Source organism: Coenobita brevimanus, unplaced genomic scaffold (assembly GCF_032717465.1).
Source record: "Coenobita brevimanus isolate Jiangsu-jjx unplaced genomic scaffold, ASM3271746v2 jjx.HiC_scaffold_2794, whole genome shotgun sequence".
Classification (NCBI taxonomy): domain Eukaryota; kingdom Metazoa; phylum Arthropoda; class Malacostraca; order Decapoda; family Coenobitidae; genus Coenobita; species Coenobita brevimanus.
In genome coordinates this window covers 1-64,645 of record NW_027643757.1, presented here as the reverse complement: position 1 = coordinate 64,645, position 64,645 = coordinate 1, and the positions used below count along the sequence as shown (strand labels likewise).

General features: G+C 44.0%; 1 protein-coding gene across 1 annotated transcript; it reads left to right on the top strand.

The window, feature by feature from the left end:
• The first annotated feature begins 16,777 nt into the window (after positions 1-16,777).
• On the top strand, positions 16,778-44,789 carry LOC145390070 (high affinity cGMP-specific 3',5'-cyclic phosphodiesterase 9A-like). The gene is made up of 8 exons (XM_080265142.1): positions 16,778-17,295; positions 23,656-23,791; positions 24,434-24,556; positions 24,832-24,944; positions 25,308-25,458; positions 27,958-28,047; positions 29,032-29,193; positions 44,260-44,789. The coding sequence occupies exons 1-8, from the start codon at positions 16,778-16,780 to the stop codon at positions 44,278-44,280; spliced, it is 1,314 nt and encodes a 437-aa protein (XP_080121268.1). The 3' UTR covers positions 44,281-44,789.
• The last annotated feature ends 19,856 nt before the right edge of the window (positions 44,790-64,645 follow it).

The following is a 64,645-nucleotide window of genomic DNA, read 5'->3' as shown; positions in this document are numbered from 1 at the left end:
TATTATTTAGTATTGCCTTAGAGAGGAAGGTTGGTGTACTCGTATCTCTGGAACTCGGTAGTGTCTGAAGGGTGCTATGTCACTGGTGGTGGCTTTTATGAAGGATGCTGTTTGGCAGAAGGTGCATTGGCTGGCTGAGGTGTCTGTGTGTTTATGTATGTGTTTGGTATAGAAAGTTTTGGCTGGCTGGGGTATGTCTTTATGTATGTGTTTTGGTATAGAAGAGTTTTGCCTGGTTGGGGCATCCTATGTGTTTATGTATGTGTTTGGTACTAGAAAGTTTTGTTAGCTGGGGTGTCTGTGTGGGTATATATGTGTTTGGTATAGAAAGTTTTGGCTGGCTGGGGTGTCTGTGTGTTTATGTATGTGTTTGTAGAAAGTTTTGGCTAGCTGGGGTGTTTGTGAGTTTGTGAATGTGTCTGGGAAGTGTAAGAGTCAGGGAGGAGGGAGGATATGTTGCAAAAGATACTCTGTATGATGTTGGGCAGTTGTTCGATTTTGTTTGTGGAGAGGATGAGTGCAACATAAGGTTGCCCACAAAGGTGGGACGGATCTTGAGCTGAAGTGATGAACTATTATTGCCTCTCATATTCGCTTGGTCTCTGACTGAAATTAGTTATGTTTCTTGGTGTGGGCTGTCAGTACTGACGGTCTTAAGTGTCTTCTGCTATCAAGGTATTGTTTTCTGTTCTTTAAAGCTTCTTCCGTGTTTTGTGTTGGGTAAGATTAGGGCTCAACTTGTGCGGCAGTAATTCCCAGTTGCTTTAATGGTGTATAAGTGGAGGGATGGAGTTGGGATAACCTTATATGAGAGAGGGTGTGTGAATTAGGTGGAGATGATGCAGGAATGACAGGGGACAGAGGGTTATAGAGGAGACTTGTTTGTGGCCACCTCTTACGGGATTAAGTCGATCTGGCTATTAGATAGATGGATAGACAGATGACTTATGGATTTCCATACAATTTGCTTGAGTAGCAGCGTGAATTTATGCTAGAGCTGCATTCTGCTGAGTCACGAATGAGTGTAATGAGAAGGATGTAGGGCTGTAGTATTGGCTGTTTTTGCTACTGATCTGTATTGACATTCTCGTATGCTTTTAAAATGAGCTACTGTGTGTGCCAAGTTAAAATTGAAAGGCGTGTATGTCTGTGTAGGAGAAACAAGAGACAGGGGAGGTATTCTGTGGCCTATTTTGCTTTCTGCTTGGCTATAGAACACAATAATAGTTATGACAGACATTGATGGCAAGTTTGTGAGTCCTTTTTACACTTACGGCCTCTCATTACTACTGATGGTCACTAATATTACGCCACCCATAGTTCTTATTAATGTTACAGGCACGGCTCATTGAGCATGCAAGTGTCTACCACATCATTATCTACGCCCATAACCCTGCTCAGGCTTAGCTTTATAATATAGGCTTTAGTTTAGCTCCATTGATTACATGGTGGAGAATTTATAACTTATTTTTTATGCTTAGCTGTATGTCATTGTATTGTATAATCTTTTATGTCCACTGATCACAAGGCTGAGCAGTAATTTGAATGAAAACGATCAGAATGTCTTGGCTCATCACTAAAGCCAAATCCCCACATACACAAGACTGCAGAGCGCAATATACTTATCACCTATATTAAGTCAAAGCCACAGTTAAAAAGGTAATGAAACAAGACAGAAAATTTAAGTTTTCATTATTAATATACTAATTACAAAATACATTAACAGAGACAGCAATATAAAATATGCGACAAGTAGCATTTGTCCACAGAACATCCTGGAGGGCAACCCGACTTGCAAGAAACGAATCACCTCATCACCACCGAGGCTTCTCTCGGCAGGTCAGGGCAGATCGCCAGCAGCAGCAGCAAGTCCATCTCACAGCTGGGGAAGACACGACACCCTGCCTGCCTGCCTGCTGCCGCCGCCACCACCACCACCACCACCACTACCACCAGGCATCTCAGAGTAGGGGAGAGACACCTACCACCATCAGGCTTCTGCAACAGGGGAATAGTCCAAGCTGGCAAGGATCATGAGGCCAGTGTCAGCCAAGCAAAGGAAGACAGCAACAAGGCAGCAGACTCCAGCACGACCTGTGGACCAGATGTGTATTAGTTCAAATCAGTGTTAGCTTTAGTTATTTAATCTTCTATCTATCTCTATCACAAGCCACCAGACTTACTCAATCCCGTTTGGGGTGGCCACAAACAAATCGCACCAAGTCGCTTTGTCCCCCTCCAAATTCACTGCCCTGCTCCCACTTCTGCACTTTATAACTATGCCTCTCCACCCCATCCACCTCCATCTCATCCTCTGACACTCCCCTCCCTCTTCCCCCCTCCACCTCACTCACATACATTCTCTTCGTCAGTCTTTCACCCTCCATCCTCTCCACATGGCCCAAACTACTATAATTGGCCATTTTGCTCCTAACACTTCCTATCCACATCCACATCCACACCACAACGCAACTCATATATTCTCTGTTCGTCAGCCTGTCTCTCCATGTGACTCCACAGGCTCCTCTTAAATAACTAAATTCCACTGCTATCTCTCTTGACATGTACTTCCAACAACGTCCAAGCTTCACTTACATACGTTAGAGTTGGTATCACAATACTATCATGTAGTACCTTTGCTTCCATGCTCACTTCCCTGTTTCTTATCACTGCTTTCCAAAGAACCAGCAACCTTTCTTCCTAACATGTACCCTTTCCATAGGCACTTCACCCTCCAAACCTCCATCCTTACTCATCACACTGCCCAAGTACTTAAACGTACTCATATTTTCCAATTCCTCACCATCCCAACCTCCTTGTACATTCTCTGACTTCACCTCTCTCAAAAGATCATCACTTTACTCTTCTGACATACACCTTTAGATTCGTTTTCTTTACACTCTCCCCAAGCTCATCCACACCAAGCCTTGCTACAACTCTGCTTCGTGCTTCACTTAACAACACGGTATCGTTACAAACAACAGTACAGGGAGTTTTCAAACACTACCCTCTCTCACCAGAATTACACTACAACATCCACTACCACTACCTTGTACCTCTTTTTATTACCCCATCCATATACAAGATTGAACAACCATGGTACATGGCACATCCCTGTTCTTAACCGCTTCAAAGCGTGGACTCATTAGACTGCTCAGATTCTGTTGGGAATGGCACACAGTTAGAGAATTCTCTCCTGTCTTTGTCCAAATTTCCTTACAGGGTATTTACATGAAATGTATTTATTAAAACTTCAGAAAGTTAATTGTGGGGCAATTTTGAGTTAAGAATTGCTGCAACAACCTCATATAGTTAATTTCTCAAATCTATTATGCTCAGGTTCTGTTGGGAATGGCAACCGTTGAGAGACTGGTATCGCAAAATTTTATCCCCCTATACACCACCACCAGGCCGTTTTATTTTTAAATCTGCCTTGTAAAACTGTAGAAATATATCGGCAAGGACAGTAAAAATAGTGATCCTACTCTAATTTGCTCTATAACGGAACTTCAGAGAGAGAGATGATGATGCCACTAATTCATAGGGTTATCTTCAATTTAACAAGAAACACTAACTTACCTCTCTATTCAGTTTGCACCGAAAATTAATGTTTAAAGGGCTGATAATATATTCCACCAGGAAATTTTCTTCTTAAAATTTAATAAGTAAATGTTTAATTTGAAGTGTGACGTCACTGAATTGCGATATAGAAGCAACGTTGAGGAGATGCTGGAAGATGAGTGAACCTTTTTTCTTTACGGTGTTAGTCTACTTCTTATTATGGTAATTCTTATACCCATGTGTTTACATCAATTGTTTGCTGTCATTATCGAGAGGTGTAGCAGTCGGCTGATGTAAGTTGTAGTTGGCTATAAAGATGATATACGGCGATTATGTGTATCTCCAGGTGACCAAGATATTCACTTTAAACTCGAGTGGCGGTGCTACTTAAATCCCCGATATTCACACCATCTGTTTGGGTTTTAAGGTCGAATGTGGTCCTGTACATGGAAGACATAGTAGGTTAATTGGCTGGAAAAAATGAGGGGGGATGTGTGTAAAAACTATTGGATGCGGATTTGTTTACATAGGGGATATAAACTCATGAGTCCCTTTAACTCTTATAATCCCGTGATGCACTGAGTTTATTCATAATTACTTGGCTTAATTTTATTCAGCATATGCAAAGTCTCACTGCTATTGCAGGAGTTCAGTGAGGCTGTGCCTAGCCCTACACTTCCAGAAGTCTATACAAAGCTAAATATAATCATGGAGATGGCATGAAGAAAAAAAAAATCCCTGCTCTAACAGTTAAACTGATGAAGACTGAAGGTATTAACATGTGTAGGAGAGACACTGGATAAAACCTGATTGGAGATATAGTATATTAGACTGGAAGGACTGCATACCACCCATCCTTCATTAGCCATTGCTGCTACACTTTAAATAAGAATTGCTCATACTGAAGGTAATTACTAGCAACCTTCGATAACATATTACTGTACTGTTATTAGGAGAGAGGTTTCATAAGTTGATTGGAAGTCAGGAGGGCAACGAAGATATAAATACTGTTGAGGGGGATGAATTTGTGTGTAGGCTATGATATAGGAAGCATATCTCAGAATATGGATGTACAAGGTTAATCATATCTTGTATAGTTACTTACACTTTGAGATTTCTGATAGCTTTTCCTTTTGTAATCTTTACTGAATGATGCAATCAGTTCATGATTACACATTATATAATCTCAGACTTTTCATCTGTGTCTAGGCTTGCTAGTTGGCTCACCTTGACAAATTTTAGTCCTTCTGCTGCTTAGTTCACTGTATCTAAGTGGCAGAATAAGACAGTATTATGGTTTTGCATCCTCCCCATAGATCTTCATTGTGATTTGCATGATAATCTAGTCTTCCTATCTCTAGAAACAGCTCAGCATTCAAGGTGGAGAGAATGCCAGGTTTTTGTCAGTTTAGGGTGGACATGTAGTCTATATGGTTTGTCCTTTATTGTTTTTATGTATTCATTATTATTATTATTTTTTACTGTGGATCAAATTTAGCTTGATTCATCTCTTCCGTTTATAAATCGGTACAACAGATAGGCTTTTCATTCTCAGTTCTCACAGAAGGTATAACCAATGAGTACTGTACTGTCTTCCTGTGCAGTGTAAACCATATTTTGTCATTTGTACTCTCATTATATAAGTTTCATTAAAATTTTTATCATATGTTTAGTTTCTGTGTCACTCAGTGTGTTAAGTTTATGTAATATATGGTTAATCGTTTAAGTCCTACCGTTGGTTAGCAGTTAAGTTCCAGTTTTTACTTTTTCTCCCTTTATATAAGTAGCCCGAAAACTGCCTCTATATTCCTTTCCACTAGCACTTGTTTCATGATTAGCATTAAACTGCAGGCTTAGGTATTCCAAGTAGCTCAGGAAATTTCGAGATATCTCCTCCTAAGAAACGACAACATTAATAGGTACATGACAATTTAGTTTAGTCTGTTGCATGTTGTTCAATTTCCCATTTTTTGTAACATGTAAAGAAATAAAATACAGTAGAAGTTTAGCCTATATACTAGTGGGGCCGCAGTGGCATGGTCAGCATGGTGCTGGCCTGCTGATCAAGAGGACCAGGTTCAAGTCCTGGTGTGATAGAGGTTTCTTTAAAATGTGGCTGAGGGAAGTTTGCGTAGCAGGCTTTCCTTAAAACCACAAGGCCCCTTACACTTCAGCTCACACACACCAAGACACTTACACACACTACTACACACATCAAGACACACACAAGACACGTACATAGCCACCATCACACAGTAGACACACACACACAAGACACGTACATAGCCACCTTCACACAGTAGACACACCACACACACACAGAGGGTGGGACAGACACACCACAGGCAGACAGGGAAGGGTATAGGGAAAGGTATATACAAAACACAGGGAGTGAGAAAACACAGGGAGTGAGAGAGTAGGGGGTTTTATTAAAAAGTCCAATTTTGGTATACCTCCAGTGGCAAAATTGATATAGGGGGCCCTTGTTTATGTTTTGGATATTTTCATTTAGTGCCCCCCAGGCCCCAGACCCACTCGGCTGAACCAAATTGTTTGGCGTCAGCTGGAACATGATATACCAGAGTTATGCCGGTCATGTGGGGGTTACTGGTGACAGTGTAGTAACTGTCAGGCTCCTATGACTCACTCAGCCGAACAAAATCGTCTGTCAGCTGGAATGGAATACTAGAGTTGTCCCAAGCACCAGAGGATTAAGATTCTTAACCCCCTGAGTGATGCTCGGGACAAGCATCACTCAGGGGGTTAGGATTAACCCCCTGAGTGTGATGCTCGGGACAAGCATAACTCAGGTGGTTAAGATTCTTAACCCTCTGGTGCTTGGGACAACTCTAGTACCCCATTTCAGCTGACTCAGACGATTTTATTCGACTGAGTGAGTCATAGGAGCCTGACAGTGTCAACACTGTCACCATGAACCCCCTCACGACCGACATAACTCTAGCATCATGTTCCAGCTGACGCCAGACAATTTGGTTCAGCCGAGACAGGATCCTAGGATCCTGAGAGACATTATAACATCACAAACAAAATACAAAATGCCTTCCCTCCATCTTGAACGTACTATAATTCATTTACATTAAGTAAGCTCGTATTTTCGTATTTTTGCAGCTTATTTCATGTATCTTAGTTAAAAGAAAAAAATACTACGAGCCGGTGAATAAAACCAACACTTGTAGACGAAGACTATAATTACCAAACAGTTTCGGTGGACACTGCCACCATCTTCAGTGGTCAAGATAGTGAGAGGGAGTGACATACTGACACTACAAGGGTTCCTTTTTATGCGTGTGTGTGTGGAAGGGTGGGGTAAAGGTGAGGTGGGGTGGGGTAGATTGTAAGCGGGGATTAACCCAAGGGGGATTTTGGGGGGACATTTACCGGACAGGTCAGATAGGAATTACACCTGACCTGTCCGGTAATGTCCCCCCCAAAATCCCCCTTGGGTTAATCCCCGCTTACAATCTACCCCACCCCACCTCACCTTTACCCCACCCTTCCACACACACACAGGCATAAAAAAGGAACCCATGTATAATCAGTATGTCACTCCCTCTCACTATCTTGACCACTGAAGATGGTAGCAGTGTCCACCGAAACTGTTTGGTAATTATATTCTTCGTCTACAAGTGTGGGTTTTATTCACCGTCTCTGATTATCACGCAAGAGTGATTCATCCAGCCAATACTACGAGCTCTGTATCTTTTCATAGCCCTTCTTCGTGACTAGCATCGTATTCTAGTTATCTATAGTTACAACTGAGCATTCAAGTTGGAGGGATCACAACTTTAAGCAATTACAGTAAACAAACAAACAAAAAGCAAGTGTCGTCCTCTTGACCTCTCGTCTTCGCAAGAATGCAGCGGTGGCGCCATCTTGTGCGTGGAATGCGTGAAGTGCAGGCTCTTGAGTGGAAGGAGCACGGAGCCACGGGAGACTTAATAATATTCGATAGTCAGCCAGTCTAGAAGCCTGGGACATTTGCCTGAAATAATAATAATAATAATAATAGAAATAACAACAAAACCACTCATATACATAATTCAATACCTTAGTCACTCGATCTGTCCATTCCACCCCTTCAGTACGAGGACGCATTTCTGTAAGCTATTTTTTCTAACATGGGAGGTTCGATACGTTTGATTGAGCCTATCCATAAGACTCCTAAAGCTGAGTAAATGCCTCTGAAAGTTGCAAAATATAAAATATAAAACGTCTATATGATATAAAAACCTTTGTTCACCTCCGGGACTCGATATGTGGCGCCTAGACCAAGTGTGACGTCATGTTTACACTTTGCTACCTTTAGACGATTTCCTGGAGCTTAAAGAAACCCTCTCGGGATGATGGGACAGACACAATAACCCCTTCAGACAGAGAATGACTTAGTTACTTTGTTCTAGGTAACCGGACGATTTTATTCAGCTTAGGAGATCCCCTCGTAGTGAAGGGGTTGATGGTGACTGTATCTAACCCCTCCAGTACGAAATTTCTCTCCAGAGTTGAAGAAAATCGTCTGGAGGAAGAAAGATGAAAATGGAAAAAAGTGTTAATGTGGACAATGAGTTAGATAAGACTGGTTTGGTTAAGGTAGGGTAGGGATGGGACGGTTGTGGCAGGGTGGGGTAGCGTTGGGTTGGTTATGGCCGGGTGGGGTAAGGTTGGGTTAGTTTTGGCAGGGCGGCGTAAGATTGGGCCGGTTTTGGCAGGTTGAGGTAGGACTGGGTCGGTTTTGGCAGGGTGAGGTTAGATTGAGCTGATTATGCCGAGGTAGGGTAGGGATGGGTCGGTTATGGCAGGGTTGAATAGAGGTGGGTCGATTACGGCTGGCGTGGGTAAGCATGGGTAGGTTATGGTTGCGTTGGGGAGGGTAGGATAGGTTATGGCAGGGTAAGATAGGGCTGGGTGGTGGTGGGCTGGGTAGGGTAGTGTAGGGCTGGGTAGGGTAGGGTAGGGTAGGCTGAATCAGGGGTAGTGTAGGGTACAGAAGAGTGGTGGGTATAACTGCCGTTTAGTTCCGTCATATCCAACGCCTATTTCACTCAGTTATACTACACTGTCTCATCAAATTTGGGGCGATCTTCTCTACGATTTTTGTTCTTCCCCGCTTAGTTCAGTCCTTTAGTTCATTCATGACCCTTGGCTTTCCTTTTTATTATTTTTTTTTTTATGAGGTGGAGCGCAGGTGCACGAGGCTAGACCACCATTAGTCCAGAATATTAAAGGGTAGGCCACCAAGCTACGCCCTGGTAACGTCTACACGTCAAAACATATGTCCACCTCTGGGACTTGAACCGCGGAGCGCTGGACGCAGAGCTCTCGATTTGCGGATGTCACTTTTACTCTTTGCTAGCTTCTGACGATATCCTACAGCTTCAGAAAACCCTCTTAGGATGACGGGACAGAATCATTTAATCTTTCAAGCCGAGAACAACTTATTTACATTGTCCTAGCTGACCGCATGATTTTATTCAGCTTAGGAGATCCCCTGATAGAGATGGGGTTGATGATGGCAGTATTTAACCCTTCCAGTTCGAAATATCTCTCTACTGTAGAGGTGAAGAAAATCATCCGGAGGTAGAGAGAAGAAAACAGGAAAAGTAATGTAGTGGTGAAAGGGCTGTACAGGGGAGGGTAGGTTAAAGTAGGGTAGAGTTGGGTCGGCAATGGCAGGGTAGGGTAGGGTAGGCTGAAGTAGGCTAGTGTAGGGTTGAGAAGAGTAGGGTAGGAGTAAATTGAAATGAATAAGTATATACAATAAAATCTGGCGACACAACAACCAGGGTCATATGCCGCCGGACGACAACGAGAATAAAAGCACTCGAAAAGATGAAATACACACACACACACACACACACACACACACACACACACACACACACACACACAAAATACAATTCATAATTAAAACAAGAAAAACACTAAAACACTAAGAGCACTAAAACCACTGTATACTAAATTTTACACGGTAGTGCAGCTGCCTACACCAAGGAAAGGTTTCCCCCTCCACCACAACAAGCATCCTCTCCAAGTACCAACAGAAGACTACAATCCCTCTCCTGCCCGGTGCTCAGAGAGGTAACGATGGCGCAATTCCCCAACAGTGGACACCATCAGCAAAAGCCGAAGAGTCAGTGTAAGTGATTAAGATAAGAAAAATGGTGGTAAAAATACAATGTAATGGCCTTGCCGATAATAATGATAATAATAATGACAAAAACGTGGGGATAAGTACGCGATTAACTTTGGTGTGACTGATAATGATGAAAATAAACTACATATTACTTATGGCCATGGAAGCACACGAAATTCCCCAAAGCTTTACTGCCTCCTACACATTTTCACAACGACTCTCCTTTCTTCCCTTAACCCACCCACTGACCTCGCCTCCCCTACCCTTCCACCTGTTCTGCCCTCGCTTTCCCTATCGTCCCCTCCCCTGCCCTCGGCCACCAACTGTCCTTGCCTTCCCTCCCTGAATTACAGTCCTCCCCTTCCTTCCTCCCTACACTTCTCCTTTATCCTCCCCTTCCTGCTGTCCTCCATTCCTCTCCTCATCCAACTGTCCGCCATTTGTCTCCTCCTGCTACCGACCTCCCCTTTCCTCCCTTGAACTGTTCTCCCCTCCCCTCCCCTTTCCGATGTTGCAATTTCTACAAGTTTTCGCCTTCCCTTCCCGGCCGCCCTCCCTCCTCTCTACTGCCTCCAGTGAAGACAACGGAAAGGTAGTGTGAATGGGAAGAAACTGAACATTATGGAGCGACGAGCTTAATCATTACCAGGTATTTACTGCATCAGGACGGTAGGACTGGGGGTTATTTAGTGGAGACTCATAAGGCACATGCCATCAATCCTATGCCCCTTAGCGGCAGTACATGAGCCATACACTAATCATCCTATCAACTCTAGACTTTATGATACAAATTTTTTAATGCGAAAAGATACAAGGCAGACAACCTGCAAAAATAAGAGTGGCTCACTTGACTCGGCAGACTTTTCGTTACTTCTCCCTCTGTCAGCTTTTTCTCATCTCTGGATCCTACCTCACCCCATCCTTATATGGGGAAAGACATCTAAATGGCAATGACGATGACGCTGATAATGATGATTTCTAAAGAAACTGAAAAAAAAAAAAAAAAAGAGAAAAGGCAACTTAACTCGCTAGACCACCGGGCGCCTATTTCCTGTTTGCTTATGTTTCTGAGTAAATGGATTTCCCGGATAAATGGAAACCATGTGTCACTCAGTGTAGAGTCAGGTATAGGTTATTATCTGAGTCGACCCTAACATGTGATCAGGTTGCAACAGCTGAGCCATATCAAGAAATAATAATAATAATAATAATAATAATAATATCAATAATAATTGTGATGATGATGACAAACAGGTTTCGACAGTTGAGTCACAACCTGGAATAATAATAATCATGATAAATTGTGATGATGATGATGATGATGATGATGATGATGATGACAGTGACGATGATGATGATGATAATAACGATGATACTAATAATAAAAGTGACGATGATGATAATACTAATTACTGATGATGACGATGCTGATGATGTTTAAGTTGATGATAATGATAACAGTGACGATGATGATGATGATAATAGTGACGATGATGATGATGATGACTAGAACACTAACTGTCAAAGGCAGTTACTGATCTCCACCTATGAGAATACTGTTTTCTGTAGTAACTCAAAAACTGTTGGTCACACTGCCACCAAACGTATCCAGACCTGGTGCGGATCCAGACAAAACTTCTAGGGCCAAAAAGTGCCTCATTTACGTTTTGGTTTTTCCTGTATGGAAAAGCAATTGAAAATGGTTGAAAAGTGGGGTGTACCATATATCGTAATGTCGTGCATTAATGACCTTCAAATGTTTTCCATACAAATGTTTGTAAAGTAATTTTATCACACGATTTCCTTTCATCTTCATGTATCGATAATAGTTTTGGTGGAAACTGAAGATGATAATTCATTACTTTCAGACACTTTTAGACCTGTGACCTTGAAAAGTGGGTCAAGATCACTGAAACTGGGTCAGTGTAACAGGGTCATGGTGCCATATGGCCTCAATAGATATGATGAAGGTCGGGGACGATAAGTGACGGAATAATAATAATAATAATAATGACGGATACACAGGTGTCCACCTATGGTAATAGGAGGAGATCAATAATAGTAATGATGATGATGCTAATAAGTGACAACGATGAAGTTAGTAATAGTGACGAGGATAATGACGATAGTGATAATGATAATAATAGTGATGATTATGATAACAATAATCATGATAATAATAATAACAGTGACGACGACTACGACTACGACGACGACGACAACGACGGCGACGATGATGATGATGATGATGATGATGATAATAAGTGACGATGATGATGATGATGATGACGATGATAATAATAAGTGACGATGATGATGATGATGATGATGATGATGATGATGAAGATGATGATGATGATGATAATAATAATAATAATAATAATAATAATAATAATAATAATAATGTGATGATGATGATGATATGATGATAATATTCATAACCAGAAGAAGAAGAAGAAGAAAAATAGTAACGACGATAATTAATAATAATAATAATAATAATAATAATAATTGACGACGACGACGATTGTGATGACGATGACGCTAACAGAGCAAATTATAGCCACACATAATCAACCTCTCCTCACAATCACAGTCTCACCCCAGTCATCACCATCATCAACTCTTCAAGCACCACCGACCCCCCGCCCATTACCAACAACAATAATAACACTCCACTGCCCCATTAGCCCACTCTGGGTATTAACCAGCTATTAATGCAATGGCCCGCTCACCGCCTCGTTATTACGCCGCATTACGCCCAATAACCCGGCATACGCAAGCACAGGCAGGCCAGAGTTTTTTAATCATGTATCAGGACCAAATTATCGTAGAGGATGGTAATGAGGAAGGTGGGCAGTAGTCGGGGGTGGAGTCACAGTTTCTGACTGATTAATTGACTGGGGGGTTTGTTGACTGACTGACTGACTGAGAGGCCCGTTGACTGACCCAATGGAAGGCCTGTATAAATGACTGACTGACTGGGAGGCCTGTTAACTGATAAAATTACTAACTAGTTAATCAACTGGCTGCCTGGCAGGCATAATAACGGTCTGATTGACTTACTGACTGAATGACTGATAGGCTAACTGACTGAATAAATGAAGTACTGGCTGCACACACACACACACACACACACACACACACACAGGCAGGCAGGCAGGCTGGAAGGGATAGAATTTCGCTTCATTATTTCTGAACTCAGATCTGTGTAAAGGTCGTATTCTACGTGGCTTGGTAATTTCGTAGCACCTCTTGCTTAGCGATTTACGCTGCACATTACATCTCATTATACTGGACGGTAATGGAGAAATTATATAAACCACATACAAGCGAATGCTAAAGTGTAACATGCAGAATTAATCGTTGAGGAGGGGATGCTCGAAGTCTCCTATAAGAAAATAAATTAAGAGATTTCCCTCAGGCTTCTTGGGAGAGGGACTAATTGCATCAAATCCGATTAACTGAAGTCCAATCCATGTCCACTTAATCCATTACAGGTCAGGTCAAGTTATTCTCAGGTGTTTCTGGCCTATTCAGCTACTTTTGGTCAAATTTGTCATACTAAGACTCACTAAGGTTATTCATGGTCCAATTAGGTCAAACTTACTTCAGATTCATGCATAGCTATTTACTTCCACTGGATTCAGCCAGGACGATTTAAATCAGTCGCGTTAGTTTCGAGCCATTCACGTCCAGTTAGTACAATTCAGGTTCCCTTCTGGACACTTCTGGCTCTTCACACTTATTCTGGCCGTTCATGTCAGTTCAGTTGTAATCAGGTTTGTTAAATTCATTCCTGCTCAGACAGGTCAATTGCCCGTCTTTCAGATCAGTGAAGGTCCAATCAGTTCAGCCCAGTTAGGTCAAACCAGGTTCATTTATATCAAACCAGGTCCAATCAATTTATTCTCTAACGGAAAAGTCAGTACAATGACGCCTGCTTACTCATGTTCTTACTACTGCCAAGTAACGGCATCATAGAAAGGACCCACAGCAAAGAATGGGCTGAAACAATACCTTCACTGAAATTGAGGTAGTGTTTTCCAAATACATTAACTTTGTTTGCTGTAATCTATGAAACCGTGTACTACGTTGGGTGTCATCCACTTCATCAAATGGATGCCTGGAGATCATGTGGGAAAGGTACGGGTTAACAGTGAAGGGATGGTTTGGGGTTGATTATTCGCAGGCCACTGAGGGGCAAACGACCAGTCGTTTTTCCTTTACACAGTCTGGACGGTGCAGCTTAACTCCGTGCCCCTACACTTCAGATGGAGAAAGAAGGGACTGGATAATCCACAGGTTACAATCTATCTTATTATTACCATCATCATCATCATCATCACTATTTTCTAATTATCTTGGAGCGTGGGAGTAGAAAAACGAAGATTGGACATGAAAGGTGTGATGGTGTTGTGTGCTGGATGTAAGTAGTTTGTGGTGGGCATTCCCTGTCCCACTCCACTCGCCCACACGCTTCTCACAGCACGGGTCTATCATCTACAACCTCCTCTGTCACTCTCCAGTCAGTCATCCACAGCCACACTTGTCACTCTTCAGTCGCCCACGTCCTTCCATAGTAACCCGCACCCTTTCCCGTCCCCCTCCAATAACCCACACATTTCCCCCGCTCACCCACACCCTTCCCTGCCACCCTCCAGTTACCCACACGTATCCGCATCACCCTCCAGTCACTACATCCTCCCCTTTCCCTCTCCAATCACCCATACCCTTCTCCTATCACCCTTCAGTCACCCAAACCCACCCTTGTCAGCCTCCAGTCGCCCACTCTCCCCCCCATCCCTCTCCAGTCACCCACACCCTCCCCCGTCACCCTCCAGTCACCCACACCCTCTCCTGTCACCCTCCAGTCACCCATACCCTCCCCTGTCACCCTCCAGTCACCCACACCCTCCCCTGTCACCCTCCAGTCACCCACACCCTCCCATGTACCTCTCCAGTGTCAGCCTCCAGTCGCCCACTCTCCCCCCCATCCCTCTCCAGTCACCCACACCCTCCCCTGTCACCATCTTGTCATCCATACCCTCCCCTGTCACCCTCCAGTCACCCACACCCTCCCCTGTCATCCTCCAGTCACCGACACCCTCCCCTGTCCCTCTCCAGTCACCCACACCCTCCCCTGTCCCTCTCCAGTCACCCACACCCTCCCCTGTCACCATCCTGTCATCCATACCATCCCATGTCCCTCTCCAGTCACCGACACCCTCCCTGTCCCTCTCCAGTCACCCACACCCTCCCCTGTCCCTCTCCAGTCACCGACACCCTCCCCTGACCCCCTCCCGTCACCCACCCCCTCCCATGTCCCCATCCAGTCACCCACACCCTCCCCTGTCCCTCTCCAGTCACCGACACCCTCCCCTGTCCCTCTCCAGTCACCGACACCCTCCCCTGTCCCTCTCCAGTCACCCACACCCTCCCCTGTCCCTCTCCAGTCACCGACACCCTCCCCTGTCCCTCTCCAGTCACCCACACCCTCCCCTGTCCCTCTCCAGTCACCCACACCCTCCCCTGTCAACCTCCAGAAACCGACACCCACCCATGTACCTCTCCAGACACCCACACCCTCCCCTGTCCCACTCCAGTCACCCACACCCTCCCCTGTCCCTCTCCAGTCACCGACACCCTCCCCTGTCCCTCTCCAGTCACCGACACCCTCCCCTGTCCCACTCCAGTCACCGACACCCTCCCCTGTCCCACTCCAGTCACCGACACCCTCCCCTGGCCCCCTCCCGTCACCGACACCCTCCCCGGGCCCGCTCCAGTCACCGACACCCTCCCCTGTCACCCTCCAGTCACCGACACCCTCCCCTGTCCCTCTCCAGTCACCGACACCCTCCCCTGTCCCTCTCCAGTCACCGACACCCTCCCCTGTCACCCTCCAGTCACCGACACCCTCCTCTGTCCCTCTCCAGTCACCGACACCCTCCCCTGTCCCTCTCCAGTCACCGACACCCTCCCCTGTCCCTCTCCAGTCACCCACACCCTCCCCTGTACCACTCTAGTCACCCATACCCTCCCCTGTCATCCTCCAGCCAACCACACTCTCCCTTGTCTCTCTCCAGTCACCCTCCCCTGTCATCCTCCAGCCAACCACACTCTCCCTTGTCTCTCTCCAGTCACCCTCCCCCCGTCATCCCTTATAGTTACTCACACCCACACTCATCACCCTCCACTCACCATACCCTCCCCCTGTCATCCTCCAGTCACCATACCCACCCTTATGACTCTCCAGTCACACAACTTCCCCCAGTTACCCAGCAGTTAAACACACCCTCCCCACTCACCCTCCACTCAGTCATTTACATCATCCCTTCTACCTTTCATGACACTCACACCTTCCCATGCACCCTTCCATCAATCACACACTCATCCTTCCTCCTCCAGCCACCTACATCCTCCTCCCTCCTCCAAGCACTCATACTGTCCTCGCCATCCCCTCCCCTTTACTCCTCCAGTCACCAGCAAAATCCTCCTTCCTCCAGTCACTAACATCCTTCTCACGTTCACCCTCATTCTCTCCCATGTTCTCCCTTCCCCACCAGTCATCCATATTCGCTGCACGTTCAGCCTGAAGCACCTTCACCCTTTTCCTCAACCCCCAGTCACCCATGACTTTCTTCCTCCTCCAGTCACTCACACTCTCTCCCTCTCCTCTTCCACTTATCCACACCCTTCATCCTCCACTCCCAGTTACCCACACCTTCCCCTTCGCAGTTATTTGTGGGACATGCGAAGCTGATGACTAACTGACCTAACACCGAAAGCAAGAAATAGGTTCTAAAATAGCTATAAGGACGAGGAGGTGATCATGGGATGCCGTTGCTGATGACTGTACAGTAAGTGACTTGGTGCTGCAGGTAAAAGACAACCCCGCCAAAAACTCGGGAATAACTATAACCAAAGAGGAGATACGAAAGAGATAACTGAAAGGAGAAGTGTGGTTCGTTCATTCGTATACCGGTAGTGGTTTTATTATCTACTTCGATTTTTCCTTGATCTGAATTTTACTTTCGACAGAGAATAATATCGACAATACAAGTCATGACAAGATTGCAGGGTATTCTGTCTTGGTGGTGGGTGGCGGTGATCACAGTCCTGCCCCCGGTTCACTTTAGCACACAACCCGTCCCCCAACCTGTGGGTGGCCCACTTTTGGTCGGGCAAAAGAAGTGGGACGACGATGATAAAAGATGGTATGCTAAAATCAAGTCCTGGGTAAGAAAATACGGGGAATATATTCAGTGTGTTTTGATCGTGATCGCCGGTGTGGCTGTGGGCGTGGGTATCGCCTTTTGGGAAGAGAAGGTCGGGGCTCTGACGCATGAGCATCTCGCCGACATCAAGAAGTTGTACCCAGCGCCCTCACCCTGGTGCCTGGACAGCTGGGGCAGACGGGTGCCTTTCCTCCGTCAAGTGTTTCCCGATTCCCATAGGAGCGCCGAGGATATGTGTGGATCACCCCCCGTCATCTACCACACCGTGCCACTCTACTCCATCCACCTCCACGCTCGCTATAGGACCTGCCTGGAAGAGTACTCTACCCACCAGATGCAGCGCAGGCAGGTGCTCGCCGACATCAAGAGATTTTATATAATTTACCCAATCCTTTGCTTTGCTCTTGTCTTTGTTATTATCTTAACTTGTTCACGGTGTTCTAACCAGAAAAGCCTTGACCTCGCTCCTTTTACTTTATCGTTTTGCATTATTTATAAAGTCTCCAAAATGCTTCTTCCCCGAGGCAGCCACCTTGTCGTGGTGGGGGAGCTTACGTGTCCCAGTAGTTCTGGTAGGGTCTCCCATGCCGGACACCTCGCTAGTGAGGGCACAACCAAGAGCTGCCAACCCCTGGGGAGAGGGGGTGGGAGAATACTTCCTGCTTGTCGTAGGAGGCAAATAAAGGCGCCTTGTTGCCTCCATCTTTCTTCTCTTACTGTCCTCTTTTTCTCATCTGTCATACCTCTCTTCTTTACATTCCCGTTTTTTCTTCCGGCCTTTATTATCCCTCTACTCTTATCACGTTAGACAATCGATTCCATAACATGAATAGTTTATGGATTTCCCACTGACACTGACTCTTTCTCCCTTACGCCACTTTCAAGCCATGACGATTTCAACGCCAGCCTAAATGCCATATAGCCATATTACAGCTTGGCGCTAGTTCATCACTTTTACTTCCTTCCTTCCAACATGCATGCTGGCGACGACCATGGTCACCTAATGGCGGCTGTCCATGCCGCTCGATCTCTGGCTTTATTCTTCATCTGACCATCAGCTATTACTGCCCTCTTTTTTTTTTTTCTTTCTGTATCTTAACTCTAGGAGAGATGAATCTTCATTTAATTGCACTAAAAAGTGGAGATAAAACCACCTAGCGTTAGCAAAACAGGAATCGCTCTCTCCACAGTACATCTGTTTGACTGATCTCATGATTTTTGTTGTCTGTCTTAACCTTTGGAGGAATCTCGTCTGCGTAAGGCACAGTTCGGGTAAAATAATCTTGCATCACCAAAAAACATGTAGGCTTTACTCCTCCACATCGTACTCCCCTTTTTAATTGTCCTCATGATTTGTTTCAAATTTTCATAACTCCAGGACATGAATCACTCTTATTGGCACAAAAAAAGATTAAAATCGTCTGAATTTAGGAAGACGACATTCTCTCTCTCTCTCTCTCTCTCTCTCTCTCTCTCTGTACACGGATTACTTTCACCAACACTTCATCCACTGCCTGTTTCAGGATAGTGTTAATTCTTCACTGTAGTTTAACCCAGAAGGACATGAGTGGTGGCACGTGCTGGCCATTACATGTAGGCTTTACTTTAGGCTTTATTTTCCCCAAACCCCCGCTGCCTGTGTCTTTGAGCTCAAAATCTTATTCTGCCACTCGCTAGGTTCAGGTGGATGAACTACAGGCGTCATGTTACACAATCTTAACCGGCTGAATCCAGGGACGTTATTTTTATATTAGGCTACTCTTGCCATCTCCTGACGATTTCACTCAGCTAAGGAGAGACATTCCGAACAGATTATTATATATAGCCTTAATAAACCTCTTCAATACGACAGGCTTTCCTAATTTAAATAATATCTTCTGGAATCATGAAGAATAAACTAAAAATATCACCCGGCTAAAAAATAATAATAATAATAATAATAATAAAAAATAAAGTCACTCCATGGTGTTGGAAAGGGACGCCTTGAAAATGTGACACCGACATTACCTGGTTGTTGTGCTGTCTGGTTATACAAAAGTCCCTCAACTCCCTCCCCAACCCAGAAACTGATGGAGGGCTACAGGAGAAGGAAAATTGAAGCTTGCAGTGTACAGAGTTCCCGTCCACATGAGCCTGGAGTCATAGTAACAGCAACCAGAACAAAAGCCTCCACCTTCCACAACCACACTGTCGCCAATAGCCCCACTCTGCGCGTCGGTGCTGCGTCTCAGTCCCACTGCACTAAACTGACTAGCAATTAGCTAACCCAGTAACGTTACAAACAATGCGCCCTGACCCAATCCATCTGCTGGATGCAATCTCTCACTCTCTGTCTCTGTCTCTCTCTGTCTCTCTCTCTCGTTCTGTCCGTCTGTCTGTCTGTAGATTTACACAGTATGGATGGGACTGCGTTTCTGCACCAACATTTACGATTTTTTGTGAATTCTTTTTCCAGGATGCCACAAATTGGCAAGAATGATACAGAACTAGAGGGGCACTCAGTGGAGCGCATCTCTCCGACAAGGGCAACGGAATTTCCAAATCACTCATCATAATAAGTTAGGTTTTCTCATCACTCATTAGAGTTTCAAAAAAAAAAAAAATGTTTTCCTGATCCAGTATCAGTAATAGGATCCAGCTGGGTGCCACAAGTTAATCGAGTGTTGCCTGGGACATGGCCTGTCTACCCTTAGCAGGATTAGGCAAAAACTAAATGAGAAATTTGGTCCAAATTTCTCGTTTAGTTTTTGACTAATCCTGCTAACAGAGAAACAAACAAACAAATAGGGATCAAAACATACTCTCCTTGTCGGAGAAAATAAGGTATACCGGTATAAAATATATATATATATATATATATATATATATATATATATATATATATATATATATATATATATCAATCAATCAATCAATCATTTCCTGTGGCACCCTCGGGGATGCATAGGGCCTCGATGAACTCACACCACCACATCCTATCTTGTGCTAACTCCTCAAGATCTCCCCAACACTCATCTCCAGCTTCCCGTCTCATTGTCCTCACCCACGTCTCTTTTGGCCTTCCCTCTACCTCTCCTACCAAGTGCCACCCACCCTGGTGTACCTCGTACTATTCCCTGTCTCCTATACACATGTCCTAGCCACTTCCATCGTGAGAATCTAACATATTCATCGATCGGCTGCACTCCCGTTATTTCTCTAATTCTACTATTTGGTATCCTTTCCCACCACTTAACTCCTAATATTCTTCTAAGTGCTTTGTTTTCAAACACCAAGAATTTATTTTCCATAGTCACTGTGCTGTACCAAGACTCGTGTCCATAAATTAAGATACTCCTAACCATTACCTTATAAAGTTTGATTTTTGTATGCACAGAAAAATTGTTATTATTCCAAATATTTTTAAGCATTCCCATTGCCTGATTAGCCTTCTTTAACCTTTCCTCGAATTCAAAGTTCAAAGAACCATCCTTGGCTAAATAAGTACCTAAATATTTAAACCTATCAACTTGCTTTACAACCATACCTCCAATTACACATTCCTGCGCATTTTCCATATTCATATTGATTATTTCAGTTTTTCCACAATTAATAACCAAACCCACCTTGCGACCTTCAATCACCAAACAGTCCAACACTCTCTGCATCTCTTCTGGCCCATCACAAATCATAACTATATCATCTGCATAATCTAAATCCAAAAGTTTCCTGTTCTCTCACAAAAGTATACCTGCACCGGTTTTCTGTTCCAACGCGTTTCATAATGTAATCAATGACCAATATAAATAGTAAAGGCGATAGAACACCACCTTGAATTACTCCGGACTTGACTTCAAACGAATCACTCAGACAACCATCAACCATCACTTTACAAAATGTGTCCTCATGCATGTTCATAATGACCCTCACAAACTCCTCTGGTATTCCATAATGTCTCATGATCTTCCCCATTGTCTCTCTCGAAACACTATCAAAAGCCTTTTCAAAATCAACAAAACAAAGACTTAACGGTACTCTCATTTCATTAACTTGCTGCATCAAATGCCTAACTATAAAGATCTGATCATTGCAACCACGTCCCTTTCTAAAACCAGCCTGTTCATCCCTCAGAATACCCTCAACCACCGGCTCCAACCTATTTAACAACACTCTACTGAAAACTTTCAAAGCTATCGGTGACAAAGAGATTCCCCTCCAATTACCACATTCACTCAGGTCTCCCTTCTTCGGAACTTTAACAATTACACCATTCTTCCAAACTGATGGTAGTAACCCCGTCACCCATATCTTATTGAATAGCTTGGTCAAGATCATTATTAATCTATCCCCCTCCACTTTAAACATTTCCGGAAATAAACCATCCTCCCCTGGTGCCTTATTATTCTTTAACTGTTTTACTGCTTTCTCCACTTCTGCAAGCCTCAACTCTCCTGTTTCTATATTTAAATCTTCCTGAGCAGACGGTATATCCTCTTCTGGTGGTATTGGTCTATTAAGAACTGTCTCAAAATGCTCTTTCCATCTATTTTTAATATCTCCATCTTTGGTTAATAAATTTCCTTCCCTGTCTCTAACTGGTATTTCCTTGCGTTTACCTGCATTACCACTCAGTTCTCTAATCGATTCATATGCTATTCTTTGACTCTGTCCATCATTTTTGTTTATTAAGATTTCCAGTCTCTGCAACCTTTTCATCCACATATCTTCTTTTATCTCTCCTAGCTAACCTTCTTACTTCTGAATTCAAACTCCAGTACGCAGCTCTTGCTAATTCAATATCTCGTTCATCAACGCATTGCATCTCACTCCTCAATTTAGCCTCACCTCTCTTTTTTATCATATCCCACGTTTCCTCTGATATCCATTTCTTTCTCCTGAATCTATGTCTCCTTCCAATCGTACATTCAGCAGTCTCATGCAAAACTTTGTTCACATCCTCCCACATCTCATCTACACTTCTCTCCCCCTCTTCCAACGTTTCCAACACCAAAAACCTATTTCTGCATTCTAATCTGAATTCCTCCTTTTCTTCTCCTTCCCTTCTAAGCTTAACAATATCGTATCTACCAACACCAGATTTTTCCTTCTTCTGATTTTTAAGTTTAAACCTTATTTTTGCAATGCTGAGTTGATGGTTAACATGAACATCTAGCAGAGAACTTCTATGCCTCCTACTGATAGCGATGTGATCAATCTGATTTTTATATTTTCCACACGGCGACACCCAAGTTGTCTTATGTATATTGCAATGCTGAAAGAGTGTGCCCCCGATGACTAAGTCATTTGCTAGACAGAAGCTTCCAAACCTCACTCCGTTTTCACTCATCCTACTACCAACTCCCATCTTACCCATACATGCCTCAAATCCCTCATTTGAACAGCCCATTACTGCATTAAAGTCTCCAACGCAGATCAAAACATCATGTCTAGGTACCCTTCCTACTCCTTCTTGCAACTTTTCATAAAATGTGTCTTTCCTTTCATCGAGTGCATCATTAGTAGGTGCATAACACACAAACAGACTGATGTTGCCATGATTTGATTTAAACCGTGCGTATAACAATCGCTCATCTATAGGATCCCACTCACATAAAGCCTTATTTGCCTTACAACCCAGCAACAATCCTACTCCCTGATAATGCATTCCGTCCTGTCGACCAGATATCAATAAACGTATACCATCCTCCAAATCCAACTTATCGACTCCAGTCAATCTAGTTTCTGTCAGAGCACAAATATCAAGTCCGTAATTTTGAAAAACCTTCACTAACTCATCGATTTTACCGTCATGATTTAGCGTTCTCACATTCCAGTTACCAGTTTTAATTGTATTTTTTGCATTGACAAAGGAATTAGATTGTAATTGAAGCAACCGTGAGATTCTTAGCACCCCCTGCCCATTTAAGGGCTGCACGGGACTGGGGGCCATTATTGTTCTTTCAGAGTCCATCAAGGTTTCTTTGGCTAACTTCCTGAACACCTCGCCATTGTGTTGCAGTCGCAGTGGCAGCTAACTTGCCTGATTGCCCACACCCGAAAGACCCAGCTATGCTGTAGCCAGTCACGTGCCGGCATGCTTCCCAGCCATTTCACTCTCAAGGAGTTCCTCTGCCTGAGAAAGCAACCACCCCCCTGCTCCCGAGGGCTTTTGATCTGTGTAGGTAGAGGGCGATCACTCCCTCACTAGCCATATACAGTGTATATACAGTGTATAGGCTACACTCACCTGTGTAAATCTCTATCCTGTATATAAGATAAGGTCCTCTTAAATGCTGTTGATCCTTATTAAACCGAACTTAGTGAGTGACAGACTAACTAGGAGAGTATGTGAATGAGGTTGAGGGGGGAGGAGAGAGGGAGGGGAAGATTGTGGGTGCAATGAAGGGATGAAGTAGAGAGGTATATGAGAGAGGGGGGTGTAAGTTGGGGGGATGGAGAGTGAGAGACTAACTAGAAAGAGTGTGTGTGAGAGAGTTGGAGGGGGGGAAGAGGGAGGGGGAGACTGGGGATGAGATGAGGGATGGAGTAGAGAGGTATATGAGAGAGAGGGATGTAAGTTGGGGGGAGGTCAGGGAAATGGGACAGGGTGACATGGAGGCATTTTGTTTGTGGCCACCCCTTACGGAATTAAGACGTCTGGCTATAGTTAAGTGATAGATAGACAGATAGATAGATAAGTACTCTACCAATTTCTCCCCTCCACAGGTATACAGATCTAGGCCTGCTATCCAAGTTCGGCACAGAGATTGAGATGCTGCGTTATTTTCTGTGCCGCGTCAACCACTGTTACAACCAAGTCCCCTTTCACAACTTCGAACATGCCTTCTGTGTCACTCAGATGGTAAGTGGGTCCTATCTTTGTCGTAGATTTTCATTATTGTTATTATTATTATATAGTGGTAGGTGGGGTCACTCATCATCCACTTACTCGATGCAGTGCTGCTCTCAGGTGACTTCCCTTTCCTCTCTTCCTTCTTTCCTCCCATCCTCTTCTTTCTTTTTTCCTCCATTCTTTCCTCTTCCTTCTGCCTGTGGGTGACTCTACACTGAGTGACAAACCAAATAGTTTCGTGTACACCAGGAAACCATTTACTATGCTGGGTGGTAACCATATAACCAAATTATGGTGCCTGGTGGTTTAGTGGGTAATTAAGGCTCCCCAATCGGATTGAGCCTTCGCAGGTTTATATCCAAGGGATGGTTGGGGGTTTGTTGCTCACGTAATGCCACTCAGGGATGAGCGAGGCTTTTCACTCTCATCTTAAATGTCAGGACCAACTTGCCTAGCCCTGGGCTCCTACGCTCCTTGTGGGGCAACACAATATTAGATGATGATGATGATGATTCTTATTATTGTTGTTTTTCTCTTTGTCATACCTCATCCTGTCCTAAGATGATGATGATGATAGTGGTGATGAAAATGATGATGATAGTGATAATGATGGTGATGACAATGATGTTGATGATGATGATTTCTTGACAGATGTATGGTATGGTGTGGCGTTGTGGATTGCAGGAAAGACTAGGCGATTTAGATGTGTTAATTCTCCTTACATCCTGCATATGCCACGACCTTGACCATCCTGGATTTAACAACATCTACCAGGTAAGGGAAGCATTGTATTGTTTATTTATATTTGGCCTGAGTTTTAAATTACAGTATAGACAATGCACCTTAAGGGATATATAAAAAGAGGTGTGTAGTAGATAGATTGATATATTGTAGTGTTAAATATAGATAGATAGATATACTGTACTGTTAGAAAAATAGATAGATAGATAGACAGTCATATAGATAGATGGACAGATAGACAGACAGATAGATAGATAGATACACAGATAGATTCACAGCACCACTTAATAGATTCATTTTGGCCACAGATCAACGCCAAAACAGAATTAGCCCTGCGATACAATGACATATCACCGCTTCAAAACCATCACTGCTCCGTTGCATTCACTGTTTTGGAGCAACACGAATGCAACATATTCAGGTGGGTGTATTGAGAGGACGGAGAATGAGAGACTGACTAGGAGAGTGAGTGAGATGGAGAGGAGGGAGGGAGATGGGGAGGGGAGACCGAAGATGAGATGGAGGAATGACGTGGGGAAGTATGTGTTTGAAAATATTGGGAGAAATATTTTGAGTTGGTCTGGCCATGTAGACAGGATGGAGAATGAGAGACTGACTAGGAGAGTGTATCTGAGTGAGGTGGAGGGGGAGGGGAGGGAAGGGGAGACCACGGATGAGTATTCTAGTCCAAGTTTTTAGTAATTACAGATACTGCAAACCCTCTTATGGTAAGGACAACTCCCTTACCCCATTCCAGCTCACACAAAACCATTTTAATCCACAGAAACGTGTTGGGCGAGGACTACAAGAAAATTCGTGAAGGGATGATCCGCTGCATCCTGGCGACGGACATGGCGCGGCACAATGAGATTCTGTCCGACTTTAAAGAGATCATTGAGGAGTTTGATTTCAAGAACCGGGCCCATGTTAACCTTGTACGTATAGACTGTAGTTGATTTTGACTTTTTTTGCCCCCTCATGGTAGGTATAACTTGTTGTATCATTTGTCATATCATTTATGAAGCCAACAATGTACTTGTGTGTGTGGCCATTCGCCTTGGACGCTGCAACTGTGAGCAGGGCAATAGGCAGGATGCCGGTGGGGAAGGCAGCGGGAGTGGCTGGATTAACTGCTAAAATGTTGAAAGCCTCAGGAGATATAGGAGTGGGGTTAGTTGCTTTCTTGATAAATACGATTATGTGTGAGTATGTTGTCCTCAGAGTGTAATTGTAAATGTGTACAAGGGGAAGGGTAATGCCCTGGAAGGAGGAAATTATAGAGGCATGAAGCTTTTAGATCAGATAATGAAGGTAATGGAGAAAGTTCTAGAAGGTATGATTAGAGAAAGAGTGAATATTGATGAGATGCAGTTTGTGTTTATGCCAGGCAGGGGGACCACTGATGTCATATTCATTGTTTGACAGCTTCAGGAAAAATGTTTAGGAAAGAAAAGGGATCTGTACTTTGTTTTTGTTGATATGGAGAAGGCCTTTGACAGAGTCCCTTGACAGGTGGTGAAGTGGACAGTGAGAAAGCTTGGGATCGAGGAGTGGCTGGTTAGGGTGGTTATGGCTGTGTATGTGGGTGCTCGCACCCAGGTAAGGGTGAATAGAGATTTGAGTAATGAGTTTTCCGTGAATATTGGTGTGCATCAGGGGTCAGTTTTGATCCCCTTGTTTATTATGGTACTTGAAGCCCTCTCTCGTTACTTCTGAAAGGGACTCCTGTAGATGTGTGCTAATGATTTGATTTGGTGTTGACTGCAGAAAATGAAAGGGAGACAGAGGAAAGATTTAGGAAGTGGAGAGATGGTATGGAGCACAAGGGATTAAGAGTAAATGCAGATAAAACAAAGGTAATGGTATCTAGGGCTGATGGCAGTACTGTCAGAGTAGAGGGAGGGTGGCCATGTGCAATTTGCCACAAGGGGGTGGGAAGTATTTACATCTTGTGCAGTGTTTGTGATAAGTGGGTGCATAAGAGATGTAGTGGTATTAGAGGTAGACTGCGAGATAATGCTGATTTCATGTGTACAGTGTGTTGCAGAGAGCAGGTGGAGATTGTCAGGCATGAAAGGATTGAGCTTGCTGATGAGTCTCTTGAGTGTGTGGAAGAAGTTTTTATTCAGGAGACATGTTATATACTGGAGGTGGGGGCTGGAGCTAGCTCTGTGGCTAGAGTGAGGAAGTGGTTGGAAGTTCAAAGAGCTGTTGCCTCTCCTGACATTGAAAGGGCTCTCTCTGTGCTAAGGGGATCTTTGTATGCGGCATGTGTCCATCCATCCATCCATCATCCAATCCTACGTTGCCCTGTGATGGGCATGTGTTAGGAGTGTAATGCTGTACGTCAGTGAGACTTGGGCAGTAAAAGGAAGAGGATATTCGCAGGCTCAGACGTACAGAAATGACAATGATTAGGTGGATGTGCAATGTGTCCTTTAGTGCGAGGCTTGGGGGGCCTAGGTTTACGATGGAGGAGTTAAGAGGAAGGATGAGATTGGAGTGTACTGGTGTCATGATGAGGAGAGGTACTGTGAGATGGTTTGGGCATGTGGAGAGGATGGGGGATGATAACTGGGGGTCAGAAAGTAAGAAGTGTTAATGCTGAGGGTAGGGTTGCGAGAGGTATACTGAAAAGACCTTGGATGAGGTCATTGAGTGTGACCTCAGGGATAGGGGACTGAATAGGAAAGATGCCAGAGATCCAGTAGTGTGGAGAGCTGCCATCGGGTGACCGAGGCTGATGCATGCAAGCATGTTGGAACCTTCAAGAACGAAAAGAAAAACGAAACGACCCTGGTCACCTAATGGCAGCAGCTCTCCATGCTGCCTGATCTCTGGCAGCCTCAAGTATTTAATTCCAGCTAGTGCAAAATGGTCTGAGAGTTAGTCATAGGAATAGTGGTAGGTAGGGGCAACTACTATCCACTCACCCAATGTAGTGCTGCCTTAAGGTGACACAGCACTATGTGAAAAGAAAAATGCTTGACTGTAAAGGGGTGATTATCAGATGTCATACAACCACATGAATCCCTGGTGGTTTAGTGGATTACTGTGCCCCATCCAGATGTGGCCCAATAGGGTTTACGTGCCAGAGGTGAGTCTTCAGAGGCTAAGTAGGTGAATACTGGTACCACAGAGGCTCTTATGGTAAGGTGGTAGATGGATGGCAGTGAGAGAGGGGGATGTAAGCTGTGGGGATGGCAGTGAAATGGCAAGGGACAGGGGCAACATGGAGGCGATTTATTTGTGGCCACCCCTTACTGGATTATGGCATCAGGGTATAGATAGATAGATAGATGGATTGACTGATTGATTATGTATGCTCAGGACAACTCTAGTATTTTATTTTAGCTAATCCCAGATATTTTATTACTCTAAGAGGGATTATAGAAGCCTGAGAGTGTTAATACTGGTTTTAATATCCTGCCCAGCTGTCCATGGTGCTGATCAAGGTAGCAGACATCAGCAATGAAGCGCGGCCGCTGGACATTGCCCAGCCCTGGCTGGAGTGTCTCATGCAGGTAATGGTTTGTAAGTTAATTCTTTGTCTTTGTAGGTGATGGCTTATGCAGGTAGTGTTCTGTTTATTCCTTCCCCCCCCCCCTCCGAGGTGGAAGTGCCTATCATCCATTCACTCAATGTAATGCAGCCCTCAGGTGACTCTGCACTGAGTGACAAGCCAAATTATTTCCTGTTGTCCAAGGAACCTACTGTATCATATCATTTATAAAGGCTCCAACATGCATTCGTCAGCCTTGGTCACCTAATGGCAGCTCTCCATGCTGCTTGATCTCTGGCAGCCTGCCTCAGCGTGCTTACATGCATCGGCCTGGGTCACCTCTTAGTGGCTATCCATGCTGCTCAGTCTCTGGCAGCCTCCCTATTCAGTCTATTATCCCTGAGGTAACACTGTGTGACCTCATTCCATATACTGGTACTAGATACTCTGTACTGTACTATGTTGTGTTGGTAATGAGGACTATATCAAACCCTCCATCTCATCCTTGGTCTCCCTCTCTCCCCTGCAACACTCTCACATACACTTTCTTTGTCATTCATTCCTCATTCACACCTCTTGGCCAGACCATCTCAAGATCCTTTTACTAAGTAAGAGACTAACTAGGAGAGTATGTGAGTGAGGTTGAGGGGGGGAAAGGAAGGGGAGACCGAGGATGAGATGGAGGGATGTAGTAGAGGGGGCAGTGTAAGTTGGGGGATGGAGACTAAGAGACTAACAAGGAGAGTGTATGTGAGTGAAGTGGAGGGGGGAAGAGGAAGGGGGAGACTGAGGATGAGATGGTGGGATGGAATAGAGGGGTATATAAGAGGGGGGAGTGTAAGTTTGGGGGAGGGCAATAAAATGGAAGAGGACAGGGCAACATGGAAGCGATTTTTTGTGGCGACCCCTTACAGGATTAAGGCGTCTGGCTATAGATAGATAGATAAACAGAAACTTGTAATAGCTTCTAAAAACACTGATACTTATATTGCCATTCTTTCAACAGGAATTCTTCAACCAAAGTGACCTCGAGAAGTTGGAAGGGCTGCCTGTCTCTCCGTATATGGATAGGGACAAAGTAACAAAACCATCATCTCAGTGCTCCTTCATTGGTTTTGTGCTCCTGCCTCTCTTTGAAGCACTAGGGAAGGTTCTGCCGGAGCTTGAGGTGAGGTAAATAGATTGATAGATAGATAGAGTGTGAGAGAGAGAGAGAGAGATAGACAGAGAGAGACCTAAGAGAGAGAGAGAGAGAGAATATACAGACATTCATTTCAGTGCTCCTTCATTGGTTTTGTGCTCCTGCCTCTCTTTGAAGCACTAGGGAAGGTTCTGCCGGAGCTTGAGGTGAGGTAAATAGATTGATAGATAGATAGAGTGTGAGAGAGAGAGAGAGAGAGATAGACAGAGAGAGAATATACAGACATTCATTTCAATGCTCCTTCATTGGTTTTGTGCTCCTGCCTCTCTTTGAAGCACTAGGGAAGGTTCTGCCGGAGCTTGAGGTGAGGTAGGCAGATTGGTAGATAGATAGAGAGAGAAAGGGATAGATAGAAAGACAGAGAGAGATGTAAGAGGGAGTTAAATATGCAAACCTTCATTTCAGTGTGTCTTCTTTGGTGTTGTGCTTCTGCCACTCTTTGAAGCATTTTAGCAAGGCTAGTGAGAGAGAGAGAGAGAGATTTACTTTCTGTTGTTCTTATGATGTTGATGATGATGATGGTTCTATTCCAGTCTTTTCTGTTTGAATCTATTGTCTTTTATTATTATTATTATTATTATTATTATTATTATTATTATTATTGTAAGGTGTTGGCAATAGCCAACACCTACTTTCGTCGTAAGATGATCCACCGGTATACATGGAGAGTAATGAGGAGGATGGATGGTGAACTTGTTGAACGAAAGGCAATGATAGACTACGTGTGTGTGGATGAGCGAATGAGAAGACAAGTGTTGGATGCAAGAGTGTGGAGAGGGTGGGGGAATGGAGTCTCGGACCATCACTTAGTGATGGCCAAGGTAGAACTGCAAAGAAAGTGGTTGAGGAGGCGAAGGGGAAGACAGGAGGAAGCAGCTCCTGTGAGAAGAGTGGAGAAATTGCAAGATAGTGAGAAAATGACAGAGTATAAGAGCATAGTGGAAGAAAGATTGGGAAGGTATGAGCTAGAGCAGATGGAAGGGGTGGAAGACGTATGTCAGATATTCACGGAAGAGATAGGCGCAGCGTGTGAGGCGGTTTGTGGAGTGAGGAGGAGATGCAAGGGTGTGCAAGGGACAGCATGGTGGAATGATGAGGTGAAACGAGCTGTGGAACAAAAGAAGAAGGCATATGGTGAATGGTTGGCGAGTAGAGGTAGGGGAGAAGATGAGAGAGGTATATGTGAGCAGGAGAAGGGAGGTTAAGAGACTGGTGAAGGAGAGTAAGAAGAAAGTGGATGAAGAGTTTGGGAGGAATCTGAGTGTGAAATGGAGGGAGAGTAAGAAATTGTTTTGGAAGGAGGTAAAGAAAGTAAGGCAGTGTGAAAGGAGATATAGTAGGGGAGTGAAAGATAGGAATAATAGATTGTTGGTGGAGAAGAGAGAGAAACTGAGGAGATGGAAGGAGCACTTTGAGGATTTGTTGAATGTAGAGAATGAGAGCAATGCGAGTATAAGTGGTTGGGGAATGGCTGGGAGAAGAAGAGATGAGAGGAGGGAAGAAGAGATCAGTAGGGCGGAAGTAGTGGAAGCAATGAAGAAGATCAAGATGGGAAAGGCCCCAGGGATTGATGGAGTGTGTGGTGAAATGCTGAGGTATGGGGGTGAGATTGTTGTGGAATGGATATGCAAGTTGTGTAGATTGGCTTGGGAAGAGGGAAGGGTTCCAGAGGACTGGAAATCAGGTATAATTGTTCCTTTATACAAAGGAAATGGGAGAGAGAAGTATGTGGTAACCATAGGGGTATTTGCCTTCTTAGTGTGACTGGTAAAATATATGGTAGAATACTCATTGATAGGGTTAGGCATATGACAGAGGAGCTAGTTGGAGAAGAACAAGGGGATTTAGGAAGGGAAAAGGGTGTGTAGATCAGATAATTGTTCTAAGATGTTTAGTGGAGAAGTATCTAGAGAAGGGAAGGAAAGTGTATGCTGCCTTCATGGACTTGGAGATAGCTTATGACAGAATAGATAGGCAAGGTATGTGGAAGGTATTAAGAATATATGGAGTGGAGAGGAAATTGTTGAGTGCTGTGAAGAGTATGTACGAGGGAGCTAGGGCTACGGTGCGAGTGGATGGTGAGTTGAGTGAGTTCTTTGATCTCAGTGTGGGACTGAAACAGGGTTGTGTGATGTCTCCATGGCTGCTTAATATATACATGGATGGGGTTGTGAAGGAGGTGCAAGGTAGGGCAGTGGATGTGGGGGTGGCTCTAATGAATGAGGGTGAGATTTGGAAGATTCCGGTGTTGCTGTTTGCTGATGATACAGTATTATTGAGTGAAGATGAATGGGAGTTGCAAGGTTTGGTGAATGAATTTGGGACAGTGTGTAGGAGGAAGAATCTGAAAGTTAATGTAAACAAAAGTAAAGTTATGGTGTTTGAGAGGAATGAAGTCACAGAGTGTGCAGTGAGGTTGAATGGTGAGGATATGGAGAATGTGAGTGCATTCAAGTACTTGGGTAGTGTGATGAGTAAGGATGGAACTTTGGGGGATGAAGTGCGTGAAAGGGTACAGCAGGGAAGGAAGGTTGTTGGTACACTGAAAGCAGTGATGAGAAATAGGGAGTTGAGTATGGAAGTTAAGAAGTCACTGCATGATAGTATTGTGATCCCTACCCTGACGTATGGAAGCGAGGCGTGGACCTCGCAAGAGGGGAACAAGTCAGGAGTGAGAGCAGTGGAAATGAGTTACTTGAGAGGAGCATGTGGAGTGACATGGAGGGACAGGTTGACGAATGAAGAAGTGGAGGAACGTTGTGGGGTGGATGTGGATGTGGTTGAGAAGATTAGGAGAAATACACTGAGGTGGTTTGGACATGTGGAGAGAATGGAGAATGAAAGAATGACTAAGAGGGTGTATTTTTAGAATTTAGACAGTTTATTGAGACAAACAGTTATACATACATATACGTATACAGGTATATCTATATATTACATTATCACCTCAAAAGGATGAGGACGCTGAGCTACTCTTCACCCTACTCCGAGATATTACATACTAACATAAGAACATAATGTACTTTTCACCCTGCTCTGAGATATTACATAAGAGCATAATGTACTCTTCACCCTACTCAGATATTTTGTTCAGTTACTCTTACATCACAATATAGCAATGTCTACTTAAGTATGTGTTTGATGTTTTTACAATTCAGTATACTTCCTATTTTATCGTTATTAAACATCCAAACGACTTGTTCGGTCACTGAGTCTACAGCAGGATTTCTAAACTGCGCTAATTTTGAGCAGTGAAGTACATAGTGTTGCAGGGTGTGGGCTCTGGGTTCATTACACAGTCTGCAGCACGTTTTATGATCTGGCGTATCCACTCCAAGCTGCCACAGATATTTATAGCCTAACCTCAGTCTAGTGCATACAGAATCTTTCCACTTATTTCTATATTTTCCATATGTAAAGTGGGTTCTCAGAGCAACGTTAGTATAGTGATACATAGTTTCACTACTAGGATGTTGTTGCTCCATTCTCTGATTTTCCTCTTGACCTTGTTGTGTTCTTATTATAGTTTTAATCTGTTTCAAGGTTAGTTGGCATACTACATCTATGTCTTCTTTTTCTGCTGCACTCTTGGCTAGTTCATCAGCTCTTTCGTTCCCTGGTATTCCAACATGGGATGGTATCCATGTGAATGATATGAATCTACCCGATTGCTTGAGCTGATGCAGGACAGCTCTACACTGGAAGACTACGTCTGCCAGTGCAGGTGCTGTGCTCTTAAGGGACTCCAGTGCTCCTCGGCTGTCTACGAAGAAGCACACGTCTCCTTCACCTCCTGTGATCTCCCTGAGGCCGTATAATATTGCATATAGCTCTGCCTGAGTGGAAGACACGTTGTTGCTTATTCTAAAATTTATTTCGCTCTGTACACATGCACTGTCTGCTTTATCTAATATTACGATCCCACACCCTGCTCTGCCATCCTCTCTGACCGAACCATCGCAGTAGACGTGAGCAGTGTTTTCATTGTAGAGTTTATTTATTTGGTTTTGTGCATGTGTCCTTAACACACCTACAGCATAACATTCTTTCTTTTTCTGTAGTGGAGATATGCTCACCTTTACCTCTTCCTCTTCCCAGGGTGGAGGCCTAGGTGCCTGCGGTATCTCCTCACAGAAGTTTTGTACCTCGTATTTGAGTACGTTCCTCGCAAGGTCTTTCACATAGCCATTCTTGCCTTGCCTCCAGAAGGTTCTGGTTCCGTTAACAACATCTTTGATGCTGTTACGGAGTCCCAGTCCGCTTTCTGACCGCATGTGTCTTATTGCAGCCGCCACACTGTCTTCCTGAATTCTATTTTTTACACTCTGCAAATTTAGCTCAAGTCTCATGACATCTATCATGATGTTCCTTGGGCAGCTAAGTATGATTCTCATTGCGGCATTCTGGATTTTTTCAAGTTTTTCCAGCCTTCCTTCACCAAGGCAAGAGAGGACTGGGCTTGCGTACTCTAATACCGATCTGACAGTAGTGAGGTACATCATTTTTAGTACTGGTACACCCACCCCTGCACCACTATAGGCCATTGATCTCAAGGGCTGCAATCGTGCCTTGCATTGCGTTATTATGTGGGTCATCTCGGCATCTTTACAGTCTGCTGTGTAGCCGACATACATACCTAGGTACTAGTAAATTCTCACCCTCTCGATGTTTTTGCCATTAATTACTAAATGTTTTTCCCATAACGCACGGCACTGGAACTTTGTCTTACTCTCGTTAATTACAAGACCCAGACTTTTGATCAGGTTGCCGAACCTGTTCAGTGCAGTTTGCATAACATCAAAAGTTTTTTGAAAAGCATGATGTTAGTGAGACTGGTCTGTTTCCTCCAGTCGCTTTGGGGATAGGGATGATAATTGCTTTTTTCCATGCTCTCGGTATTCTGCCCTCCCTGAGACTCATATTATACAAGTCTAACAGCGGGCCGTCCTCCATGCTGGCCAGGCAGTTAATTATCTCATACCTAATTCCATCCTCACCAGGAGCTGTAGACCTTCCATTTTTAACTGCACGCAGTAGCTCATCCCTGGTTATGTCTGTGCCTGTCATGTCTTCGGTGTTTAACGCAGTAACAATGAAGCTTCTCCTATTGTCCTGCCATGCCTCTAATGCCTCCCTCACGTCGTGTGGCAGGCATTCACTGCTCGCCGCAGATGCCCACAACTTCATTAAGTCTTCAGCTAATTTTTCTGGGTGTGGGTGTGCTACGTTTATCACCTTTCTCCCTCTTACTTTGTTAACTTCTTTCCAAATTTCGGTTATGCTCTTACTGTTGCCTATCCTGTTAGTGAAGCGTTCCCAATACTCACCTTACTTCCCTTTTGGCCTGACTACAAATCTGGGCCAGTTCCTTCATTGCGGCTTTGCTTGCGTCACCCCTACCCATTTGCACCCATTTTCTGTGAGCCAGTCTCATCATTTGCGACAGTTGTTTTAATTCTTTATTGTTATAGTATTTGTCTGTATGGTATGAGCAATTTTTCTTCACGCGCCTTTTATGATTGAGTAATTCGTTAATAACCTTAACTAGGTCTTCGTAAAACTGGTCTACACTGCTCGGATGATAGCCACTATACCATTCCCGCACACCATCAATAAAGAAATCAACTTTATCTTTGGGTAGTGTTAATCGTTTTCTGCTATGTGTGATTTTTCGTTTTCCCAGTGGTATAGTGATAACAAGGGAGAAGTGATCACTTAGCAAGTCTGGTGCAATTTCACATTTTCCCTCTAGACCCTGACCATTTAGAATCACAGCGTAGTCTAATCTCCCTCCCTTGATATGTGTCGCCTCCTGTGTCCCCAGTATTTTGGATTCAGGGTAATCTAATATAAACTGTCTAAATCTCACGCCATTAGTATTGGTCTTTCCCTCTGTCTCCAAATCTTTGTGACGAGCATTAAGGTCCCCAGCTACTAAGGTCACTTCACTAAAAACAGTATCAGGCAGAGAGCTAACGGCAAAGCAATTTTTAGAAACATACAGGTTAATTACGTTCAGCACACCCTCACTCAGATAAATTTTGACGGAAACTGACTCCACACCTTCACTCCTGTGGGGACACTAACAGCTCCGATGGAATGGAATTTCTTACGTATGTAGATACACCCCGTATACCATCACCCGCCATAAGTTGATACTTTGTATATCCACCGAGTTTAAACAGATTGCCATCCCTATCCCCCGTCTCCTGAAGGAGTATCACATCTATACAGTGATTTAAAATATAATAGTGAAGGTCTGTAATTCTATTTTTCAATCCATTCACGTTCCAAGATATTACCCTAAGTTCGCAGGGACCCATTATCCATAGGTGTCTCTAATACCATATTTGATATTTCCTCTAATTCCTTGGAGAACTTATCCATATGTTTATGCAGTTCCAGCCAACCTTTAAACACTTTACACTTTTTCTCATCATCCTGGCACGTTTCCAAAACCCTTCCTGTACCTGCAACACCACTGGTCAGAACCTGGTGAGTTTTGAGTGTTTTCTCTTTTCCCCTTATTACAATTTTACGCTCTGGAGACTTTTTGGCGTGTTCACTCTCACTGTTGCTGTTTACTATGTTGTCTGTGCTCTCACTATTGTATTCAGCATTTTCTATCGGGTTCATAAGTTTATTAACTTTCTTTTCTAGTGCTTCTAGTTTTCTGCCCAGTTCTTTTATGTATATGATTAACTCACCATTTCCCTGCTGAGTGTTGGTGTTAGGCTGTGGTGTTGTGAGGGATGGGGTGACCACGTGACTAGGATGTGGGGGTGAGATGTGACCTGCGCTGCTGGCAGGTGGGGCTATGTCGCCATCACACAGCTCGTCCCTGGGACCCCTCGAGGCATTCCCCAGGGGCGGCCACTCTGCCTCACCACCTTCCCCATACACGTGTGGCCTTCCCACCCACGCCTGCCTCCCTGGTGCAACCTGGACCTGGCAGGGCTGTTTCACGTGGCCAACACCTCCATCCGTTGATTCTCTCCCTCCCCTTGTCCTCTGCTCTGCTGTCCTTTCTTCCTGCCCCTCGGACTCTCGCGCCAGATAATTTGGTCTTTTTGGACACAGGAGACCTTGCATTGTGGTTTCCACCACAGTTACAGCACCGAGGTTCGACACGTGTCCCCACCTTGATTTTTTCTCCGCATTCGCTGGACTCGTGCTTCCTAGCGCAGTATCTGCAGCGTGTGTCCTCTTGGCAGCGCCAGGCCCTGTGTCCCCACCTGCTGCAGCGAAGGCAAAATGCTGGTTCCTCAATGTAGGGCCGTAAGCTTCTGTATCCAGCACCCGGAATAAAAACTTGCCTTGGGATGTCCCCTTTCATTAGGGCAATCACTTGGTTCTTCTCCTGTCCCTTGTTCATGTGTCGCTTGGCCCAGATAAACCTAGGGTCGTTCAGGAGGAATTCTGGGTCTAGAACATAAGAACATAAGAAGATAGGATTACTGCAGTAGGCCGGTTAGCCCATGCTAGGCAGCTCCTAGAAGAGTAACTGAACTACCAGAATGAGATAAGGATAGCAAAGAAGAAGGCTCTCCCCCGCCTACTTAACGTAGGCAAGACCATTGGAGATACTAAATACAGCTTAGATAACAAAGAAATTAGCAAATCGGAATGCGAGAGAGATCTAGGAGTTATGATTAGTAACGACCTTAAACCTAGGCAACAGTGCATTAATGCGAGAAATAAAGCAAATAGGGTCCTAGGATTTATTTCGAGAAGCGTGAGCAATAGATCATCTAAAGTAATACTAAAACTTTATCTATCATTAGTAAGGCCACATTTAGACTACGCAGTACAATTCTGGTGTCCTTACTATAGAATGGATATTAATTCGTTAGAAAATGTACAGAGAAGAATGACTAAAATGATACATGACGTCCGGAACCTGTCATATGAAGACAGACTGAAAAGACTAAGTCTGAATTCGCTAGAGAGGCGTAGAGTAAGGGGAGACTTAATTGAGGTGTTTAAGTGGATGAAGGGTATAAATAAGGGAGATATCAGCAAGGTACTTAAAGTGAGCGTACAGGATAGAACTAGAAATAATGGTTTCAAACTAGAAAAATTCCGTTTCAGTAAGGAAATCGGTAGAAATTGGTTTGGTAATAGAGTAGTAGACGAATGGAATAAGCTACCTAGTAAAGTAGTTGCTGCCTCTTCCATTGAGAGTTTCAAGCATAGGCTAGATAAGCATATGACAAATAAGGGGTGGATATATAATAAAGAAAATCTTATAACCAATACTAATTCAAAAAAAATTTCTTTTCAGGTTACACTATGATAGTCTCTATTCTCCTTTCACACTTTCCTGTAAAATGTCCACGCCAGTTTTTCTATACGGCGTGGTGTTCTTTCTGACTTTTTCCTGCCGGCTTCGGCTGGAGGGTTTGGAGGGCGGGGGAGAGCCTTCTTCTTTGCTATCCTTATCTCATTCTAGTAGTTCAGTTACTCTTCTAGGAGCTGCCTAGCATGGGCCAACCGGCCTACTGCAGTTATCCTCTCTTCTTATGTATGTTCTTATGTTCAAACCCTCCAGCCGAAGCCGGCAGGAAAAAGTCAGAAAGAACACCACGCCGTATAGAAAAACTGGCGTGGACATTTTACAGGAAAGTGTGAAAGGAGAATAGAGACTATCATAGCGTAACCTGAAAAGGGAAAATTATGAATTAGTATTGGTTATAAGATTTTCTTTTTTCTATATCCACCCCTTATTAGTCATATGCTTATCTAGCCTATGCTTGAAACTCTCAATGGAAGAGGCAGCAACTACTTTACTAGGTAGCTTATTCCATTCGTCTACTACTCTATTACCAAACCAATTTCTACCTATTTCCTTACTGAAACGGAATTTTTCTAGTTTGAAACCATTATTTCTAGTTCTATCCTGTATGCTCACTTTCAGTACCTTGCTAATATCTCCCTTATATATTCGCTTCATCCACTTAAACACCTCATTTAAGTCTTCCTTACTCTACGCCTCTAGCGAATGCAGACTTAGTCTTTTCAGTCTGTCTTCATATGACAGGTTCCGGACGTCATGTATCATTTTAGTCATTCTTCTCTGTACATTTTCTAACGAATTAATATCCATTCTATAGTAAGGACACCAAAATTGTACTGCGTAGTCTAAATGTGGCCTTACTAATGCTAGATAAAGTTTCATTATTACTTTAGATGATCTATTGCTCACGTAATAGTATTATGGGATATCTAAACACGATAACCTTGGTGCATCTCTCCCTCTCCTCCGGAACCTGCAGTGTCACACCCTCAAAATCAGTCGTGGTCAGCATCTCCACTGCCTCCTGACTTCCTACTGTGACGTAAGGTCTCTGCCTACCTTCCTTAAACAGGACCTCGAACCGTCGATATGCAAGTCCAAGCTTCACCGTCCAGAGTAGTTTTTGGTGATAATTTAGGTCAGTGTTGGTGGGGAAGAGAAGCCTCACTCTATTCCTTGGGGTGGCCTCGTCACGGTCCTGGCTAGGCATTGCTCCTGACCCACGTGGTGTAGTCGGCTGCACTCCAGCTGCCTTCCCCGTATCACATGGTATAGTAACACCTCCATCTACCCCACACGACTCATTCTTTACCTTTTTGTTGTCTCTGTCCTCTTCTTCATCACTCGCTTCCCTCTCGCTGCCGCGTATCATCCTCTTTCTCTTCTCTCTTGTACTGATGACCTCCGTAAACCCGGTATCCATATCTATTTCTTCCTCGTTGTCACCCAAGGGGGCCTCCCTTCCCTCGTTCATGGCCATGGCACTAGCCATTTCAGGGCACGTTGGTTTTGTAGTGCATCCGATCAGTTTCAACTCAGTTGTTAAATTACTGTGTGATGAAGCGCTCTGGGAAGCACGTCTGCCTGCCGCGGAGGTCAAGGACAGAATGAAGAAGGTGTATGTAGGTGAAGTGGAGGGAGGGAGAGGGAGGGGTAGACCGAGGATGAGGTGGAGGGATGGAGTTGGGAGGTATATGAGGTGGGGGGTGAGTTGGGGGGAGGGTAGTCAAATGGTGGGTGACAGAGCGACTTGGAGGCGTTTTGTCTGCGGCCACTCTTTGCGGGATTAGGGCGTCGGGCTATAGATAGATAGATAGATCTATCGGTGGATAAATCAATAATTATATGGTGTCACGGTAGGGTCAGGCTCCATATTACCTCACCCTTACCAGCTTACTTCGGCATTTGTCAGGTTAATATACATAATACATTCACTGTTATGTCCATCCATCTCTCTCATTCTCCTCATCTCACCCTGTTTACTCCCCTCTCATCATCATCATCATCACCATCATCATCATATTACCCAGTTCTGTATTATATAACCATCTTTTTTTTTTTACATAAATGTAAGATGTGTTGTACTTCATGAATATAGGATATGGCTGTATGATAGGCCAGCCAGTTGCAAGTAATGGTGTGTGTGTGTGTGTGTGTGTGTGTGTGTGTGTGTGTGTGTAATTCACCGGGTCGGTCAGGATCACTTGATGGTCGTGATCGTCAGCTTTTACCCTCCCGGAAGGGAGCTGAGAGCTCATATAGTCCGATCTAAGGGCAAGGCTGTGACCACACACGCACACACCAGTCCCCTTGCTCAAGGGGGACAGTAACCACCCACTTCGTCAGTGAAACTTTTCGCAACGTGTGTGTGTGTGTGTGTGTGTGTGTGTGTGTGTGTGTGTGTGTGTGTGTGTGTGTGTGTGTAAACTTAACCCATTAGCTGTGGTGGCTTCTCTTCAGTTAACATAAAATCGCTTACTGTATGCTGAAGTATATATACATATATATTTATTTTCCGGTCACAGCGTTCATCTAGCACGTCATATACTGTTCAGTTCTGCCGAGTTGCTCTTAGCTGAACGTATCGATGTAACGTTAGCCAAAACAAAATACCGTCTTTGTAACTAATTCGCATCTTACAGTTTCGATATCTAATCTCATTGTTCGTACATCACGATACTTTAGGCAGACAAGAAAATAATCTACCGAAATAGAAAACGCTAGTTACATGGATAACTGATATATTTTTCGTTCCTGGACTAGGCACATTTTACCCCTCTCCTATTCTGTCCTACTTTAGCCTAAACCAACCCATCCTAACCTACTTTTCTCTGCCCTACACTACCCTACCCCAGCCTACCCTGCCCTAGCGTTCCCTACCCTATCCTACCGCTGAGGTCTCCTGTAGGGATACTCGTTCTTCGGTTTTTGCCAGGCTTAGGGAGGTGGAGGAGATTAAGGTGTTGGACATCCGTTCTGGGGGCGGAGAGACTTACAACATCCCTTTGTCTTGTTGTAAACTTTGGTCTACCCTTTCCCTGTCATGACACTTCTCCGGAGTCGATAATATTCCCCATGCAGTGCTGAGGTACCTGGATGATGAAGCAGTGTCCTTCCTCCTGAGTCTTATAAATAGAATTTGGAGAGATTCGTCCACTCCTGCTTCTTGGCGGGGGGCTGTTGTCCTACCGTTTCACAAGCCAGGTATTGCAGGTCACCATCTTGGTTTGCGTGGTAGGTTGCCTTTACTGATTATGGAATTTTTCCGTATTGGTGCCACCTTGTTTCCCTCATATCCTCAAGAGGAGGGAGTGCCTCAAACTAGTGTCCTTAGTGTCACCGTCTTTGCTAAAGTTCAGGAAGATTTTGTTGGCTCTGTTCCGGAGGGAGTGTCTGCCTCGCCGTATCCTCGCTATCCACATCCGTTTGGGTACAGGGTGAAGGCTGCCATGGGGGATGTGGATGTTCCAACCTTTCTTGTTTGTCCTGTGCGTGTACCAAGGATGGCTCCCTGGCTCCTCTCAGGGGTGCAACCGTGTGTTTACTTTCCTGAGAGAGGGGCCTTTCTTTCCTCACAGGCGGCTCTTTGCTATTTTTTTAGAACATGCTTCCTCTCACAGTGTCTCGATTCTCGTATGTACTGATGGATTGAAATCCCGTGAGGGGACAGGCTTGGGTGTTATATTTCCCGATTTCATTCGTGGTAGGAGTCTTCCCCCATCGTATCTACTTTTATCGCAGAACTTACTGCTATTTTACTCGCAGTCAAATTGATATTTAGCTTCCCTCCTGTTTGTTATACAGTTTTTAGCGACTCTGCCGATCTCCATTTTGTGTTTTCCCGTCCAATCCTCTTTTGTTGTCTACAGTGTTTTAGAATGGCTGTGCTTGCTAGGGACTGCTTTGTGGTTTTGTACCATTGTGGGCAATGAGCATGCTGACGCTCTGGCAAAGGCTGCTGCCTCTCGCCCATCCTCACCTCTCCCCTGCCTCGCTCAGTGATATTCATCTAACCACTCACTGTTTGCTCCCACTGGCAGAGTAGGTGGGATGCGGTGGGGGCCAACAAAATGTGTGATATTTGTGGGTAAACGGGCCCCTTCATTTGCCGAGGTCTGAATGCAGGTGGGAGACGGCTTTATGCTGGCTCCGAATGGGCCATTCCTGGTTCTCTCATTGATTTTTAATGGAGGACTCTCCCCCTACTTTCTGTGTGGAATGCTTCGTCCCCCTGACTCTTCGGCTTTTGCTGATGGTGTCCACTGTTGGGGAATTGCGCCATCGTTACCTCTCTGAGCACCGGGCAGGAGAGGGATTGTAGTCTTCTGTTGGTACTTGGAGAGGATGCTTGTTGTGGTGGAGGGGGAAACCTTTGCTTGGTGTAGGCAGCTGCACTACCGTGTAAAATTTAGTATACAGTGGTTTTAGTGTTCTTAGTGTTTTAGTGTTTTTCTTGTTTTAATTATGAATTGTATTTTGTGTGTGTGTGTGTGTGTGTGTGTGTGTGTGTGTGTGTGTGTGTGTGTGTGTGTGTGTGTGTGTGTGTGTGTGTGTGTGTATTTCATCTTTTCGAGTGCTTTTATTCTCGTTGTCGTCCGGCGGCATATGACCCTGGTTGTTGTATCGCCAGATTTTATTGTATATACTTATTCAGTTCAATTTACCCTACCCTACTCTTCTCAACCCTACACTAGCCTACCTCAGCCTACCCTACCCTACCCTGCCATTGCCGACCCAACTCTACCCTACTTTAACCTACCCTCCCCTGTACAGCCCTTTCACCACTACATTACTTTTCCTGTTTTCTTCTCTCTACCTTCGGATGATTTTCTTCACCTCTACAGTAGAGAGAAATTTCGAACTGGAAGGGTTAAATACTGCCATCATCAACCCCATCTCTATCAGGGGATCTCCTAAGCTGAATAAAATCATGCGGTCAGCTAGGACAATGTAAATAAGTTGTTCTCGGCTTGAAAGATTAAATGATTCTGTCCCGTCATCCTAAGAGGGTTTTCTGAAGCTGTAGGATATCGTCAGAAGCTAGCAAAGAGTAAAAGTGACATCCGCAAACCGAGAGCTCTGCGTCCAGCGCTCCGCGGTTCAAGTCCCAGAGGTGGACAGATGTTTTGACGTGTAGACGTTACCAGGGCGTAGCTTGGTGGCCTACCCTTTAATATTCTGGACTAATGGTGGTCTAGCCTCGTGCCCCTGCGCTCCACCACATAAAAAAAATAAAAATAAAAAGGAAAGCCAAGGGTCATGAATGAACTAAAGGACTGAACTAAGCGGAGAAGAACAAAAATCGTAGAGAAGATCGCCCCAAATTTGATGAGACAGTGTAGTATAACTGAGTGAAATAGGCGTTGGATATGACGGAACTATTATGCATTTATACCCACCTCTCTTCTGTACCCTACACTACCCTGATTCAGCCTACCCTACCCTACCTCAGCCCTACACTACCCTACCCAGCCCTACCCCACCCTGCCAAAACCAACCAGCCCTATCTTACCTCACCCTGCAAAAACCGACCCAATCCTACCTCACCCTGCCAAAACCGACCCAATCCTACCTCACCCTGCCAAAACCGACCCAATCCTACCCCACCCTGCCAAAACCGACCCAATCCTACCCCACCCTGCCAAAACCGACCCAATCCTACCCCACCCTGCCAAAACCGACCAAATCCTAACCCACGCTGCCAAAACCAACCAAAACCTATTCTATACTCTGTCATAACCGACACAATCCTACCTCACCCTGACAAAACTGACCCAGTCCTACCCCACCCTGCCAAAACCGACCCAACCCTACCCCACCCTGCCAAAACCGACCCAACCCTACCCCACCCTGCCAAAACCGACCCAACCCTACCCCACCCTGCCAAAAAATACTCAATCCTACCCCACCCTGCCAAAACCGACCCAACGCTACCCCACCCTGCCAAAACCGAACCATTCCTACCACACCCTGCCAAAACCGACCCAGTCCTACCCCACCCTGCCAAAACCGGCCCAATCCTACGCCGCCCTGCCAAAACTAACCCAACCTTACCCCACCCGGCCATAACCGACCCAACGCTACCCCACCCTGCCACAACCGTCCCATCCCTACCCTACCTTAACCAAACCAGTCTTATCTAACTCATTGTCCACATTAACACTTTTTTCCATTTTCATCTTTCTTCCTCCAGACGATTTTCTTCAACTCTGGAGAGAAATTTCGTACTGGAGGGGTTAGATACAGTCACCATCAACCCCTTCACTACGAGGGGATCTCCTAAGCTGAATAAAATCGTCCGGTTACCTAGAACAAAGTAACTAAGTCATTCTCTGTCTGAAGGGGTTATTGTGTCTGTCCCATCATCCCGAGAGGGTTTCTTTAAGCTCCAGGAAATCGTCTAAAGGTAGCAAAGTGTAAACATGACGTCAGCACTTGTTCTAGGCGCCACAGATCGAGTCCCGGAGGTGAACAAAGGTTTTTATATCATATAGACGTTTTATATTTTATATTTTGCAACTTTCAGAGGCATTTACTCAGCTTTAGGAGTCTTATGGATAGGCTCAATCAAACGTATCGAACCTCCCATGTTAGAAAAAATAGCTTACAGAAATGCGTCCTCGTACTGAAGGGGCGGAATGGACAGATCGAGTGACTAAGATATTGAATTATGTATATGACTGGTTTTGTTGTTATTTCTATTATTATTATTATTATTATTATTATTATTATTTCAGGCAAATGTCCCAGGCTTCTAGACTGGCTGACTAGCGAATATTATTAAGTCTCCCGTGGCTCCGTGCTCCTTCCACTCAAGAGCCTGCACTTCACGCATTCCACGCACAAGATGGCGCCACCGCTGCATTCCTGCGAAGACGAGAGGTCAAGAGGACGACACTTGCTTTTTGTTTGTTTGTTTACTGTAATTGCTTAAAGTTGTGATCCCTCCAACTTGAATGCTCAGTTGTAACTATAGATAACTAGAATACGATGCTAGTCACGAAGAAGGGCTATGAAAAGATACAGAGCTCGTAGTATTTTTTTCTTTTAACTAAGATACATGAAATAAGCTGCAAAAATACGAAAATACGAGCTTACTTAATGTAAATGAATTATAGTACGTTCAAGATGGAGGGAAGGCATTTTGTATTTTGTTTGTGATGTTATAGTGTCTCTCAGGATCCTAGGATCCTCTCTCGGCTGAACCAAATTGTCTGGCGTCAGCTGGAACATGATGCTAGAGTTATGTCGGTCGTGAGGGGGTTAATGGTGACGGTATTGACACTGTCAGGCTCCTATGACTCACTCAGTCGAATAAAATCGTCTGAGTCAGCTGAAATGGGGTACTAGAGTTGTCCCGAGCATCACCCAGGGGGTTAAGAAAAGGCCTTAGTTAATCTAAGGCTTTTTCTTAACCCTCTGGTGCTTGGGACAACTCTAGTATTCCATTCCAGCTGACAGACGATTTTGTTCGGCTGAGTGAGTCATAGGAGCCTGACAGTTACTACACTGTCACCATTAACCCCCACATGACCGGCATAACTCTGGTATATCATGTTCCAGCTGACGCCAGACAATTTGGTTCAGCCGAGTGGGTCTGGGGCCTGGGGGGCACTAAATGAAAATATCCAAAAAATATTAAAGGGGGGGCTATATCAATTTTGCCACAGGAGGTATACCAAAATTGGACTTTTTAATAAAACCCCTCCTCTCTCACTCCCTGTGTTTTGTATATGTCCCTCTCTGTCTGCCTGTGGTGTGTCTGTCCCACCCTCTGTGTGTGTGGTGTGTCTACTGTGTGAAGGTGGCTGTGGCTATGTACGTGTCTTGGTGTGTGTGTGTCTTGATGTGTGTATGTATGTATGTATGTAGTAGTGTGTGTAAGTGTCTTGGTGTGTGTGAGCTGAAGTGTAAGTATGGGGCCTTGTGGTTTTAAGGAAAGCCTGCTACGCAAACTTCCCTCAGCCACATTTTAAAGAAACCTCTATCACACCGGGACTTGAACCCGGGTCCTCCTGATCAGCAGGCCAGCACCATGCTGACCATGCCACCGCGGCCCCATTAGAATACCGGCTAAAACTTCTACTGTATTTTATTTCTTTACATGTTACAAAAAATGGGAAATTGAACTATCATGCACAGACTAAACTAAATTGTCATGTACCTATTAATGTCGCTTTAGGAGGAGATATTTCGAAATTTCCTGAGCTACTTGGAATACCTAAGCCTGCAGTTTAATGCTAATCATGAACAAGTGCTATGGAAAGAATATAGAGCAGTTGCTACTTATATAAAGGGAGAAAGTAAAAACTGCAACTTAGACTGCTATCCAACGGCAGGACTTAAACGATTAACCATATATTACATAAACTTAACACACTGAGTGACACAGAAACTAAACATATGATACAAATTCTTTAATGAAACTTATAATGAGAGTACAAATGACAAAATATACACTGCACAGGAAGACAGTACAGTACTCAGTGGTCATACCTTCTGTGAGAACTGAGAATGAAAGCCTATCTGTTGTACCGATTTATAAACGGAAGAGATGAATCGCTAAATTTGATCCACAGTAAAAAATAATAATAATAATAATAATAATAATGAATACATAAAACAATAAAGACAAACCATATAGACTACATGTCCACCCTAAACTGACAAAAACCTGGCATCTCTCCACCTTGAATGCTGAGCTGTTTCTAGAGATAAAGACTAGATTATCATGCAAATCACAATGAAGATCTATGGGGAGGATGCAAAACCATAATACTGTCTTATTCTGCCACTTAGATACAGGAACTAAGCAGCAGAAGGACTAAAATTTGTCAAGGTGAGCCAACTACAATGACACAGATGAAGTCTGAGATTATATAATGTGTAATCATGAACTGATTGCATCATTCAGTAAAGATTACAAAAGGAAAAGCTATCAAATCTGAAAGTGTAAGTACTATACAAGATATGATTAACCTTGTACATCCATATTCTGAGATATGCTTCCTATATCATAGCCTACACACAAATTCATCCCCCTCAACAGTAATGGTATATTCCTGCTGTCTCCTGACTTCCAATCAACTTATGAAACCTCTCTCCTAATTACAGTACAGTAATATGTTAATGAAGGCTGCTAGTAATTACCTTCAGTATGATAATTCTTATTTAAAGGTAGCAGCAATGGCTAATGAAGGATGTAAGGTATGCAGTCCTTCCAGTTCAATATACTATATCTCCAATCAGGCTTTATCCAGTGTCTCTCCTACACATGTTAAAGAATGTCATATGGGACTCTAAGTTTGAAAAGTCTCTCCTATGCTGATTAACATAGTTTAAAGGTAACAAGAATGGCTTAATGAAGCCTGTCCCTAACCCCTTCAGTCCAAAAGCTCTCCTATCAACCTTTAATTACTTTCCTACTGAACAGGTTCCTGAAGGTTGTAATGTGACCCTTCCAGTTTGAAAAGTCTTACCCAAGCTGAATAACAGTCTTAAATTAGCAAGAATAAAGGCTAATCATTGGAGCAGTTTGTGCCCTGTAATCCAAAAGATGTAGTTATATTCTCATTTTACTATCTATTTCTACCACCAGACCATCATATCTAACTTGAGACAGACATATAGTACTGTATTAAAGGGATTAATGGAGGAAGAACAGGACTGAAGAGTATTGTATCGGTGCTGTAATAAGAAGGGGTAGATTGAATGATGGGGCATGTTGAAAGGATGGAGGATGGCAACTGGACACAGAAAATGGCTTGGAACAAGGTCATAGAGTGTGACATCAGGGATAGGAGGCTGATCACAGAGGTTGCCAGAGGACTAATCCCAACCAGCTAGGACCAATGGACCACATAGCTCTGAAGGGCAAGGAGAGACCTCGTATACGCTACCCTGGTGGGGGCTCGAACTGTCAACTTTATGGTTGTGAAGAGCAAGCGCTACTACTGAGCTACTGCAATCGAGCAGCATGGAAAGTCGCCATTAGGTGACCAAAGCCAATGCATGCAAGCATGTTGGAACCTTCATAAATGATACGATATAACCCCTCCAGTTCAAAGTCTCTCCCATGCTGAATATCATCTGAAGGAAGCATGAATAAAATCAGTTCATCTTTCAAGTGTGTGGTTAAAACTGAAATCCATCCACCCATCCATCATCCAATCCTACGTTGCCCCATGAGGCGCGTAGGAGCCCGGGGCTAGGCAGTTGGTCCTGACATTTAAGATGAGAGTGACCAACCTCACTCATCCCTGAGAGGCATTACGTGAGCAATAAACCCCAATCATCCCTTGGATATGAACCTTCACCGGCTCAATCCGACTGGAGCACAATAATTACCCACTAAACCACCAGGCGCCAAAATTTGGTTATATGGTTACCACCCAGCGTAGTAAATGGTTTCCTGGTGTACAGGAAACCATTTGGCTTGTCACTCAGTGTAAAGTCACCCACAGGCAGAAGGAAGAGGAAAGAATGAAGGAATGCAAGACAGAATTGGGAGTGTAAAGTCACCCGTAGGCAGAAAGACGAGGAAAGAATGAAGGGGAAAAAACTGAAATAAAATACTTAATCCATGGGTCTTTGCATCTGGTATTGTATTTTAATCCTGTTAACCTACTATGCCTGCCCATGTACAGGATCACATTCGACCTTAAAACCTAAACAGATGGTGTGAATATCGGGGGATTTAAGTAGCACTGCTTACTCGAGTTTAAAGGGACATCTTGGTCACCTGGAGATACACACCGCCGTATATCATCCTTATAGCTAATAATTACAACTTACATCAGCCGACTACACCTCTCGATAATGACAGCAAACACTGATAAACACATGGGCATAAGAATTACCATAATAAGAAGTAGACTAACACCGTAAAGAATAAAATCTTCACTCACCTCCAGCATCTCTCAACGTTGCTCCCATAATGCACCAGTGACGTCACACTTCAAATTAAACATTTACTTATTAAATTTTAAGAAGAAAATTTCGTGAATATATTATCAGTCTTTTAAACATTAATTTTCGTGCAAACTGAATAGAGAGGTAAGTAAAGTGTTTCTTGTTAAATTAAAGATAACCCCATGAATCAGTGGCATCATCATCTCTCTCTCTGAAATTCCATACAGAGTACCAGAGTAGGATCACTATTTACTGTCCTGCCGATATATCTCTACAGTTTTACAAGGGGATTTAAAAATAAACGGCCTGGTGGTGGTGGCAGGGGATAAAATTTTGCGATACCAGTCTCTAATCTGCTGCCATTCCCTACAGAACCTGAGCATAATAGACGAGAAATTAGCCCAGGTTGATGCAGCAATTCTTAACTCAAAATTGCCCCAAGAACAACTTTCTGAAGTTTGTCAAACATTTCATGCAACACCCTGTATGGGAAATTTGGATAAAATATTGGTGATATAATTCCCTAACTGTGTGCCATTCCCAACAGAATCTGAGCAGTCTAATGAGTCCACGCTTTGAAGGTTGGGTTGAAACAGGGATGTGTCATGTCTCCATGGTTGTTCAATCTGTACATGGATGGGGTAATAAAAGAGGTACAAGGTAGGGTAGTGGATGTTGGAGTGGCCCTGGTGAGAGAGGGTAGTGTTTGGAAACTCCCTGTACTGTTGTTTGCAAATGATACTGTGTTGTTGAGTGAAGACGAAGGAGAGCTGCAAGGCTTGGTGGATGAGTTTGGGAGAGTGTGTAAGAAACGGAATCTAAAGGTGAATGTAGGGAAGAGTAAAGTGATGGTCTTTGAGAGAGGTGAAGTCAGTGAATGTACAGCGAGGTTGGATGGTGAGGAATTGGAAAATGTGAGTACGTTTAAGTACTTGGGTAGTGTGATGAGTAAGGATGGAGGTTTGGAGGGTGAAGTGCTTGAAAGGGTACAGCAGGGAAGAAAGGTTGCTGGTTCTTTGAAAGCAGTGATAAGAAACAGGGAAGTGAGCATGGAAGTGAAAAAGTTACTACATGACAGTATTGTGATACCAACTCTAACGTATGCAAGTGAAGCTTGGACGTTGTTGGAAGGACACAAGTCAAGAGTGAGAGCAGTGGAAATGAGTTATTTAAGAGGAGCCTGTGGAGTCACATGGAGAGACAGGCTGACGAATGAGGATATAAAGGAGCGTTGTGGTGTGGATGTGGATGTGATAGGAAGCGTTAGGAGAACACACTGAGGTGGTTTGGCCATGTGGAGAGGATGGAGGGTGAAAGACTGACGAAGAGAATGTATGTGAGTGAGGTGGAGGGGGGAAGAGGGAGGGGGAGGCCGAGGATGAGATGGAGGGATGGGGTGGAGAGGTATATGAGAGAGGGGGGTGTGAGTTGGGAGCAGGGCAGTGAAATGGCGGGGGACAGGGCGACTTGGAGGCGATTTGTTTGTGGCCACCCCAAACGGGATTGAGGCGTCTGGCAATAGATAGAGATAGATAGAAGATTAAATAACTAAAGCTAACACTGATTTGAACTAATACACATCTGGTCCACAGGTCGTGCTGGAGTCTGCTGCCTTGACGCTGCTTCCTTGCCACACTGGTCATACCCTGCTGAAGTTTGGTCTGCCCTGCCGTGAGAAGCCTGACGGTGGTGTGGTGTCTTCCCCTACTCTGAGATGCCTGGTGGTGTGGTGGTGGTGGCGGCGGCGGCGGCGGCAGGGTGTCGTGTCTTCCCCAGCCGTGAGATTACTTGCTGCTGCTGCTGGTGATCTGCCCTGACCTGCCGAGAGAAGCCTGGTGGTGATGGTGTGATCTGCCTTGCAAGTCCAGGATGTTCTGTGGACAAATGCTACTTTTGAATGCATATTTTATATTGCTGTCTCTGTTAATGTATTTTGTACTGAAGTATTAATAATGAAAACTTAAATTTTCTGTCTTGTTTCATTACCTTTTTAACTGTGGCTTTGACTTAATATAGGTGATAAGTATATTGCGCTCTGCAGTCTTGTGTGTTGTGGGGACGGCTTTTGTGATGAGCTAAGACATTCTGATCGCTTCACCAAATTACTGCTCAGCCGTGTGATCAGTGGACATAAAAGATTATACAATACAATGATATACAGCTAAGCATAAAAAAGGTTATGGGAATTCTCCACCATGCAATCAATGGACCTAAATTAAAGCCTATATTATAAAGCTAAGCCTGAAGAGGGTTGTGGGAAGTAGATAATGATGCAGGGTAGACACTGGTAATGTTCACTGAGCCGTGCCCGCAACACACAAGAACTGGGTGGCGTAATATATGGACCACCTTGTATAATGAGAGGCCGTAAGTGTGTGCTGACTCACAAACTTGCCATCAATGCCCCGTCATAACTATTACTGTGTCTTGTAGGAAGCACAAAGAAAACAGGCCACAGAATACCTCCTTGTCTCTTGTTCCTCCTACACAAACATACACGCCTTTCACTTTAACTTGACACAGAGTTTCATTTAAAGCATATGAGAATGTCACGCAGATCAGTAGCAGAAACAGCCAATACTACAGCCCAACATCCTTTCCACGGCACTCATTCGTGACTACCATCATATTCTAGTGATAACTATCGCTACTACTCGGCAAACCGTATGGAAACTATAAGCTATCTGTCTATCCATCTATCTATAGCCAGACGACTTAATCCCGTAAGAGGTGGCCACAAACAAGTCGCCTCTATGCCACCCTGTCCCCCGTCATTATGCATCACTCCCCCTAATTCACACACACCCTCTCTCATATACATCCCAACTCCATCCTCCACTTATAAGTAATACATTAAAACAACCGTGAATTACTGCCGCACAAGCTGAGCCGTAATCATATCCAACACAAACACGAAGGAGCTTTAAAGAACAGAAAACAATACCTTGATAGCAGAAGACACTAAGACCACAAGTACTGACAGCCTACACCAAGAAACATAACTAATTTCAGTCAGAGACCAAGTGAATATGAGAGGCACACAGTTCATCACTTCAGCTCAAGATCCGTCCCACCTTTGTAACCTTATGTTGCATCATCCTCTCCACAAACAAAATCGAACAACCGCCCAACACTACACAGATTATCTTTGCAACATATCCCCTCCTCCACCCGACTCTACACTTCCCAGACACATACACAAACTCACAAACACCCCAGCCAGCCAAAACTTTCTGCCAAACACATACATAAACACACAGACACCCCAGCCAGCCAAAACTTTCTATACCAAACACATACATAAACACACACACACACCCCAGCCAGCCAAAACTTTCTATACCAAACACATACATAAACACACAGACACCCCAGCCAGCCAAAACTTTCTATACCAAACACATACATAAACACACACACACCCCAGCCAGCCAAAACTTTCTATACCAAACACATACATAAACACACAGACACCCCAGCCAGCCAAAACTTTCTACCAAACAGCATCCTTCATGTGCCACCACCAGCCATACACCCTTCAGACACTACCGAACCCAGAGACACGAGTACACCAACCTTCCCTGCTACAATACTAACACAAAATATAACACACATACAATCCCCTGTGCTCATACTGCAAAGTGGCACCCCCACACCACAGCACACCCACTCACTTCCTGCACCACACCACCACAACACAGACAATCCTTCAATATAACACTGGGTTCACATCCAGAGGAGCCTAAGATGTAACAAGAACAACAACAACAACTCAGGCCAAGTTAAAGTGAAACGAGTATAGTTACGAAAGGAAAATTATTTCAAGTTATTTTGTAAGCGCTTCGGGTACATAGAGTTACAAGGCCGCAGGGAACGAACTGCATACCGAGGGTTATAATACTGTGGCGGCTTAGGGGGCTTTATACCACCTTTTCTTCAGTGATTTATTGTTCAAGCGAGCGAGCGTACAGAGCAAGCGAGCGAGAACACTATATGACATGGTATAATAGGGTGGCAGAGAACAGCGCCAAGACTGTGTTGTCTAGGAAACTATTAAAGCAACAACGGATCTATGGACATCATTAGAAACCTAGTAAAAAAAATAATAGGAGTTACTTGAGGGACTTTTCTCAAAATTTGCCGCGCCAGTTCTGATAAAAGGAAAATAAAAGTACCAAACTGAGCACCAGAACCGAGTTATTTTAGAAGTTAAAAGCTACTGCAGATCTGTTCAGACAGCTGGAAAGCTTATGAAGAAGCAATTGGTACTACTTAAGTTAAATAGACTTAGCTTTTAACATCAAGCGAGATGGATGGATGGATGGATGGATGGATGGATGGATGGATGGATGGATGGGTGGATGTGGAATCGTGGATGCTTGGACCGATGGTAGAGTTCCTGCTGTTTCGTCCTTCCACCTGCCGACAAAAATCATCATCAATATCATCATCATCATCATCATCATCATCATCATCATCGTAGTTGTCGTCCTCATTACCACCATCATCATTATCATCATTATCTACATCCTCATTCTCATTATCTTTACCACTCTCCTCCTCCTCATCATCATCATCATCATCAGCAGCAGCAGCAGCAGCAGCAGCAGCAGCATTATCATATTATCATCATTACCTATCTATCTATCTATCTATATCTATGACTGTTTATCTATAGCCAGAAGCCTTAATCCCGTAAGGGGTGGCCGCAAGCAAATCGCCTCCATGATGTACTGTCCTCTACCATTTAGCTCAAGTATCCCAGTCATATGTTTCTACTCTTTCCCTCCATCTCATCGTCGGTCTCCCCATCCCCCTCTATCCTTCCAGCTAACTCATGTGCACTCTTCTAGTCATTTTCTTATTCGCCATCCTCTCCACATGGCCAAACCATCTCGAAGTATTTCTCTTAACGCTTTCAGTCTCATCCACATCAGCATCACAACGCTCCTTCATCTGCCCATTTGTCTGTCTGTCTCTCTATGAAACTCCACATGCTCCTCTCAAGTAGCTCATTTCCACCGCTCTCACTCTTGACTTGCGTCCTTTCAACAAGATCCAAGCTTCACTTCCATACTTTAAAGTGGGAATCACAGCATGCAGTGCCCTTTTTTTTCATACTTTCATCCTCAGTTCCCTCTTCCTAACCACTGCTTTTTAGAGAACAAGCAACCCTCCTTCCCTGACGTATCATTCCAGTCACTTCATCCTCTAATCTTCCATCCATATTCATCACATTACATAAATACTTAAATGCACTCATATTCTTCCATTTCCTGACTATGCAGCCTCACTGTGCATTCTGTAACCTCATACGTTGAGATGTTAAAGCATCACCACCATCAGCATCAACATCATTATCACCATCAATATCATCACCATCAGCCTGTGACACACCACTGCATGATAAGGACCCTCTCACCTTTCTCCACTCTGATCCATTGATTGTTAGCCTGTTCCGTCCTTGCTCGGTAGATCTGCATCATATGATCTCTCCATCTTGTTCTCTGTGCACCTCTTCTTCTCACTCCATCTCTGGCTTGCCATTCAGTTACGCTCGCTGTCCTTCTGTTATCTCTTCTGTGAAAGACGTGACCTGAGGTGTGTGTGTGGAGTTACCTGGAAACAAGCTCAGAATTACTAGATGCGGGAGCTTCAGGCCCCTTAGGTTAATCTCCTTGGTGTCGTGTGGTGTGGTGTGTTGGGGGGGGTTGTGGTGTGGTGTGGGGAGGGTTGTGTGGTGAGATGTGGTGTGGTGTGGGAGGGTGGTTATGTGTGGTGTGATGTGGGTGGTTGTGTGGTGTGGTGTGGGGAGGGTTGTGTGGTGAGGTGTGGTGTGGTGTGGGAGGGTGGTTATGTGTGGTGTGGTGTGGGAGGGTGATTTTGTGTGGTGTGGTGTGGTGTGGGAGGGTGATTTTGTGTGGTGTGGTGTGGTGTGGTGTGGTGTGGTGTGGTGTGGTGTGGGAGGGTGATTTTGTGTGGTGTGGTGTGGTGTGGTGTGGTGTGGTGTGGGAGGAGGATTTTTTGTGGTTTGGTGTGGTGTGGGAGGGTGGTGTGGTGTGGTGTGGTGTGGTGTGGGAGGGTGGTTATGTGTGGTGTGGTGTGGGTGGTGGTTTTTTTGTGGTGTGGTGTGTGTGGTGTGGGGTGGGCGGGTTTTTGTGTGTGGTGTGGTGTGGGAGGTGGCTTTTTTGTGGTTTGGTGTGGTGTGGGAGGGTGGTTTTGTGTGGTGTGGTGTGGTGTGGGAGGGTGGTTGTGTGTGGTGTGGTGTGGTGTGGTGTGGGAGGATGATTTTTTGTGGTGTGGTGTGGTGTGGGAGGGTGAATTTGTGTGGCGTGGGAGTGTGATTTCGTGTCGTGTAGTGTGAGAGATTGGTATGGTGTGGTGTGATACGGTGTGGGAGGGTGGTATGGTATGGTGGTATGGTATGGTGTGGTGTGATACGGTGTGGGAGGGTGGTATGGTATGGTGTGGTGTGAGAGGGTGATGGTGTGTGACAATGTGTGGGGCTGGTAGAACGTAACTTGGCTTCACTATAATCTCTAAAGCCTATATGAGTACAACACCTCTCATCCGAAAATGGTTAGTGAGAAGCAGACGGTCAGGGCCGGTCCTAGAGCTACTGTGATAAAATGTAGAAAATCATGTGTTGTATCCTTAAAATTAAAAAGAATATGTGAGGTTAATTCTTCCCTTTAAATAAAGACCAAAATATATGTATTACTTCACTCATATTCATCCACTTCCTAACGATACATAAAGAGACGGTGATCAGTGACTTATGGAACCCTGTGCTGTGGTCTATGGGATGTAATAAGCTTTTCAGAATATTGCGTAAGTGTCTCGTAACTCTATGGGTAAAAGGTCCTATATTCTTGACCTAAAATTTAACCTTGAAATTAAAGAGTGAATGTGTGGAAATAATTATGCCATGTAACCAACTATGGATTCATCAACCAAGATTTACTCGTACATACACAAACAAGCATGCACGCAAGCACACGCACACACACACACACACACACACACACACACACACACACACACACACACACACACACACACACACACACACACACACACACACACACACACACACACACGCACACACGCGCACACGCACACACACACACACACACACACACACACACACACACACACACACACACACACACACACACACACACACACACACACACACACACACACACACACACACACACACACACACACACACACACACACACACACACACACACACACACATGCCCAGTCACCAAAACATTTGAGGTTAAACGAAAAGGAAAGGAGGATGTGACTCAGCCAGTGACTTGAAGATCATCGTCGTCGTCGTCATCATCGTCGTTGTCGTCTTCATCTTCGTTGTCGTAATCATCATCATCATCTTCCTCGTCGTCCTAATCATCATCATCATCGTCAGCAGCATGTTACTGTCATCCCAACACTGTAAAAGATGTAGAACAGATGTTATATCAGAGTCATCACCTTTATCATCATATTCATCACTGCCTTCTAATCAAATTGTAGAATTTGTACGGGAGTCACATCATCATCATCATCATCATCATCATCATCATCATCATCATCATCATCATTGTCATCATCATCATCATCATTGTCATCATCATCATCATCATCATTGTCATCATCATCATCATCATCATCATCATCATCATCATCATAACTGTCATCATCATCATCATAACTGTCATCATCCCAGCTGTTTCATCGAGTATATAGTTTCATCATAATCATCATCATCACAATAATCCCAGCTTAGTTAATTGGTACAGGAGTTTCAACATCACAGTTATCATCATCATCATCATCATCATCATCATCATCATCATATTCATATTCATCCCATTTCTGTTAGTTCGTACAGAGGTTAAATCCTCACCGCTATCGCCAGTAGTAGCTGTATTATAATCATCAGCATCATTATCATCACCATTATCATCATCAGCCTGTGACACACCACTGCAGGATAAGGACCCCTCTCACCTGTCTCCACTCCGATCCTTTGGTTGTTAGCTTGTTCCGTCCCAGCTCGGTGGATCTGCGAGTATCATCTCTATCTTGTTCTCTGTGTGCCTCATCCTCTCACTCCATCTCTGGTCTGCCATTTAGTTACGCTGGCTGTCCATGTGTTACCTGTTCTGTGGAAGACGTGACCTAAGGACTGCGTGTGGACTGACCTGTAAACAAGAGGACAAATATACGTGTGTTGCAGCATCACTACTATACCCTGTTCACTCTAACTTGGCGTAAAATTGCAATCTCTTTCTTAAATTGTGTGTTGTGACAAGGGGTTAACACTAGAATGGTGCTAGTCACGAAGAAGTGGTATGGAAATGATGTAGAGCTGTAAGTTTAATTCTTTCACTGAACTACGGGAAATAAGCTGCAAAAAACGACTATCTCGGCCTTGGTAAAATGAAGGAACAACACCACAATATACGTGTACGTGTGTGTGTGTGTGTGTGTGTGTGTGTGTGTGTGTGTGTGTGTGTGTGTGTGTGTGTGTGTGTGTGTGTGTGTGTGTGTGTTGCGCGCTTCAGGACAAAATAACTTACATACAATAATTTTTTTTCCATCACATTGTCCCTCTGAAATCTGAATCGCACTTATCAGTTTACATTCAGGTGCCAAACTGTACTGTTGGGTGGACAGGGACAAGGGGGCAGGCAAACCTAGTCCACCAGTCTGATCGGCACGAGAATCAACAGGACGACACTCACACTGCTATTTCACTGGTGCTGAGACACCAAGATTGAGGCGGTACAAGGCAGAGTTGCCGTGAATTGCACACTGGTTGTGACGTCATTATTGCACACGGTCTCGTTTAGTAACCAGGATGACAGAGGATGTATTGTTGGTATAACTACCATAAAATTTGGTATACTGTGAATACTGGAAGAGAGGGTATAATTAATGATGTCAGACCTATTATGATTCAAGTGTAAGGACGTTAAATGATTAAGAGAGTTAATAAGTCAGCAAATGTTGATTAATAACCAGCCAAGAGACAAGTAAGTTTATCCACATCCAAGTTTTCTAGTATATCAACTGTACACGATTTACAACATTGTTTCGGTATTTCTTTAATATTACAAAGTAAGTGTGCACTGCTAATGGTTGGCACGTGTCTTGTAAATAATAATATATATTTTTTTAATGATATCGCCGGGTGGGTAGAGGTAGACTGTTCCACGACGTATTCTTCCTTGTTTTAAATGACAGTATTATAGACAAACGCTACATATTCGTTGGTTTAACTGTGAAGGGTCTGAATAACAATACATGTTAGTTCCTCCCAATCATGACAAAATCCCCCTTATTCCTACAAAATAACGTGAACAATTAGTGTGGAATGACGTCCGCCTGCCCACATCCATGCTCGTCGTTCATTTGTTTTTCCACATTAGCAGACGATTTTCCACAAAACGGCAGCACTGGACTACAAGGCCTCCTCATCTCCCTCACACTAACATCCCCCTTGTCTCATCAGAATTACGTCTAGTAGCCTTATAGGTATTATTTCTTTGGGCCATGATACTTCCTGGCTGTCAGTGCGATATCCTTGTGTCCTAATGTAGTCACCTTAATGGCTAAAAACAGCAAATATCCAACACTTACCTCAGGGGAATGATGCAACAGCAACACACACACACCCTCGTCCTTCCACTGTCATACGGCCACTAGCAAAAGTAGCCAAGTAGCGACGCCTACCAAGACGAGAAACTTGTCCAGCTACTTTTACAACCACTAGATGGTACCAGGGCCCTCTCATGGTAGGGGCAACTCTAGTATTCTATTCCAGGTACTGCTTGGCGATAGCATTCAGTTGAGAGTGAGTCATACTACTCTGAGAGTGTTAATGCTGTCTCTATTAACTCTCATGATCATACAGCTCTCTTTACCAGCCCTATTAAAAAATAAATTGCAAAGGAAGTCTGTGTGTTACCATGGCAACCTCCCGACACCACCACAGTTACATAAACACATTTCCCCACCAGCAAGTTCCATTAGAGAGTATTGTGTGTGTGTGTGTGTGTGTGTGTGTGTGTGTGTGTGTGTGTGTGTGTGTGTGTGTGTGTGTGTGTGTGTGTGTAAATATGTGCCTGTGAGTGCATGTGTGTCTCACCACAATGCACCGCTAGACACCCACTCCACCCCACCACCAAACACCTTTTTCACTTCATTTCTTGCCACAGAAAACTTTAATATTCATTGATCGTTTTTACAAATTAGGTCCGAGTATGTTCTACCAAATTGTGATGATAAAACGGCAATATTGGCATTAAATATGAGTACAAAGATGTTTTATATAAAGTGTGAGACTCAGTGGGCAATACGCATGGTGTTAGCTTGGCTGGTGCAGGGAGTCTGTGTTACCATGGCAACCTGCCCACCTCACCACACCATCGCAGACATACACACATTTCCCTGCCACTAAGCTCCATAACAGAATACGTGTGTGTGTGTGTGTGTGTGTGTGTGTGTGTGTGTGTGGATGTGTTGTGTGTAGGTGGGGTGGGGGTGTATGGTTTGATGTGGTTGCAGTGTGTGTGTGTGTGTGTGTGTGTGTGTGTGTGTGTGTGTGTGTGTGTGTGTGTGTGTGTGTGTGTGTGTGTGTGTGTGTGTGTGTGTGTGTGTGTGTGTGTGTGTATTTCTGTCTGTCTGTTAGTTCACTACTCGTCAAAGAACCTTGGCTGTACATGAGAAGACATGCTTTTAAAGTTAGGGCACAAATATAATGTGCTATGAAGTCAACTACACTAATAATAACGCCACGCTTCGTCTCCCCTTTCTGTCTCCTTGCCTTGCGTCTGTCTGTCTTCTGTCTGTGTGTCTTTCTTTCTGCCTGTCCCTTTATTGCAAACCACAAACAACTCTCAACTGTCGACAACTTCCTAGAATATCATAGTATCCTGCATTATACTACTTTTTTCAGGGTAACTTGACCCAGATTTTCGTCCTTTTGCCGCTTACTTCACATGGGTCATTGGCAGAAAAGGGCAGCGCTACGGCTCCTCTTCAATGGCACTTTTTTGTGACTTACATATTCTAGTATTAATCTATTGCTACAACTCAGTATTCAAGTTGGAGAGATGGAAATTTTAGGCCAAGTTAGAGTAAAATGGGTACAGAATTAATAAAGTCAAACAGCATACCTTTGGTGGGTGCAGTGGGAACAAGGCGACAGATCACAGGCAGGAGGACAATGGCGGGAAAATCCAGCAAAATCTAACCACCAGCTTATGAAGTGACGCCAACAACACTCGTGCCTCACAATCGGTTCAAACGCCCGTCCACTTTATCACTAAACACCTGTGGTTCTGAAGTATTATATCAGAAAATCAAATAATCGTGTAGACGTGATGTACTGATGCACTCTCTCCACGGAGTCTATCTCTGAGCTACTGTTTATTGCTTGTTCGTCACAATGCTTCGAAATTGATGAGCCTCTCGCTCGGACATGACGGCTGACTGAACCTTTATCCTTGTCTTGTACCCCTGACCTTTTACTGAATGCTATAAAAAAACGAATTACTTCATCCTAACCTAACTCAGAGTCTAATGACAGAGATGATCTGCTCGCTTGACTTCCCCGCGCACCTTTTGTGACGCCACAGATTAAGTCGGGGTGGGCTTCCTATTCAGAGAAAGCAGTAATATGGATGGGTAACTGCGAAAAATTAGTCAGTCACTGTCCGCTGACTCTTCCTGCTTGGATTCCAGCGACAACGTTCCCGAGTTCGTAAGGGTTTGTACAGAATGGTAAATTCAAAATCTAAATAAAGAAATAAGATAATCTGCTGACTTTTTACTATAATCTTGCTAACAGACAGGCAGGCAGACAAAGGCAGACAGGCAGACAGGCAGGCAGGCAGGCAGGCAGGAAGGAAGGGAGGCAGACATGTAGGCAGGCAGGCAGGCAGGCAGGCAGGCAACTGATGGATTTATAAACCCTGCCAAACACATAACTTCATCGCTCTTTATCGTTTGGTTGTAATAACACCTTCTAGCAGAAAAAAAAAAGCGAGATTTTTTTGTGTGTCGCTTTTCTCATTACCCATTTTTTTTTATCAGCCTTACTCGTACCAGATCACGTTAGTTAACAATGATCTGATTATTTGGGGATTAATAAAGCTTTAGTTTCATTTTCTATATGAAGGAAAAAGGCAGTGAAAATATCAACAGTACCCCCAACAGTCTAATACCACAGCCTTCTCCCATTCGCCTCTGTCTACGTTTTTTCCTTTAACCATTCTTTTCCCCAAATGGAGAGTTGTGGCAGACTCCTGTATTCCATAAACTAGCATGTTATTCGCTCTACGTACAGAGTATTATGCGAAAATCTTGCACGTCATTGGCCACGAGATTTTAGGTAAAGAGATTTTGAAGTGATGTAGGGGCTGGGAACTCTCCATCTTGACTGCTTTTGGGCTGGGAGTTTACTGTTAGTAGTAGTAGTAGTAGTAGTAGTAGTAGTAGTAGTAGTAGTAGTAGTAGTAGTAGTAGTAGTAGTAGTAGTAGTAGTAGTAGTAGTAGTTTGAGAGATCAGCATTCCAGATTTCATTGACGAATAGTATGGAACCTTCAGGCTAGAAATGTCCGGTAGAGTTACGACATGTGAGCAGTGTCTGACTTGATCGGTTCCTTTTAATTCAATAGACGACATTTTGAGCATTATTTCAGCTCTCGGTGTCAATGCACTTCAAAGCTTTCAAAGTTTTCCAACCAGATTTTCATATAGTAGTTTGTCTTAAGGGTACTACTGAGCCTCCATGACTAACACAGATAGTGGAGTACCAACATATCCAGTACTCCAATGCTAGGGAGGCCATGTGGGGTGCTTTTGGTCATGCCTGAGTTCGCTGGCTTTTCTTTGGTTTGTTCTTAAATTCTGGTGTCCTCAGTTCACCCATTATGTACTCAGAGCATTTTCACAGGATGCTTATCTAATTAGACTTGTTATTTACGGCTAATGTTTAAGGCTGTTAATATAAAAAGAGGGTAATTACACAAGATAACAGTTATTTATCTGAAGACATAATCAGGTTAGGAAAGAAACTCAAACATTCCTGTATTTCACGCTTATATGTATCAACATCTACACTTCGTGGCTTTGCAAAAGATGAATTTATGTCGTTTCGAAGACTGGTGAGTAGAGAGGGACTGGCGGGGATGTGTGGTGGTGTGGGGCGGGATATGGTGACACACTGCAGTAAAGAAATGCCACATAGCTCTCTGTTGGCTGCTCCTGTTACTGGCCGTTCGTCACCCCTGCGAAAGGAATAATATCTTAGTTAACCTTCACTGCCACAGATCTTTCGTAGGTTAAATAAAATCGTCTTGAGATAGTAAGAATAAAATAAAAAAAACTGTGATCTAGCATTAATTGGGTTAGTAATGGTAACACAACCAGGGTCTTGTGTATCATATTCTACTGCAAGTGACTTTGGAGACTTTGTGAGGTGTGGCTGTGTGGAAGTGTAGCAATGTGCAGGGGTGTGTGTCTCACAAATCAAAAAGAAAATATTAAACAAAGCATCAGCCTTCAACCAAGCATATCCCAGACAAGAAAACAACTACACTCATTCACTGCTGCGAAGGTTACGGCTAGAACATCGCCCCCTTCCCAATATAATCGACGAACAAAACCAAAACTGCAAACACTGCAACGCAAACTCTCCTTTTCCCCTACTACATTATCTACTAAAATGCCCTGCAACCGAACTACTCAGAGCGGCAGAATCTACCCCAACCCACACATCCCACCCACTGAACCCTCCGCCACCCCCCCCTCGTCACGTCTTACAGCTGTCTATCTATTGCCAGACGCCTTCATCCCATACGGGGTGGCCACAAACAAATCGCCTCCACGTCGCCCTGTTCCCCGCCATTTCACTGTCCTGCTCCCAACTCACACCCCCCTCTCTCATATACCTCTCCACTCCATCCCTTCATCTCATCCTTGGCTTCCCCCTCCCTCTCTCCCCCTCCACCTCACTCACATACACTCTCCTCGTCAGTCTCTCACTCTCCATCCTCTCCACATGGCCAAACCACCTCAGTGTGTCGTAGATGCTGCACCTAAATAACGCTCACCCCTTTAATACTCCAATTCTAATCTTTCTATTTTCCCTCTTCTTACTACCTCCTGTCCAACCACACACACCGACAGGGCCATAATCAAGGCTCGGTCTCCTCTATAGGCGGAGATAATCTATAAACAACAACAACAACAACAACAACAGTCAGGTCCTCGCTCCTTCACCACGCGGCCAGGAATAGGTTTGGCCAGTAACTCTCTCTCTCTCTCTCTCTCTCTCTCTCTCTCTCTCTCTCTCTCTCTCTCTCTCTATCTATCTATCTACCTACCTTTCTATCTATATCATCATTATCATCATCACCATCATCATACCCCGTTATCCACCTCTCTCTCTCTCTCTCTCTCTCTCTCTCTCTCTCTCTCTCTCTCTCTCTCTCTCTCTCATTTTTGCTGTTGGCTAATGATGTGAAACCGCGGCTGGGACACGTTTGAATTACCCGGGTGTTTAGGCTTGTGGTGGTGGTGGTGGTGGTGGTGGTGGTGGTGGTGGTGGTGGTGGTGGTGCTTCTGGTAGTTGTGGTAGGCAAAGGTAGTGGTAGTGGTGGTTTTGGTAGGGGTAGTAAGGAATGAAGGTAGCTGTGGCAGTGACTGTGGTGGCAGATGGGGCAGCCAGAGGGAGGGGGAGGCCAAGGATGAGATGGAGGGATGGAGTGGAGAGGTATATGAGAGAGGGGGGTGTGAGCTGGGAGAAGGGCAGTGAAATGGCGGGGGACAGGGCGACATGGAGGCGATTTGTTTGTGGCCACCTCTTAGGGAATTAAGGCTTCTGGCAATAGATAGATAGATGAACAGATAGACCGTCAGATGTAAACAAACAGTACAGTGGGGGTGGTAGGGAGGAAAGGACAGCGGTCAGTTGCAATTTCACGCCATAGATATTCGCTGCTGTTTTTTTTTACTTTTGCTTCGGCCATTTAACTTGTGTGTGTGTGTGTGTGTGTGTGTGTGTGTGTGTGTGTGTGTGTGTGTGTAGTTGTAGATGAGTGGTAGGGAATGAAGAAGGTAGAAGTGGTGTTGGATGTGGTGGTTGTGTAAATGGAACGTAGTGTGTGTGTGTGTGTGTGTGTGTGTGTGTGTGTGTGTGTGTGTGTGTGTGTGTGTGTGTGTGTGTGTATCTGTCTATCTATCTATCTATCTGTCTATCGCTCCCCATCCTACTTCATCCATCCATCCATACAAACATCTCTCTACGTATGTATGTATGTATGTATCTTTATGTATGTATGTATGTATCTTTATGTATGTATGTATGTATGTATATATGTATCTTTATGTATGTATGTATGTATGTATATATGTATCTTTATGTATGTATGTATGTATGTATGTCTTATGGTTGTATGTATGTATGTACTTATGTATGTATGTATGTATATACGTCTATGTGTGTATGTATGTATGTATGAACGTATATATGCATGTATGTCTGTATGTATGTTGTATGTATGTATGTATGTATGTATATATGTATGTATGTTGTATGTATCTATGTATGTATGTTGTATGTATGTATGTATGTATGTATGTATGTATGTATGCATGTATGTATGTATGTATGTATGTATGTATGTATGTATGTCTATGTAGGTATGTGTGTATGTATGCATGTATGTATGTATGTATGTATGTATGTATGTATGTATGTCTGTACTGTATGTATGTATGTACTTATGTATATGTATGTATGTATGTACGTATGTATGTATGTATGTATGTATGAACGTATATATGCATGTATGTCTGTATGTATGTTGTATGTATGTATGTATGTTGTATGTATGTATGTATGTATGTATGTATGTATGTATGTATGTATGTATGTATGTATGTATGTATGTATGTATGTATGTATGTATGTATGTATGTATGTATGTATGTATGTATGTATGTATGTATGTATGTATGTATGTATGTATGTGTGTATTTATATAACACTGAGAAACAAGTGATATGAAGTTTCTCTCTCTCTCTCTCTCTCTCTCTAGATATTGGGAGCGCGGACAAATGAGAGAGAGAGAGAGAGAGAGAGAGAGAAGGTGATGGTGATGGGGGAAGGAAGGCTGTGATGATGA

What these genes read in the sequence shown, in the direction of transcription:
- LOC145390070 (XM_080265142.1), top strand. Translation starts at nt 16,778, where the DNA reads ATGACAAGATTGCAGGGTATTCTGTCTTGGTGGTGGGTGGCGGTGATC. An exon ending in CCTTCTGTGTCACTCAGATG is followed by an intron (nt 23,792 to 24,433) that starts GTAAGTGGGTCC and finishes ATTTCTTGACAG; the next exon opens with ATGTATGGTATGGTGTGGCG. An exon ending in GATTTAACAACATCTACCAG is followed by an intron (nt 24,557 to 24,831) that starts GTAAGGGAAGCA and finishes TTTTGGCCACAG; the next exon opens with ATCAACGCCAAAACAGAATT.